Source organism: Mizuhopecten yessoensis, unplaced genomic scaffold (genome assembly GCF_002113885.1).
Source record: "Mizuhopecten yessoensis strain PY_sf001 unplaced genomic scaffold, ASM211388v2 scaffold10987, whole genome shotgun sequence".
Lineage (NCBI taxonomy): Eukaryota > Metazoa > Mollusca > Bivalvia > Pectinida > Pectinidae > Mizuhopecten > Mizuhopecten yessoensis.
In genome coordinates this window covers 837,968-910,056 of record NW_018408821.1, presented here as the reverse complement: position 1 = coordinate 910,056, position 72,089 = coordinate 837,968, and the positions used below count along the sequence as shown (strand labels likewise).

The window sequence follows — 72,089 nt, the reverse complement described above, 5'->3', positions numbered from 1 at the left end:
ACTATGTATATATTTTTTTCCACTTTTAAACGACATTTTGATTTTGTCTACTTAATTAAAACAAATACTTTTTTTATCGTATTTGAACTTACAAGACAATGTATGACATCGTGTGCTACTTCAAAGTGTCATCGCTTTGACATGTGGTTCACCGAGGGGTTACGCCATCCGGCAATATGTGGTCAATAGAAATTATACAATAATGTCTTCCACTTACCACTGTCAACAAATTACAATTTGTCGGAAGAAGCATCCAACTTAATTCATCAAAACGCCAGACAAGAACTGATTTATAAAATTTTCTGAGAACCATGAATCCTTCGTCAACTAGGATAATATTACAATGAGTGATATATATAATTTTTAATTATAACGGACACATTTGTTTTTATAAATTTTCATTTTATCGTTGAATTATACCGAAATAATCTTTTACAATGTGTGTATTTTGAATTTATGATTCCCCCTTTATCTTATCAATTTTTCCCTCTTTTATCGACATATTACAGGCACGCTATATGACTAAGTACATATACATGCATATATGCACGAATGATAGGGAGACAAAACGACGTATTGTTACATCGTCATTATCAACATTATACAAACCAACGTCGACAATGTCCTACGGTAACATGTTCGTTGAAACAGTATTTGGAAGACGGTGAAAATTCAAGCATAAACCAAACATCTTAATGCCTTTGTTAATTTCCAACACAAAAAACTTCATTTTGTTTCACACATTTTTATCCCATATGGGCTTTATATTTTATTGTCACAACCTTTAGGCTCTATTTAAATAGTGTGAAATAGCATCATGGAGTGAGACGTCAAAATACATTTCAACGTAAATCTTGAATTATGACATGGCCCCCCTTTGATACAATTCCCGTCCGATTATGATAGTCATAAAATGTGTTGTATACAAATTAAAAGTAGCGTTTGTTTGATATAAAAGACCTTACTTGAGGTACTATTTCAAAAGAGATTTATAAATCGAATTAACGGATTAATCGGTGACGAGTTTCATAAAATTCATATGAAATGGAATTTATATAAGTATCTGTTTGTCATATAACCAGGATTTGGTGCAATTATGAAATAAATCATTTCTAGGTTGACTTGAATTCTGCAATATACCTATGCCAAGCCTCTTTTTTGTAACGTCATTATGTATTTGAAATGTTTGACGTATTGTAGCCCTCATATTTATGACTTTACAAAGGAAACAATTGGAACTTACCACTAGGCTCGATAAGGTATCATAAAACGTGCTTTTATATCACGAGTTATGGTTGTTATGAGAGAGTAATGTGTGTGATATATATGTGGGGAATCGTTTTGTAAGGTTATTCTCCAGTACTTACTGAAATTTCTTACTGAAGTTTATGTGTTACACTTGAGTAAAAACTCACTCTAAGGGATATATATCATACTCCATTAACTGTCGTTTGATTTTTCTTATGTCTGCAACCCATTTAATAGTATAACCGTTCACATGCAAGTTAATGAGAGATACAAAAATATTAATAGTTTAACAGTATTTCAGTGAATATTATAACAAAGAACAACTAAAAAATCTAATAAAATAGCCATCAAGCGAGCGAATTATATTATTGTAATGAGATCATAACCCTTCGTTTAATACATTTTGTTAGTTATTTAAGCGATAATGAATAACAATATAGAATGGCATCATTTATAACATTATGACTAAACGATCTGAAACTTAGTGTCAGAAAGTAATATGTGCAGAGGAGTGTTAACTACGGCATGAATTACATAGAAACGCAATGTGATAATGCAGTAATGTGTTTTTAATAACAATTTGTGTCCACGAAAGAGTATTATTTTTTCAGTGTATTTTGTGGTGTCAATAGTAATTGTCTAAAAGTAGCATGCAAGTTTAAATAATCAGCGGTAATTTTAAATCGTAGTTATATTTAATTACTTGGTACAGTATACTATTCTCACTTATATTATGAATTCGTGTAAAACGGAAGTAGAATCTTATACACGAAAACTAAAGACGGTCATCCGGAATTGTGTATCCGGCTATATTCCGGTTCCCCTTCAGTGTCACTTCTTGTAAATTTTTACCATTCATCATGCAATTAAAATATACCAAAGCATTCTCAAATTATGGAAAATGTCAAAAGCAAATATGAGAGGCAACCTGTCAGATATAACGCTATCTGGCACTGGTAGGTACGCTTTGATTACAACCTCATCAAAACCATTCATAGGGGAGTCAATGTCCATCTCATACCACCACTGGTGATGAGGATACACGTAGAAGGGTGGTTGGTCTGAAGGATAGCGTTGATACAATTGAAAATTTAGCAATGGTTAGCGTATTTGAAAAAATAAATGATATTCAAATATATGAAATATGCTTAGTTATTTTCTTTCAATTTTCTTATTAAAATACAATGTATAATATTTCCAAATGTTTAAATTTTAGTGGTTTCCTTATTCTAAAATTAAATATTAATCGTCTTTTTTCAAGCTTCACGGCAAGTAAAAAGTAAAAACTGTGAATTTTAATTTATAGCATTTGTCATTGCTTAACCATTGTTTTAAAATTCGATTGCTTATAAAATGTTTCAAAAGTTAACACTAACGTAAATAAAAAGAAAATATTTTTGTTGATATAGCTTATCTAAAAATATATTTGAAATTATATAGCTTTTCTTAAAACTCAATATCAACTTTACATAAAATGTTTAAATGGGTTGCTGTACCAAGATCACTCGTGGTGACAGTGTAACAGATATTCATCTATTTTGTCGAACGAATGAATTTGATTCCTACATCATATGTATTATGCATTTGCATTTGTGTTAGTAAACGTTGTACTTGCATCACATAAACAGGCACATATGTATTATAATAACAATGCCAACTATTGTGATTTCACTGGAAACATTACCATGATGCCAGCGCAAATAAAAATAGTGGTATTTTGTTTTTTATTATTACTCTATGATTATATGTTTAAATTGACAATGTTGTAGAAGGCATATCAAATTCGTTCTTGTCTCGAGGACTATACTATATCTATTAAAGGGTTTATGTGGGTTTTTTAAAGGCTTGGTTGAAAAAATAGAAACACAAAGTATGCTTACAAAGTCGGGTTTTCTTCAGTTCAGTGTTTACATAGCTGAATGAAAAGCATGTTTTAAATGCATTTTTGTTAGAGTATCAGCCACAATTTTTTTAATATTCAGCATAGAATCTTGTGATGTGAAATGTAATCAGAAATATATGATAATCTTATATTATCCAACATTATTTCTAGTAATTCATAAACTATCTTATTAGCATGTTACCAAAGTGAATAGGGCAAATTCTCTTTTAGAAAAACACATATAACTAAATAGAAAACTTAATACTTATTTTACCCAAAGGAATTGCTGTTCAACTCATATTCATTTTAGCATGTTCAAGAACAAAACAATGCTGTATATTGACGAATGGATAAATAGCATATAATTGCAGTACATATGATGTGGATAAAATTATCATTTATAGAAAATATGCATTGTTTGTTGGTAGTTGAATTAGAAATATTGACAACGCTAGTTGTTATATTGATCTGGTTACATGATGTTGTAAACACGAATTATAACATCACTATTGAAAGTAAAAGAATTAATGTAATATAAATCCTTTATAAAAGTACATTTTATTAAAGGCAAGATGTTTTTGATGAGTTATTCTACCATACTTAAACATACATCTAATCAGGCCCTATTCTGAGTTCATGTTTGATGCTTTTGATGACACAATAATTTAGCGTAACGATGGTCGGTTTTAGTACCTATTTTTCCCTAACAAGTTTATATTCATACCGCAGTAAATAACACTGTTGCTGTTTCTAAGTGTTGGCCAAATCAAAACTTTCTTTCAGATTTTCATTTAATTTGCATATAGCTTAACCTTCAACCTTTTACAAAAAGTAAGTGACAGAGCGATTAATCATTTGTTCTATTAAAGCTTTTAAAATTCATTTAATAGTGAATCAATGAAGCGCAAGCTATTATTATAATATGTGTTTGATAACTAATAAAAATATATTTTGAGATGTCCACCTTCGGCGTAGCTTTACAATAAAATATTGGAAAACGGATTTAGCAGTAATTCAAATCATGATATAAAAGTTTAACCTCAGCTCTTTAGATTTGTTTTCACGGAATAACAACCAAATAATGATGAATATTACTTAATACTATATATGTATTATTTTTTACGTTACGTTGGTGTACAAGATTTATCCAAACCTCTTAACAAGAAACTTTGGTATTCACAGTTAATATGTAGTGTATACATGTAAAGCTTTACTTAACACAAACCATTAATTACCAAACTACATTTCATATACCAATATTTTTCGGGTTAAACAAGGTGAAGAAACATGCATGGCGACCAACGATTGCTAGTAGTCAGATGTAATCACGCCAACATTTGTCAGACACATCTCCTCCCGGCGAGACAATGCTGTTCCACGGGTCACCTACCTTATAATTACACTACCCCACAAAGTCGGATGTTTGTTGTACCGACGGGTTCTCGATGGGTATATAACCGTATATAACTCATGGCTTTGTTGTCTTTATAACATGTATAGTTGAATTAGTAAATTGTCTCTTTTGACATTAAACTATCGTTACAAGATGACATTATATTTATGATATATAAGTATCTATTACATATGAAGAAACCGATAATGTGTCCAATTTTATTTGTTGGTAACCTTGTTCAAGCTGACAAATAACTTTTTATCTTTTGCCCGAATAATATTGTGGTTCTGGAATGGTACCTTACTTCATATGAGGTCTCTGACTAAAGTATGACGTTTCGTTATTTATGATGACACGGATGAGTTATATACAAGATATATATACGTATATCCAAACACAATACATTCTGACATTTGTCTTCAATGTTTCTACGCTTGTAATGTTGTAAAACAAAGTAAATCAGTATTGGATGGAAAGTATTGGCATGTTTGAACCTATTATCATGACTTAATCCTTCAGTTTAGAATATGAAGGATGTCGTTCTAAGCAGTGTACAGGTATCTGATATGTAGGTTTAAGTATCATTATTTTTACACCGACACTTCCCTTTCAGCTTTCTTGCTCCTGATGACAATATAATCTAAAACTTGGTACATCGACAGGTTAACATCCGCCGTTTCTTGTGCGCATGTGATGGTTTGGCAAACTGTACTGTTTTACCGATGACACTCGGGGGAATGAACTTGGCATTCACACCTAGATGTTATGTACAGGTATAATGTGGTATAATTGTATGTACCTTTTAGTGTAATTAATACAAATCAGTAAGTTAACTCCCCCTTACTAAATAAATGCTTTGGCCTGATTACAAGTAATTTTTTTACTAACGTTGTTCTAACCGAACTCAACTCCACTCCTCATCTGTTCAGTCCTTTCCACTTTCATCCTACCATCATTCATTTCCAAATGGCGGAGTTTTAATGATGGCTCCTGTCTATAACGGTTTTACCTGCAGGACGAGAATACTAATTACAATAAATTTCATACAAAAATTAGCGAATGGTTTCAATTTCATATGTTGTGTAAACAGCATGGGTGTCCGTCGCCATTGCCGCTGTGAGCACGTGACTATTAAACATTTTGGTGTAACATCGTGCCATCTGGTACGTGCAGCGCACGCGCGTTGAGGTTTTCAGATGGGACCTGGCGCTGTGATGGCGCCAAGACAGAACAGCAAGATGGGAAAAGGGTCAAGGTCATTTTGGTTCAGGTAAAAATAACTCGAATGAAGTATAATTCGCTTTGACAGCACCTATGTGCCGTGGTGCTTCTTCGGAAAGGTACTTATACATTTATAGTAAATGTGTATTAAAACCTTCTTGTCGGCTCCCTATATTTTTCTATACACCTAAGTCATTCACTTAAATGTGAACGAATGATTCATGTGTGTCACACTATTCGTACATCAGCCTAGTGCTTCTTTTTATATTCAAGAGATAATAGTAGCTAAGATAATTTGTAAAGGAGACAGAGAGTAAAAAAATGAAGTTTTTGTTAACATTGCTACATATGTGATGCCTCAGCCCCTGTGAAACGATGTAACATGCACTGTAACTATTCAATTGTTTATGGTATAGAAAAAAGAAAACAAATGCAATAAAATGTCAAATAACTAATAACAGCGATATGATTGGATCAAATAGCATGGCTTGTTATATCAAATCAAAATTAGTTTCTACTAATCACATATACACTGTGATTAAATACCTTGCATTTACTGCATATTCGAATATAAATTATGCAATCAATATCGACAGCGAGTTTACCCTACTTGCCTTTATTTCATGTTATAGATATCGTCGACATATATACGACTGTGCTGCAACAAAAATACTCTATACTTTATTTACCCTATATATATATTTGTTTCTAAGTTTATATTGGCATATACTTAACTGAATAAAAGAAAACAAAAGTTTGCCTCATACAGTGAGACTGGCAACGCACATTATTTGAAATGACTTTTGAGTAGCCAGTCGAAAGGATTTAAATAAGAAAATTGATACTATAACATCAACACAGGCAAAACTCAAGTAATTGTTAATCTTACTATGCAGAAGAAAACATATCGAAAGTATTAAGAGTATAATCATTCTGCCTTTCGATTGCTCTACTAGCATATGAAGTGCAGCATAACCAAATATTGGTTAGGCACATTCGTACAATGGCGGAGAGTTAGGGATCTACGGATTTGTTAAACCGAGATCATTTATATTTCCATATATCCCCAAATTACAATGCTGTACACAAAAGGTAAAACACTTGATCAACTTCCTTGTTGAGCAAACGTTACGGTTTAAACAGCAAAGACCTTCACTTGGAGTTCAAATATTAAATTAACTTCACGAACTTTAAACATGGAATATAAAGGTTCCTAAACAAAACCATAATTAGAACTCAAATAAAAAAACTAGGACGAAATGTGAACAAAAGAATGTTTTACATTTACATGAGAAAGTACGACCATGTATTCCGGAAGGGTAAGCATTCCCCGCTTTGCCGCCGTCAATCAACATGTAAATCTTGATCAAATCCTAATAGTGTCACTTTCTCAAAGTGAAAATCGAGAAGTAACAATCAAACGACAAGAAACACTGGTAAGCATTTCTGTGTTGTCGGTTTGTCTGCTAGCATTCGATATCTACCACAGATCCGGAATTAGTGATATTCCGAACTGGTCAAAATCGAATCAACTGCGACAAATTAACATTAGTATGTTGGGGAAGCAGAGATGTTTCTATGAAGAATTGGCAACGTCTTGCTCACCACAGAGTGTATAAGTAGAGCAGTTATCGTAGGTAATGTTTTAGGTACATACACATGGATCTATAGGAGTGGCTGTTGAAGTCTTTTGTGTTCATGATTTCAAGTTTGGTAGGACTTATCTGACTAATAGTTAAATCGGATGATTTTACAAGGTTTTTGTCACATTTCCTGACAATAACTGTTTGGCAACGTATTTCGTAATATTGTTTCGACGGTTAAAATTTTGACAAATATTTTTTTTTTTATAATAATAAAACGTTAAAGATAGGTAATCCTTTGTCATTGTTTAAGTTTTTCTTCAATGCATGAATCTGGACTTAACAAGACAAATTAGGAACATTCGTGACTGAATTTTTTTGTTAAAACACAATCCAAGGAAAAAAAATGCCCTATACACCTGCTGACATTAGAGTGTGGAGTCGACTGTGGTTCTTTTTAAACTACAATGACGAAATTGCAATAAAGACAGATATACTAATCTCACTTCCTCAACCTCATTTAGTTATACCACATACGAATATTAGGAACGATAACTCTGAATGTACCCTCCTTGCCACCTACATTGACAATCTTGTCAGTTAAACAGAATTTTATCGGTGACACTAATTTGTTGGTTATATGGCTGATTTACTACTTTGATTAATAAGATACAGTGCACAGCCCCAGTCGTTGTTATTCCAACTTAGCTCCTCGATTTGTAATATTCTTACACAAAGGGTACCTTGCTCAAATTTGATTAAGTGAATATACATGATATATTGAAAATATAAAAAAAACACGTTGCCATTATATGTGCATATACGTGTTCGTAATGAATTAAATATATATATGTCAATGTCTATCCTTCGGCAATAATACTTCAGTCACAGCCAAATCGCCTGCTTATATTTATCAGTTATGTCTCTTTGTCATGTCTTTTTAAAGTAAATAATGGAAGAACTTATGTAAGAAAAAGTTGATCTGCATTTCTATTATGAAAACTTGCTTGTTGAACATATTTCTAGTTTATGTAAGATAACGTTTTGTTGTTTTTCTTTTTCGGTAAAGGGAGATAATTCTGCTTCCGCCACCCATGACTACCATGTCTCCGTGGTCCAAACGACAAGAGATACGTGTGAACCTTTTTATCGAGGACATCCATTAACCCATTTAACGGGTGAAATATTGTTTAATTAGCAAAGTGCAAAAAGAAACATGTCTATCAGTACAAACAGAATAGACCATTGATACGTAATCAATTAACATTGCCAACATTGTACGTAGAGAACTTTGACACTTATTCGTATTGTGATTGCCAGAATTGTAGAATCCATTGGCACTGTTTTCTCTCTCGTAATCAGTTAACATTCATAGTAAAACATGAGACCTTTGATTAATTATAAATATTCACCTATAATACTACATGTATAAAAAGAATCACTAACCGTGAATTATTTGAGATAATCTAAAAATGAAACAAACAACTCATTCTGTGTTAAATGTTGGTTTTTCTTTCTTTTTTTCCGTGTTATTAAACTTTTTTAATCAATTTCAACAATATATCATATTAGCAAATGGTAAGAAAAGAAAAGAAAATATAAGAACAAAGAGCAGAGTTATGACATCATACAAAACGTACAATGACATGCATGCGTTGTTTGCGGGCTAGACACAACGCATTTAGGGTATGGTGAAGTAATCTCTTGTTTAGAGAGCAAAAAATATCCCAATTGAATTAGTTGATTTCCTTTCGACATTAGAACCTTGATCTTAGAACCACTTCGAGATAAAGCACGTACGTGTAATTCCAAAACCATCGTAAGTAGTGTTTTTTCTGTACCTTTAATCTGCTGATTTTAATTTACAACTTAAAGCAGATAGAATACCAACTGTTTATAGGGTAAACTGTTGCCTGTTCAGTAATGACAATGTCCGTTCCTGACTACAACCAATGATTTGTATCAAGCTAACCTTAGTTATCATATCGTAAACAAACTGTTTCAACTAGAAAAAAACCATCTGATCTATGAACATACTTTAAATAATATCATTTTATGAATGAAAACTGTCTCGTCCGCAGGTATTTGCAATGGTTTTAGAACTTAACAGTTAACGTACGAGTCTAGTTAAGTTAAAAATGAACTATCAAATCAAATTGCCTAATCAATGGAGATTAGGTTTAGAAAGAAGAACGGATTTTCTTTATGCATACAAAAACCCACTAAAATGATTATGTTTCTTTCTGTAGAAAATATTTGGAGAGCGTCATATGTAATTGCTTGATGCCTTTTTATTCAAATGAAATATAAGTTTTGGGGCTTTTTTTCTCATTTTATATTTCATTTAATTTTACTTCTTTTTTATTTACTGCTACGGAATAAATTCCTAGAATATCAATCATATGCTTACATGTATTAATGGTGTGCTATTGTGCATTGTTACATTTTTCCCGTACGTGACTGAGCTTTGCTTTGGAAATAAAATGAATATTACCCAAAGTAAGCCACTATGAAATTACCATAAAAAAGCTTTTGATTCAGTATCACTTCTTGTTTTAATCAAATATCGATTGCTGTTACATTAATAGTAAACATATTTCTTAAAGATCATTGATATGGCTTTTTACCCCTCAGATTATCTCCATTTTAAACAACAAAGGCGTCGCTTACAACATATTTACCTAGTATTATGATTTCTCTTCTTACATGCAAATGTTAAACCGTATTGTTAAAAGCAAGAAACATATTCTGAATATAAAGCATATTACTGATATACAAGTTTTCTACTTATTATATATCGGACAACAGTATTTTAAAAAGCAAGTATACGAATACTTTTCCCAAAAACATTGCCATTGTTATGACAAAGGGAAAGTAAAGATAGATCGACCCATTATCTACCACAGCACTTTGAATCAATTAAGTATTGCCAGTCTCTCGATCCCGAAAAATCCATCAAACACCCAGGCGAGATATGCCAAGTCAAATTCGCGACAAACTGTCTGCTTTACTGTACGTTTTTCAATTAGAGCAGTGTAAATTATTAGCATGTTGTATGCCGTACTTGTACATCGCAAGCTTGACGTAAACATATAACAGTAGTCCACTGCCACTTGTTACATCTTTGAAAGTTGAGTGGATTTTATGTTTAACTATGATGCTTACAGTTTAGATCCTAACACTTGCTTGTTTTATCATTGATGTTGATCATACCAACAATTATAAAATGTTAATTCCCCCACAAGATAAGCTTACATCATGCTAGTCGATACTGGCATTATGCTACTACATCGCGATTCCTCTCACAAGCATACGGGACACATGTATCTATACAAGTATAAAGGAGAGACGTCCGGTGCTGTGAAAGCAGGCCTTTTTGATAGTAAACCTATGTAAAAGTTAAGGTGGAGTAAGAATAAGATTTGAAAGAATTCCTCAGATCAGTTTTGAAATAGCAAGCATGCTTCTAATTTGTCTGCGTGTATACACCAATATATCATAAACTGCGCAATGCAGTTAATGGTTTGGAACAAACAAACTCACCAAACTAAGAATTTTCGTTACAAAATAACTATAAAACGATACAGTGGTAAAGCATATGAAAGAAATTATATACACATTAAAAGCAGACATTGACAGGCTGTCGCGATATGTTTGGTCCTATATCATAACGCTTATCTTTGATATTAATGAAAGAAAGAAAACGTGTTTTGATATACAATGAATACTACCTCTTTTTATATGTGCAAATATGACCTGCACCTAATGTATTTTACGATAACTATTAATAATATTGTATTGTTGCAATACATACAAAAGCGTTTATAATGTAATACATTGAATGTTTAGGTCGCACATATTGTATGAGTTGATATAATTAATATTTAAATATAGTTTTGTGCACCAATTGTCCTGGTTAGAAAATCCATTTTGCCAGGTTTTTATGCATGATAATTGATATTAAAAGAGACAAAGAAAATGTTGCGGTAATGAAAATTACAAAACATGTTATTATTATGTACAGTTGTGGGATCGCACAACGTTACACGATGTGCGGTGTGCGCACGATGTGTGCACGGTGTGTGAACGGTGTGTGCACGATGGGCGAACGATAAAAAGCTGGACGATCATTGCTTGCGCACATATGTGCGCACGATGGACGGACGTTGTGCGATAACAATCGTGGTTGGTGTAAATTGAGGAATGCCTTAACAATTTATACGGTTTTGTGTTTAAACATATAAACTTGATGTTTACGTATGTTTCTATATTCTAGCAACATCTATAAACTGATATAATTATCTTTCTGTCTATACATTCTTATATTTAGAAATTGTGTTTTCTGTGTTTTTAAACAAACTTAATCGTCACATGTAAAATTACAACACAATCCCGTATACAGGTAAACATAACCACTTTGTACATGTACCTGGACCGTAGTTTTCTACCCGCCTGGGGCACTTACGTAACTCGTCGGGTAAGGCCGGGGGTGTGAAAATCCAGGTGAAGGGGAGCCATAGGCAAACGAATGCAAATAACAAATACTATTCATTACGGTCAAACGGTATCGCATATCAGCTCTGTGTGTCAGGCACTGGTCAGGTAAAACTCCGGACACTCATAAAATTGTTATTTACCTGTTCTGTTACCGTGGAGCCAAACCCATTCTTGACAGCCTTACGGTCGCTGTAATACTGTGTAACACGCATTGTGACATTGTGTAATCTTGATTAATGTGATGAGAAATTACAGATATATACACAGTGTACATTATCGTATATACAAGCTTTCCGTATTTTTGTCATTCCGTAATTTTGATCTTCAAATGATACCAAATCGCACAGTTGTGCGGAGAGAATCGCACAACGGGGCGAACGATTGCTAAATCGCACAGTTGTGCGCACCATGTGTGAACGATGTGCGGACGGTGTGTGAACGATGTATGCACGGTGAGCGCACGCTATTTTTGGTGCGTTGTGCGGTCCCACAACTGTACAAAGCGACATTAAACAAGCTATTATGAAAAACGATATATAAACCGTTGTTATTAACCTAGCATATGCTTCTCCTTATGATAAAATATCGAACTCAATATCATAAAAAATAACTACTTTCACAGTCAAAACTCACATGCTCAAATCATCAATTCACTAACATGCTATTCGGTCAGCAATTGTAAAGGAATTATAATTTCTGTATATAAGTGGAATATACTGACTGGTACCGAGTAATACGAGGAGAACACGTTCAAATGTAAACATCGATAGATTATAATATGTTATGATATATTATACTACAACTCTGTTCTCATTAGTATAGCGGCAATATTTTCATAATTATGATTTAGATATTTTTGCTGAAAACATGTAATAAGACAATTACATTAAATAATTCCGAAATGTTTAAATTTAATTCCTTATGTACATGTATTTTCGGTTAATATATTGATATAAGTTTTGCACAGTACAAATCTATTTTTCAAAAGTAAGATATGTTTAGTTAACATTTTTATTGCACCTATAGATTAATTTACATACTCAAATTGAACGTTCAGTTTCAAAACATAAATCAATAGAAGTCAGCAGTCACAGCAAGCCCAGACATCCTTACACTGTGAAGATGCATTGCACTTTTTTCACTCCGTATGTTGTTAAAGTGGTTTATCACACCAAGGCTGATTTTGTCAATGTAGTTCTCTGATAGACTGGACATGCCTCGTTCGGATTGTAAAGGACTCGAGATACAGAACGCCTTGGCTTCGTCTCATTAAATTGATTAAGATATGTTCTCGCTCTTTCTTTAACACATCAAACAGGTTCTGATATCACGCTAGGTCAACTAATTTGTTCCCCATCTTATCGGCACCAGATGGTAAACCATATCGCTAATTGTCGCCATCGTTAATAGGATCAATTCAACAAGTTTTTTTTGTTTAAAAATATTCCCTCGCATCAGCAATTGACAAAACCACTAACTACTCCAAGGACAGACGATGTCTGATTAGTCAACACGGTCAGCTGGATAAAAAACACAATCTAAGATATTGTAGAATCTATGGTCATGTGAAATTGTTTTGAACGATCTACTCAGGCAGTTTTGAACACGAAAATGTACTAGGAACCAGAAGTAGGCAATTAAACGAAAAAAAAAGTTGTCAATTAAAATAGAAATAGACATGTATTTAATTCTTTTCTATTATCAAATTAGTTCCGTCATATCAACTGTTCAATACTCTACAATTTTTATTAATTTTACAAAAACCTGTTCAATAGATAAATACTCGAACAAATTGGTTGATATTATAGCAAGGCATGGATAAAAATGAATATAACTTCTTTTTAATGTAATTGTATGGAAAATATGCAGAACTATTCACTTCAGGCATAAAAGGAGAGATAGAAATAGTTGAAATATGTAATGATAGGAAAGAAAATTAATAAAAAAAAATATCATCCTGTTACATTCAGTAAAACTGTTTATTTAAAAGACAAAATTAAACATATCTATATTTTTAATTAGAGTAGAAAAAATGTATTTTCATATTTTCTTTGTTCCAAGATAACAGAAATGATAAACAAACATCATCAAACCCCGACAAAAGTCTCAAAGAGCGTGTGACTCAAACAAACAAGTGTATACTACACATGACAAAATTATACCACACATTTATCTTTGTATGTTTATTGGTACTTACAGAACACATGCACTTTGACAGGTTAGACTTCTTTTGAGAGCACGAACATAAACAACAGAGTGTGCTGTTTTAATTACATCACATGATTTATTACTAGAAACAGTACTGACATTGCCAGCAGAAATAGACGTCGTGTATACCGCGACAGGATTACGACAGGGTATGTTCCAAAAAGTATTGTCATGTTATGGAATAGCCAAAATACAAATTATTACGATATGGCAGAAGAATGCATTAATTTGTTAGAAAACACCGTTAAGTATTTTTATGATTATACAGGTCCTAATATTTGTCCAGGAAAAAAAAACAATCATAAAAGAGTCATTACATGTTATAGGCAGCAAGCATCCACTTCAAAATATTTATGTAATGTGGTAAGTATAAGTATGCATACTGCTATTTGCATCTTCCGTTTGGTAATAAACCTATCGTAGTTCTGATTCTAGTTTCATTAACACATATCATAATATTTTATTATCCTAGAGACGGGTCGTTTGACGTAATAAACGCTGATTGAACCTTCGTACAAGTGAAACAATTAAATAACAATTATACTCAAACAAAAACTGGAATCAATTATTAAAAGACTTTAAAATAAGAAACACTTTTAAATATTTTTGGTGTTTACATTTGTATATGGGATACACAAGGTCATGTTATTGCCTTTGTGCCATGTGCAATAAATGTATCATTAAAAAACGGTTTAAATAGCTGATCGATTTATTACAAAATAAATATGTTTTTAAGGATAGTAACGGAGACATAAATAAAAAAAAACAACGAATGTTTTCAAAATATTCCCTTAAATTTCATCAACATGTTTCATATCACAATTAGTTCGCTGTTTATACAATGGTTTGTTTATTATTTATAATAGATCGCTATCAGTCTCAATTGATAATTTAATTTCTAGATGATGGTGTCAAATGTGACCATGATTCATGTTTTATTTATGTTACATATCAGACTTGGAACATATGTATTTTATCTTAACGGCATCGCGACAATGCTTTGTGTAAGTTGATACTTTGTTTAGAAAGTTGAGTAAGAAAAGGTTGACGTCACACTGATATCATAGAGTTATCAGTACAGGATATAAGATATAAACCCGGATCGTTGTGAAAAAAAGAAAGAGTCGTGTTACATCAGTCATCAAAATATATATTGATTGATATGATGTGTATACATTTCCATGTAATAAAACATACAGCTTAGCACATTTAGCATGATGTGTATACAAACAAATACGATAATGTGAAAAATAAACGGAAAGGTTAAGACATTATTATTTGAGTTTATGAAAGGTTGAAATGTACGCAAACTGATAAAAATTATGAACAAAAACACAAAATTCGAACAAGTGTGTTAGCATAATCAAGAGATGTTTATGATACATTGAAAAGCAGTGTATGTTTACAGATATTTTATTCACGGATAATACAAAACGTACCAAGCAGTATCATTGTATAATATATTCAAATTATAAAGCGACATATTAATCCTTATCTTAACGCAATATGTTATTTATCGCGTAAACAATACGTATTGTAGATGTGTTTTTTTTATTAAAACGAAATGACTGTTAAGAAATTTATCATTGAACTGTATGTGGATGTCTTTAGTAGAGCGGGAATTGATCAGACAAAAGGGAGAGGAACGATATCGTTAATACAACAACAAAAATGATTCGAGCAAAAAATAGAGTATGTCACATATATTTATGTTATTGTAGCTATGTGTTTCTATCAGCAAAACTTCTCAAATTAATTTCCCTTAAAATGTGTATTAACAGGAAAGCAAATGTAAATAGCGTTATAAATATAAGTCAGACAGAATGTTTAATTTTGGAGCACAAGAAGTATTTAAAAACGTAAATATCCTTAACCAGAAGAAACAGATTTTTGAGTTAAACAACGACACCATTGTAAATAATAGCATACATTCATCCTTATAAAACGATAGCAATGTACCAATGTGTTACTGCGATTATTTTGTAATATCTTATACTAATTGTCACAAACTCATGTTTAACATAATAAAATACGAGTTTATGATGAAACAATGAACACAGAGTCGGTATTTCAGTACTTGTCAGAGCTTTCAGGCAACTATCGTAAGAAAAGGTGTGAATGTTTTGTGTTTTGTGTTGGTTTTTTTTGCGTGTTTCCTCATACAATATGAAATAATAATAATAATAATAATATACAATAATAATATACAACATTTATATAGCGCCCTATATAATTTGTAAAATTACTCTAAAGCGCTTTACAACATATGGATAATAGTAATAGTTATAATTGTGAAACAAAAACAAAGGCTTAAAATCACTTTTATAAATGGATACCATATTTTAAGATTTTTTGCTATAATATCGTACAGAGAAATGTCGTGAATGTTTAACTGGAAAAAATATCTCTTTCACAGTAGCAAACCATTGGTATCCACAAGTACGGGAATTGACAGGCGAGATTTATATATAACAGTCCAACGAATGGGACGATAACATCTTATTTAGTTTGCCAAAATCTACGAAAGAGATACATAGCTAATTTCACTTGCTATATGAATCACATGAAATGAATATGATTCACGATATGATATGTCATCTCTGGCATTCGACTGAGAATGTTTCCCGTCCGTCTGTCACGGTTGGTCGATAGCTAACGAAGGGTACTACTTCCCTTTCAAGTTATATTATTGTAGTTCTCAATGGGGCGGAACACAGAGAGCTATACTAGTCTGTCAATTTAAAGGACGACCCATGAGAGACGAACGCATTGAGAAAAAAATGTTTTGATTCCTCGAGGATCAAGTGAAGTTCATAAGCACAGGTCAACGGAAAAGAACAGAAAAAGATATCAAATGTGAACTAGGTCAAATGTTAGGATTACAAGATGTCTTTAAGAGTAATGAGTTAATGATGTGTACGACACCTTATGTATTCCATCCTAAACCTAATAAAACATACGGGTCTGAATCGAGTAAGCCTTTCTGTTTCATCGAATTTGGCAGTTTTCTTTAAAACCTAATTATAGAAATTACACGCAGATCTACGTGTGGTATGTTTCACAATTCTTGACAGGTATATCCTTTCTAGCGAGAATTTTACTATAATATATCAAACAGATATTGCTGTGATGTATGAATTCTCTTCAAATGGGAGTAATATGTTTATAAAACTATAACGCGTAAGGTGTTACAATCCGCTCAATGTTTCGGTAATATATCAATTGTATTTGTACATTTTATTTGTGTTGCTATTGCGACGCAAAACAATGTCTGAACATGTATTGTGTAAGTGTGGTGAGTTTATATGCGACTACAAAATGTTTGAGTGAATTTCTTCTGGCGCACTTCATGGAGGTCTCCCTCTCTTATAACTATAATTAATTAACAAAATATTGTATCGTGTTGTAAAATCCAAAACTTCAGCATATATAAAAGATTGTATCATACATGTAGACAGCAGTTTTAAGATCTGAAATGTCTTTACACAATGAGAAAAAGAGGCATTTTTTTTAAATTAATAAAGAAAGGAACAATGTTTGCATATTCTATGAATAAGTAGTTTTATATGCTATCATGTTGGGATGTTCTTTTCCTTTTTTTGTGGCAAAAACATTTCATATATGGAAACTATTTGTTAAGACTTTGTTTTCATTGTCGAATATGATCAATTCTAAAATTTGATTTTGAATACCTAAAATAAATATTTTCATCTTTTTTTTGGATTGTAAAATATGCTATACAATACAATTTTGAAACAGTTTTTATATGCCCGACAAACCTATAAGACTTGTACAACACATCAACTTCCTTTGATCTTTAAAGTTCGGTTTGGCCGCAATAACAGATAGAAATCATTTGAGCTAATTACTGTATTATAGACAGCAAAACGCTGAAATGTCCTCCGCTATATTGAGGATGTATTAAATACCTATATCTGTTTATAAACAGATATAGGTATTTAAAACTCGTTGTTTTATGTGTAACGTATTTCTATTCCATCTGTGCTCTTTTAAAGTGGAGAATCCAAGCGGTCTTTGTTGCATCTCCAAAGATGAGTTCAAAGTTCTTCTGCATTTTTCTGACTGAGTCGCTTGCCTATTCACAATAGTAAAATTTTATACAGAATAAACATATTAAATGGAATTTCCTATTTCACAACAACACTTCAACCAGGGGGAAGTCTTTTCTCGGAACTCTTGAATATAAAACAACGAGTTTATCCACTGCGCCACTATCCTTGATATTTATGTTGATACTTTTTTGCATCATTTACTTGAACAAATATTTTTTTAATTAACTCAATAAAAAGCCCGCAACCTATGAATGTCTTTCTATCAAAATAGAGGAAACATAAATTGAACAGTAAGGAAACATTGTGAAGGCCTGCATATAGCATAAATTTGCGGAAATATGTACCCTAGCAGGGTACAAGTTTTTCATTATTTTGCCGAAGATGAAATAAAACAAAAGTACAACAGATAGACGAATGAATACACTGATATAAATCAAAAGAAAAAACAATGAAGTTTAACAAACCAAAAGAAGAGATTAACCAGTGACTTATATTCTTGAAATTATTTTTATGCATAGACATGATTTCTGTTTTCAAACTGTCTATCTTGTACAAGCACATTAAAAAGTATAATATGGACATTGAAGAAAATATTATAATAAAGTTTAAACCAAGCCGTGATTCTAACAAATATCGTTGAAATTAGAGTAAAATACGAACACCCCAAAAGAATAACCCGGAGTGTTAGCAGCCTGTCTCATCGATGACCTGCCATGAAAATAAAGGTCAAATAATCCAAATATTGCAACGTTCTCAAATCAAGGACCGGGGCAGTAACAACGAAATCAACGAACTAAATTGTATTCGACTTCATGTCTCTCCATTTCTTTAAAAACTTTGAACAAAAGAGTAAAAATTGAAAATTCTATCTTGCTCACCCCATTTTTGTTACAACTTTGATGTACATGTACACATGTTGATAGATAATCTTTCTACCTGTAGTAACTGTCGATCACCCGGTATACCAAGTATTGATGACCAACGTCATTTCACCGCAAATTATGGCAGATACATTATGATAGATACTGATGTGGATGCGTTAACGACTCCATAGTTTTATACCAAACTTAAGAATATGGGGCAGTGAACCTGGCCCTCATAAATGTATTTCACATCATATTCTACGATATTCTATGATAATATGTCATAATATACATTAGTGGTTTCGCAATTTTCGCAGCAGTTATTTTCGTTCCCTTTTCTTTAAGGTGAATCTATACAATTTCAAAGAGGCATTGAACATTGCAAAGCTGAACTCTCTCTCGACATGAAAATCTCAAAAACGGCATTTCATTGAAAACATGTCTTCGAAGCGATCAATAAAAAAATTGACACTGATTTCATTTTGCATGATTAATTTAACGTCACCGAAGCTAATGGATTTAGCTTAGAACAATAAATCGCAAAGATAGAAATACGGTATAGATATTCGTGTGTTTGAGTACTTAAGATGAAGACCCACCACTAGTCTACTATTTTTCTCTGCATTCACACTATGATAATTCAACGTTGAGAGTATATCTATCGGGTTGGGGCATTATCAAATATTCACAGTTATGTTAAAAAAAAATGACATGAAAATAGTGTGATCGTTACTCGCAATGTGTGTACATCATACTACATGATACAATGACCAACTGGAATCATGCAATCATATAGACATATGTAACATTAAATGTGAAATGTATAAAGCCTAAAGTCAGTTCAAGATAGCAATATACATGTATATACTACAGTGCCTGCACGAAGTCGTTAGCTATACCTCTACACAATAACAGGTAGTGAGGAGATGGCAAAACAAAAGGAAAAACATCATGAATATCCCGAAAACCGTTGTCGAAACAAGAAACATCATAATGATAGTGGCGTATCCAAGGTAGCAGTCAAATTATCACCAGGAGACTGGTCTGTTCAAGGATGGCTTCGTTTCAATGACAGAGATTCACTATATCTTGTATTGATGTTAGTTGCAATTTAAAAAGGTTGAACAGTGATGTTTTCTTTTTAGCGCCAAAGTGCATGCTATATCCAAGTGTCTTATGAATAAATCATTGAACGTAATGTATTGTTTTAACAATAAAATAAACTAATGATCTATTTATACTTTTAGATAGTAATTATCAGTGTTTGTGCTTGAACGGCAATCTAGATTTACCGGTGGTAACAAAATACTAAGGGATACGATTTCTGTCAAATGCCAAATCTTTTCTGCTGCCCCTAAGCAAATATACATACCAAGAGAGTTGTATTGAATACTCCTTTCCTTTCACCTCCACACAGGAAAATGGCCTCTAATTCTACACTCCACTGTTTCCTACTTATAAAGTAGAGTTTTTATTATTTCATTTACCGAACTTGTTGTAAAGTGTTTATTAGTTTGAAGACCATAATCAGCCTAATACAATTACAATTACCTCGCATCTGCTACATGCTGGGGATATCTCCCTCGTCTAATTTATCAATGAACGTTCATTAGAAAATCAGACGGTTTATATTAGAGGGAATCAACGTAGATTCACTCCACAAAATTGGTCTCTATTCTGCGGCTGATTACATTAGCCTTAAATTGTCGTTTAAAATTGTTCCCATAGTAACTTCATTTATGTTCCCTATTCATTTTTTTCTCAACAATTGGAAAATTAAGCATGTCTCTTTTAACACTGACAGAAGCACATATTCATTTCTTCTGGCATGCATACGAATTTAGGGATTAATAAGAAAGAAAAATGTTGAATAACACATCATTTTATTACATGCCAGTAAATAATACATGTCTTATTTGAGACCTGACGAAATTATTTCATACACAAAGTATTCGTCTACAATTTTATCTTCAATTTAAACTTGATCGGATTGACCATTATTATGCATGTGTTATGTATTACTGATATTCTCTTGTCCTTACATGAAATAAGATGCACAAAGTGTTATATAAAGTTAACATTACAGGAATATTTAAAGACGATATGTCAAAAATAAATGCATGTTATTGTAGATAATCGTTGCTGAAATATTCATTCGCCGTATAATGAGTCAAAGTTGACGATTCAGATTAAGAATTAAGATAAAATTAAATCATCGTATGTAGAGCGCATACTATGCGTATAGGTCGGACCCATTTGTAGCTAAAATAAGTTTCTGACCAATTACAATTTGCAGTCCTAAATAATGATAGCGTTTTCAGCTTAACTTGTTGTTTCATCTCTATCATCTGTTAGAGATTACACAGACAGTATAAATAATACATGTAAGTTTGATTTTATGTCGTCAAAACACATTTATATACAAAGATACAAATTAAGGTTGACACCATGTCATGAAAAATGGAATACAGACACAAGAAGAGAGACGAAACGATCCCAAGAAACAACGTCAGTTTTGATCACTTCAATATCCCTTTCGGAAGGGACACAGAAGAAAACTATACAGAAGGCGAATCTTCCTTTCTTCATAATGCAGATGTAAAATAAATATTATATAAATTACTGATAATAGTACATAACATAACATTACTACAGTTGTCACCATGACCTGATTTTCAGCTAAAGGACTTGTTCACTATGACACAGACCGTTGGTGATTACATACCACCCTAATGTGACAGAGGATATGTCACACGTCACATCTGATGCAAGACTCGTATCGAATCTCAACTCTAGGGATGTTTTATGAGGTGAAAGTGCAGTTCTTCTTAACCAATCATATCATTGGCTTATTTATAATCACGTTGTATCATGTTTTAGAAGGAACATCGCAGTTCTGCAATCATATGTGGGTTTTCGTATTTAAACAATGATCTCAATCACGCTATTATATCAATTTTGTTATTGTGTTGGTAATATCACAGTCCTTAGTTTCAACAATGTACTTCACATACGTACAAATTCAATACATAATGTATGGAATATCCTATACTGAGGCATGTCTGTGAGATACTAATTACACCATATCGAATGTTATTACATTTACACCATAAAACTTATGGCCGTTGGTCGGTGGTTTTTTCTCCGGGAACTCCGACTTGCCTCCACCACCTACACCTTGCACATCCTTAAATGAACACAAACAAACCAAAGTTATGGCGGCAATTTAATAACATTCATGGTGACAATTTACACACTGATGACGTTAAAAACACTACATTGTTTGTATCTCTGATTTATCTTTACTGTTTCACCAATCACACAAAATGTAATTGTCCATGTTTTAATGAAGAATGGGATAAGATGTATGTCAATGTGGTTACAATTACTAGTTACGTTTACAACACTTGTCGAAGCTCGCGTCATAATATTGTAAGGTAAACGAAAACCTGGACATACTTTGACTCAAAACCACTATCTTAGAGGGTAATATATACTTTCTAAACATACGATGAACAGAAACGCTTGTTTCAATGTTTTATTGTTGATGAAGAAAGCCAGAAAAACTCAAAACTTGTACTGCACCATGTGACAAGATCGTTCAATGATGACTAATGCGTGGTATTTAATGTTAAAGAATGAAAACTCCGTGTGTATCGAGGTCCAAGACATGCATAGAGCACGAACAGGGAAAGGATCATATATAGTTAATTTTTACATTATAAATTTACATTAGAAAATTTCTATTTCATTAGTCAAATTATACGTACACTATTTTATCAAAGATATTATTGAATAATTTTTTTTATTCATGAATGTTTTATGTTTTGTTTTATATATATATTCTGGGATTACACTATGTTAACCCTCACTTCTTTGTGGCTTGTTGTTATGTTGGACGATGTTTATAGATTAATTAATCTATAAACGGAACTAAAACAGCTGTTCGACTGGGTCGTGATATTTTATGCAATTTGCATTTTTTTTCAACGCAACATCACTTTTTTTTACATGAATATTAAAGATTCAATCTAGTGCTCATGTTTCATGATCGAAAGTTTAGTAATCTTAGATCGCCTGTTTGTATTATCATTCTTGTTTCCGCTGAAGATATCATATCGTCTTGATCTTAAAACCCCGAATTGGTCCAACTGCATCCCGGTAACGCTTGATGTTAAAGGATAAGAGATTGTGTAACATTATTTCTAAGTAACTTATGATTTGATGACATCCGGGTACAAGAGGTTCGTTGTTGGCGTTTGTGATCGACATATGCCGCCCTCAATGTTTGCATATTGTTATAAAACCTGAAACTAGATATTCTATGTTTTTTCTTATTTAAACACAGTTAATACAAAAAAAGAACACTGACACTTTTTTGTTTGACAATTCAGTTATTTGTTGTAACCATCGTTTGCTGTAAAAGAGCACGACGAAAGATTAATATGGAAGGACACATGAATACCTACATAGTATCCGTGATATTTAGAGATTTTCCGGTCCGAGCCAGAAATCGAATCTCGGTTGTCTTTGCGATGAGTAAACGTAATCTAATCTGTTGGAGCATGTCATTCTCCGCACATATAAGAGATAGTGAACAAATCTGTATTTGTGGAATCTGTTTGGTCAATGACGCTATGTTATAAAGGAACACGTCCATGTACACAATCGACTGTGATATAGTAACCATACTCACGAGAGAAGCTAGTATGCGACCACTCGCGAAACGAAACACAACAGCCGTGTAGATAAGGTCCTCAATTTTGGTACAGACATTGCATATGATCTTATCTGGACTATAAGTCGGCGAATCGTTAATGTCATTTTCTAGTGGATAAATGAGACGAAAGTTCTCTAATATTTTGTTTTGTAAGGACAGCTTCATAAGAATTCACAAATAGCAGTGAAAAGTGGTCACACTTAGTTTTCAATAGCATATCAATAATCTGTGGCAATAATGCTCCTGTAAAATCAACGAAATTGTTGTCGCACTATACGTTTATAATACAGGAAGAAAAACATTCTCTTTGTAATTCTCATACCAGCAATGGCATACAAACAACTTGAACATTGCCTGTAATAAGAGGGAGCTCATTCCTCCGAACATTGCCTGTAGTAAGAGGGAGCTCATTCCTCCGAACATTGCCTGTAATAAGAGGGAGTTCATTCCTCCGAGCATTGCCTGTAATAAGAGGGAGTTTATTTCTCCGAACATTGCCTGTAATAAGAGGGAGCTCATTCGTCCGAACATTGCCTGTAATAAGAGGGATTTCATTCCTACGAACATTGCCTGTAATAAGAGGGAGTTCATTCTTCCGAACATTGCCTGTAATAAGAGGGATTTCATTCCTACGAACATTGCCTGTAATAAGAGGGAGTTCATTCCTACGAACATTGCCTGTAATAAGAGGGAGTTCATTCCTCCGAGCATTGCCTGTAATAAGAGGGAGCTCATTCCTCCGAATATTGCCTGTAATAAGAGGGAGCTCATTCCTCCGAACATTGTCTTCGTTTACAGATATCTATCTTATTAACAACACGTACATTAGCTCTTGCTTTCACTTGAAAATTTAAGGATCTCTGTCCTACTACATTGTAGTTTGTTTCTTCGTGCAGTCACCTCCCCGTAACTTCCGTTTTGATGACACTTCTGTTGACCAGGATGGTCTGTCGGTTAGAGGGATAGTATATTCGAATTCCGGTCTAGCCTGGCTGATTCATTTTAAAACTCAGAACACAGTTGTTGATTACATTTTGTTTATTTCACCTTTGTTATTTCTCATAACATGATATTGTTTTCTTTTCAAAAATAATTTGTCAAATCTATAGTCATGCCGGTACGGTTTCAAACACTACGTAACGTTTTTGGCAGTGGTACGGGGATCCTTAAGCTTGTAGGTTGGGTAGAAGATGATGACGAAACATAATTGTTTTGCTTGTTATATGTGATGAAGAAAGTTGAAAATGTTCATTTGACAGTTAAAGCTTACCACACATTGTGTTATACGGAAGTTTTTACCACGAATAGATAATCAAATTAGCAAGACAATTTCCTGAATAGGGATGACATGTATCTGTGTATTGTGACTTTCAGTTTTCTAAAGACTTGTTAACGTTCCTTCCATACGTATTACTGTCGAATTGTTCACACTGTCTTTGTGTGAACATTAGACGTATATCTACAGATGGCATTAATGTGCCTTCAGATAGTACTAGCTAAATATATCAAAGTACAATTATGATATAAAACTAAGAACCTATACGCCGCACGAGAAGGCTTATTGATTTTTACAGTTTTAATAGAATCATTCAAATCCGCAATCCCTTCAGCCATGAGAACTGCCATGATTGGCACTACTGTCAAACATTGTACACTCACGAGTGTTATCTAACCGAAAGCACGCAGTATCCCACGCAGTTAGAAAAAGAATGTGATTGTAATCAGTGAGAGTGTTCTCCCTTTCAGCTGAAAAGTCACATATTGTATGATAAAAGGGAAACAACTCAAAACAGATTCAGACACTTAACGTTTTCATATGTTCATATATCGCTGCCTTCTATCAAGAAATCCATACAACTGTTTCGGTTAATAAAAGAATAAAATTGGAATGTTTGGTAAAGGTTTTCCATATGTTTATTTGGATTGACCTCAATGGATTTTTTTTCAAATAGTGTAAATATGATATAAATACAAGGAAGGGACATAAATGCTGACACACCAGGTTAGCATGCAGTTCCCTTTAAAACAGAGGGAAAATTATAATATGCGAATAAGCACTCGTACCCACTTTCATCCACACACGCACAGTTACCAGCAAACGTGCATACTCAAACTATGTGAAATTGTTGTTAGTCTACTAAAATGAACTTTAATTTAAAACTAGAAAAAAATATCAACACGTAAGTAGTAAGATCAATAGGAACTATGTAACAAGATCTTTAAACAAAATAAACGTATTTGATAGGAATTATATGCCAACATTTTTGATTGTTTTACTCATTTTTTGCTTACAAAGTAACGTATTTATGTCTGACGTTTACCTTCAATTTGTATAACAATTATTGTTTATTGTGTGGTTTGATACCATTTTACAGTAATTCAGTATAGCTTGTGGATGTTCAATGCATTCTAAATTTAAAAATAGCGGAAAGAAATTATAGTTAACTTCCTCTTTGGAGAAAAAAATACTTTGTATAATTAATAATGATTCTACCAGTAAATCCGTCTGCTTTAGACGTCAATGTGTGGTTTCATCTTTAATATCGGATATACAGTTCGTATTAAATACTACATATTTTTTTTAATAATAATGAAGTTGATGCACTGTTTGCTTGAAATGATAAATATATTATGGTTTCCCAACAAGGTATCAGTACACTGTCATATTTACATTGTACTGTTTATTGATAGTAGGTCTGAATATCACAAAGGCTTTCCCCAATCGATGAATAGTTTGTAAATTCACATGAAATGACTAGGGCCAACGTAAATTAGATCGACGTCATTTAAAGTTTTGTTAAGGCGTCATCGTCATCAGGCATCAAGTTGTTCTCATAATAGCTGGGATTGGGATCATTCCACGTGCGGGATGTATTGCCATTCCGTCTTTGCGTCCTCTCTCGTAGTTTTGACTTGAGCTCGAGGTCCCCGTTTGTTACAGTATACGGTCCGTCATGCCCTACGTCCAAGTTCTCATGTCCATTATATTTTTTCAATGACGTTTCATAATATTCTGCAGGCTGAAATACAGCAACACACCAGTCACATAACTATGATATTAAAACGATTTTAGAGGCTGTCATCTCACTGTAAAGTAGTGGAAAATGACATGTTCCTTCAAAAAAATGGTCGAATACTGAATGCAAGCATGCAGCTAATGATAAGGGTTGCAATCACTAGTGCTAAATGAATGTATGGTCTTTCTCCGAAATAGGTTTAATTTTACAAAAACAGTAATAAGATGGTGGAGCTTTCTGCTACAATAAGAAAAACACACTACAGATTCCTGTTAGATGAAAGCCAATACCTAAAATTACTATACACTACTGTACCATGTATGTCATTGTCGGAAGCACTGTTTATTTCTATAGCAGAAAGTGAGTCACACGTTATTTAAAAAAGCAAAGACTCACCTTTTTAGAAAGACGGTGAACCTTTTGACATGATATAGAAGGATAACAGCATACTCTGTCAGCAATTGGATGTACCAATTCTTTCTCAATATCTTCTGGACGGTTCAGGTCTACAATATTTATCATATTTCAATTTCAGATTTTCACGTTTATGCTTGATTAATGCTATATTGGCACCTTTCCCGTATGTTTTATTTCTACATATATTCGAAACGCTATGAGAGAACGTTCATTCTTTTGACTCGTGATTTCTAAGTGGACAAAATGACCATATTCCGTCTTTGCGTAATGAAGAGTTATCTTCTCTTGTGAGCAGGTATTGATTGTTACGTCATTGGTTTGTGTGCGAAAATTACGTCGTTTTCTCAAAAATTGATGACGTTACTCTCATAAACAAATGACGTAACAATCAATACCTGCGCACAAGAGAAGATAACTCTGCAATACGCAATGACAGAATAGTGCAAAAAGTGTTTACTCTGTTTGGCTTTCGATATTGACTTTATAAATGTTTAAGCAATTGTTTCCTTACTTCGTTATTGTATTTATATTTTAACACAATGTGAAATAATTAATTTTCATTGTTTTTGTAATACTGTTGATTTCCAGGGTATTCTTTATCCACGAAGTCATAGGTCCACAAAGTAATTACAAGTTTGATATAAGGCAATTCTCCGTGTGAGTGGGTAATTGTAATCCACGAATTCATGTACTTACGAAATGGTGTTTTGTCGGGAAACCATGTAATTTTGACCCCACGAATATATCTTATTTCATAGAAGTACGTTCAGTTTTCTTTAGTGGTATATATGAATATATTATACATTCAACAAACAAGAGTTCCTTGAAATTTGAAATATAGCTTAAATATTTCTACCGGTTGTTGTCTCATTTATTTCGTCATTATCAGAAAACTATGTATAATTACAAATGAAAATTTGCATAACAATATATATTGATAGAAATAATAAGCAAAATAATATGAATCTCCTTACCAAAACAAAATGTTGACACGAACGTAACGATGATTCCGACCACTATGGATATCAGCACAGCAAATAGGGCATACCATAAGTATGATATATGGTAGATCCATCTAGTGAAAACAGGACAAGATGGCAGTAAATACAGGCGCATATCACTGAATAGTTTCGACACATTCACAAAAGGCATTCGTTTGAAGACCGGTATGTACGGGATTCATCACTGTAAATAATTATAGTCCAGTAGCTGATGAGATACGACAAAAGATAAACATTCACATGGTGTATGTTGACTAATTTAATGTAAAAAGATTGTCTTTATAACATTTAATATATATATATAAATATTTGATAGTTTCATAAAGGTTATTTTGCAATTCAAATTATAGCTTGATAAAGAAGAATAACGCATATAATAGGAACGTATTGCATCGTATGTGCCAATAGTGTAATAATTGATGGCATCTTTGCCATCAAATGTAGATCGGAATAAGTGAATACTTACAAATCTTGACCGTTTGGGGTCGTTGCTGTCTGGGTTATTGATGACGTGTTGTAATACGTTGTTGAAATAGATGGTACGGTACTGTATATTGCTGACATATTTTGATTGTTCGCTGGCGTCGTACAGTTTCTCTGGAAGTGTTGACATATAGATGTCGAAACATTCTTTATTGGGGGTACTGGTAATATTATGGAACCTCCGATAGCCACCCAAAACGTCAGAAAAGCACTGCATATTAGTCCACAAAGTGCGCCCTGTTTTATGAAAATGATAATGCATGTACACAAAATAAACACGAAGGAACATTACCGCTTCATCGTTGGTAAAATGGCTAAAACACCAAATAAGTGTTAAGGTTGTTACGTTACTAAATATATATTGTCCATAATACTATTAAAAAAGATCAAGATGTTCCTATTTTCATTTGATACTTTCTCGTTACTTACCGCAGTATTTACCCATGGGATGAAAATGCCGTTGAGGAACAGTCCTAACAGGGGGCCTCCTACCATACCGAAGATGCTCAACATGATCTGTCAAAGAACGGCAAGCAATCAGGATGTCAGGTAAACCACAGACCGAATTACGAATAAAACCAGAATATAAGGAAACTTGCGAAAAAATAAGTATCGACCTGTAGAACAATAGTTCTTACCTGAAGGACAGTTTGTCCGAGAAACTGGGACAGAAATGCGATTCCAATCACCATGCCTCCACAAACGAAACCTGAAATGATGTGAAATTGATTGGTTCTTTAATCTACAGTAGCACTTTATGTTTTTGTTTGTTCTGTGTCTTAATCTAACAGATTTCCACACTTTCAAATGATGTTACTGAAGTAGCGAATTATTGTGTAACATTGCAACATATTGCGTGCACAATTAAACCCAACGGATTCGTTTATAAGACTGCTTACCCAATACTTTGGCAAGACGTCCCTGTATGATGGGCGAGGGTTCTTTCCCGTGATACCTCCAATATATCTTGAATACATCTTCCAATATTACAATGGCAAGGGCATTCAATCCAGAAGAAATAGAACTGCATAAAAATACTATTTGGTAATACTGGTGAATTCTTCATTCAAGCTATTGTTTAACAAATGTCAATAATGATGATTTAAAGTCGACAAACTGAAAGCAGATATTTATTTTAGAATCATAAGCCAACACTATTAACACTAAGTCGAGGTTTACTACACGATGCGATTTGAATGATAAAATCATAAGCGTATTTATATTTAGGACGGAAATAATAGTAAACAATATAGAAGTATGATATTCTCTAATTGGATTGAAAAGATCATGTGCTATTCTCGTATAACCTGAGTAATCTTAGGGAAATATTCTTGTGTTTCTCATTCAAAGACAGCAAACTTAACTATAGAGAATATGACCTATTTCAAAATATGCGTTTTATATCATTTTATAATTTAATGCATTTCAGTGGAGCATCGACAACCCAGCCACCTTTATTCTCAGGACAAGTACTTGGATGTAGGGACCGCTGAGTAACTAACTTAATTATGCCTAGAAAAAAGGTAAATAAGTCCCTAAAAGCAATGGCTGGATTGAGGAACAACCGGATTAGTCAAAGTGGCTGGGTCAAAGTAAACTTCACATGTGCGCTGTATATTATGTAATAATATGAGTACTAATACTATATACCTGAGAGAGGCACTGAAAAGGCTGGCGACAAACAACCCTGGTAAACCGGGTAGGAACGTAAGCTTATCCATAACTAAGAACGGTAATAGCTGCAAAAGATGAGTGTCAGTATTCCAGGAGAAATTATTAATGCACAGTTGATACGAATAAATAACAGTGAGAATTAAAGAGACACAACAACAGAAATAAAATCATCATCAACATTTCCACTGAAAGAAAAGTCATGTTCTCCAAAAGGTAACTTTACTTGACATGCAGGTCTGAATCAAATTACATGATTGACACTTCCATTTCCATTGCCATTTTCGTGTTGATCATTTGAGTTGTTATCCAGCTAAGTACAATGGACTACACACTGGTGGAGCTCCATTGAAGCTTGTTTTGAATTCTTATCCCATTACAATATAATGAAAACCTAAATGTTCATTTCATACATGTTCATTGAAAATATACAACAGTAAATAAAATGGATGATAATAACGTCTGTTGTGTTTGACATAACATACAAACACGTGAGTAATGAGAGAATAAAGGTTAACCATTATTAAAAGTATCTACAAATGTCAAAATGAAAATGTTAACCCTGCTTACCTGGTCTCTGGCCTTGACGAGGTTAAGGAGTTTAGGGTCACAGTCATGATAGGTGGCATAAATGACTAAACCCACCAGACATACCACCGTGGACAGGATGAGCGTCAGTGGGAGACTAACATACAGAGCCCTTGGAGTAAATCATTACTACATCAACTCTCATTGGATACCAACATTACAAATATCAACAATAAACGCACAATGGTTGATCATAATGTAATTTAAAATATCCAACATACATATGTTATCTTTAATGTTATAAACCTGTCAACTTTGAATATGCAGTTATATCGCTTCGTTATCAGAATTTTACACTAGTCGAATATACCTTACAAACTCATTATATATGTATAATAATAATATCAAATTAAAGAAAGAATGGTTTATAAATTAACCATTTAAAATTGTCAATCCTCGTAACATATTCTTGAACCGTATGATTTTATGAGATGACCAAGCTAAACTATATTATATATATTTATTACTTAGTATTGCCTTTGGGATAATTTCGTATGTGAAATAGAATGGAGTGCTAGCCATACACACGTCGACTAATATGTCAACCACATACAAATGCGTCGTATCTCACTTTTTGGAGTTGGTTATTTCTTTAATCGCCAGGTATCTCTGGATCATTGTCTGGTTGGCTGCGTAGATTGTCAGCTGACCAACTACTGAACCAATAACAAGTGCCCAAAATGAATGACGAACAGTAGGGTCTGCACTCCAGCTGAAAATATCGAGGTTTAACGTTAATAAGTCTCAATCATTTTAGGCGGGTTTTTTCTTCTAGGATTTGAAGGGAAAACTATTTATTGATATCATGATTATTGCCTGGCGTGTTTTAGGGTTTCAAATAAATCAACAGCTGAAAGAGGACTCACTCCTTTTACGAGATGCTATGGCAATTATCGCAGTGTATACTAGTGCAGATTTCATGATCGTCAATAAAACTTTGCAAATACAATCTTAATGTATAATCATCCAGTTGGGCCTGTCTTAATGGAGTAATGTGTAATCTATAAATTATCTTTTATTATAAACACCTAATATTATATTATTCCAGCTCAAATCAGTATATATCATCGAATGGCATGTGTTATGATAATGGGTATATGTACAACATTAGGTTTTGTGGCTATTCTGACCGATGAGATGACATACTCAAAGAAATGTATTCTGCCTCCGTGATCAGCTATTTTCCAAACTTTGTCTAACCCACCGACCTCACGTGACCCTACTACGATAATGGCGATAAGTCCTGCCATCACCACAAATGTCTGGAACGTATCCGTCCATACGACAGCTCGTAATCCACCCTGTCAGTAGGAAATGACGTTTGTTAGAGGACAAAATTAGCCTTTATTAAAACCAGTTACCGTTTTTATGTTTGTTATCGCAGTATTAAGCATCGATCTGTTATAAGATACCATTGAAGACATTCTATGTATTGCAAGTTTCAAAGTGCATATGGAAGATTTTATTTGGTTGATATAAAAATTATAATATATACAGAAAAGGTATTGTAATAAATAGAACTTACCAGTGCTGTGTAAAATGTGCACACTAAACCTATGCAAACAATGGATAGCGACAGACTCAGGCCGGTAACTACAAAGAAACGTTCAAACAACAGAGTCTAATTAGGTAGCCAAACAGAACGACGTACATCATGAACATCCATGTTAAATATCCAAGGAGAACGCATGTTCCTGTCATGCCGAAGATCAATGATCAAAGACACAGTGAGCATATATACGCAGTATAGAAAGGTGTACTCCCATAGTGTGTCCACATACAGAAGTTGTATGCATGCATTAACCAAATACCAAGCAAGTTAATATATATTGTTTTACTATGTTTATGGGAAACAACTTTACGCGGGGCGAATGATTAACAATGGTAATCTATACCTATAGTTAAGTTGGTTAACGATAACTATTACCTCATCCCACTGATTTTGCTTTCACTTTTCCACATTTGACTTTTCATATCAAGGCATTGTAGAATGTCTGCGATAACAAATATAATACCTGGTAATAAACTTACCCTGATTCAAAGCCAAAGCAGGAGCGTACAAAACAACACCCATATACAATAGCTACAAAACAGGAAACATATCTTCATCATTGCAAGTTATCTTTAACACTTGTGTGCATTGTGAAAGATTATAAAGATATAGGTATACATATTTAATGAACACTAACAACTTCTTTTACTATTAAATATTATACAACTAGGCACATGGTTCTTTAGAACGGGCAAATGAAAAAAAAGAAAATATTTTTAAGCAACCAAATTAATGAAATATGACTAATCAGCATACTTTTAAATGTTAAAAAATCAAATTGCATTGGTCTTATTGCCTCAAATATATTCATTTACGCGTTCTAGTGTATTATCGATATTAAAGTATTTGTAAAATATCCTTCAATAAGGCCTCATATATTGAATTGTGAAGATTAATATTTCTAGGATAAACTATATATGATCTTTCTCCACCTTGGGGATAGGACAGAAACATCTCAATACAAGGGGTCAAATTCTTAAATATCAAGCCCAACATTTTTTCTTCCACATCACTTCTGGTAATTACATTTATTTCAAACGTTGATTTCATAACGTCATACAATTGTTATGACCGAGGAATTCCCCCGTCGTTACGTTAGCGGTATGTTTCATTATCCCATTTGTAGATGGCTGGATAATACTAAGGAGAATATTTAAGATGTACCTCCCTTAAGAATAGCCTTGGCGTATGATATTTTCTTCTGTTTTTACTTACCATGTTTAACATAAATATGGCGGAGGCACACACTCGTACAACTACATTAAATCTCTTCTCTAAGTACTGAAAAATATTAAACATACTGATGAGAAAGCTATAACGTTCAGTCTCTTCTCCAAGTACTGAAGAACATGAAACAACTACTGTACTGATAAGATATATTATAAGGTTAAATCACTCCTCCAATACAATGAAATATTTAAAGAACAACTATACTGGTGTGTTTGGTACAACATTGAAAAACGTATCCAAATTCTGAACAACGAACTTTGAAATTTGTTGATAGCATTTTTGGAGAATTGAAATATATAATTTACTAGTATTTATGAAATTATATAGAATTTCTTATTAAAACAAACATCTAGTATTTGGCAGAGACGCATTGCGGTCACCAAACTGGGCAGAGCTAAATATCTGCGTATGATCGAATATTTTAGTTGATACATGTAATATTATATTCCAGAAATAAAGTGATTGGACTTATGGCATACATAAATTGAATTCCAATAACACTTGGTTTGACATCACTACCATGGTTTCGATAAGAAATTATGATCAATCAGTGAAAGTTAATATCCGTATGATTTGCGCCTACAAATGGTACCTGTCTTATTTACACTATATACACAAGTTCCCTATTTCAACAAAAATATTGGTTTTATTTTCATTTTTTTTTTTTTTTACCGACGACTGTATTCATTTATCAAGAAACTAGCAAAATGCATGGTTTCGTATTTGTGTTTCATCTATAAATAGAGAAATTGGCGGGCGACCAATATCTCCTATCGGTGTGGGTGGACCCATGCCCAACAGGTGTATACGGTATATACCGATAACATGAACAATGGTTATCAGTTCGATGAATAATCAAACAAAGCTTCTTATCGACGTTCGACGCAGTCTTATAGGTTTATAGGTATAGTATTCCTCACTAGTGTTTGACACTTACAAGTCGGTTTATCTCTATGTACATGTATGTATGAAAACGGAACTAGATTTACACTTTTCCACTCATAAGAGTTTTACACATACACAAAATACATTATGATTAAACTTATATCCTTCACTGATTGAAAGATATCGAATTGAATTTTATTACTCGGATATCAAATCTATGTTGTCCAATTAGAATGGTATTTTCTTTTCAATGCATTCAAAGCCGCAGACTTCCGGTTCAGACGCATATGGAGCAACCGTAGCATAAGTGATCGTTTAGTAAAGCTTTGGTCCAAGCATTAACGTTTTATCATTACTTATCGATTAATTTATTGTTTGCAAGTAAAAACAAAATCTCTTGCATGGCAGAATACCAATACCAATAGTTTCGACTGCTTAGTTTAGTATTCGTTAAACAATTTCAGCTTTCCGCCATACTCGAGCCGTAAACATTAAACTGACCTTTACATTATCATTTTTGTATATATTTACTTAAAAGAAATGGGTTTTAAGTGTTGTATACATGTTTTTACATATACAAAAAAAGTGTATCTTGTTTTATGTAAGAACATCGGATAGATATCTACACGCCTAGCACACATACTCACATGCTTAAATACTTTCGTAATAACACAATTATATATGCAGAAATGTTCCATGTACAATGCTGTTCATATGCATTGGCAGAGTAGAACACATTACGGTATAAATCTTGAACATTTGATGTTGCTATCATTATCGTTTATAACTGATGCACATGCAAAGTATGTTGAGAGGTCTACTGTGTTGTCCTCTGGTAATAAATGAGTTTGCACTCGTGAAGATATCATTGGTTATAAGATAATCAATAGTTGAAGTTACTGACATATAAGTCCATGAAGACATTGAATCATTCACTGTCTTTGACACAGTCTCTTTAAACAGAAATAACAATTAAATAATAAGTTTGATTCCTGAGAATATTGAAGATGTTTACGGGTTTTACGTATCAGAAAACAAATCACTTGGTTTACAAACAAAAAAGGTTGCCAGTTTTTCAATAAAGCTAAAAATGTTTCACAACATAATAGATTCGTTAATGATATCAAAAACATGCTGAGACTAGGTTGTCAACACATAGTCATTTACCTGAACTAACCATTAATCAAACTTTTAAAACTCGCTTTATTTTTAGATTTTCACTTTATTTCGTGTGCAAGGTATTTAGATAATCGTTTTAAATTTCTGTTCAAAAACATGCAGTTTAATTTTGAATTTGATATAATTTGAATAGAAAATAACCTGTCGTGAAGAAGTAAACCTTAGACGAACCTAACCAATATTACTGAAAATAACGATTTGAATTCATTCCATTAAAGAAAAGGGTAATGTAGATAAGAAGGTATTTGGTCACCGAAACACACTCTGATAATAACAGTGATAGTGCTATTTGCATTTGATGGATTGACTATTAATCAAAAACATCCTGTAGCAGATCGATACGAGTTAACAGATGGCGTTATAAAGAGCACTCTACTCGGTTACCCAGATAGCAATTGCACAAAACTTAAAGTTTTGTGTGATCTTAAACAGTAAAATGGAAGCAAAATAAAGTAAATCCGATAGGAGAAATGTGAATCCAAATAGTTTCCTGTCTGAAGTTATATACACAATCAATGTGCCACACCGTCAACACAAAAGGACGATTTCAAGACTCACATCTTAATCAATACAAAAGGACGTTTTATAAATGTTTTGATATTTAATGTTAATGGGTGACTTTATGTATGAATAAATTAATACCAAATAGATACAAAATCTTACATTCATCAAGAGCGATAAAGAATTGATACTTTATATGTAACAATTGGTCAAGGATGAAAAATATAATATCGAACATTGTCAGCTGAGACCAACGAATTACGTTAAAATAAATCAATGTGCGATGTTTTGCGTTATTCTTTCCATAGCAATTTGATGGGCTGTAAAATGTATTTAAAAAATATTTCTATCGTTGCTAAATGGATCAAAGGGACCCGAAGTACTGTATTTATTATAGATAAGATAGCAACTCCAGAGATAATCTTAATTAATGTGTCGAAACTTGAATATGACACATCAGTTTTAGTAATAATCCAAACGTTAATGTCCGCAATGTGGAGGGAGACAAAATGGAGACAATTGTACGCATTCAATGGAAATTCAATGAAACTTTTCGTTTTCTTTTGAATTTAGAAATCTTATACTTAGAGATGAAGTTCTTATTGGTCAGTTGTTATTCTCCGATCATATTTCTTGATGAACAAAGTCACAAACCTAATTGGTTTATAATTATTACAAACATACTTCTCTAATCGAGTAAAATTTAAATTATAACACAACACAGTAATATGTTGTAGAGACGTATACATTTAAATTATAACACAACACAGTAATATGTCGTAGAGACGTATACATTTAAATTATAACACAACACAGCAATATGTTGTAGAGACGTATACATTTAAACTATAACACAACACAGTAGTATGTTGTAGAGACGTATACATTTCAGCTACAAAAGATATACAGGTATCTTAAAGTGTCCCTGTTGTCTATACACCTCTGTCTAGCTTTATTTATTTTTAACTTAAAGGAATTGTAGTCTATGTGCCAAACCTATAAATCTGAAATCAATTTAACCTTTTGCATCATGTTTCCTAACTTAACATTAATTTTAATCTGTACACCACATTTCCTTGTGGATATAAATCAATGAACGGACGTGAAGTGCACGCATGCTAAGAAACAGTGGTATTTCACACAAAAAATCAACGAAATCCGTATAACTTTAATCATACATCATACATATTGTGTTCATTACTGGTAAAAAAAAAGACCGTCAAAAACAGTACATTCAAATTGGGCGTGGTGGTAATTTCAACATCATAATTATGCATCATTTATGTTGCTTCATGTATCATGATGACATGGATGGATGAAATTATGTTTCATTGAATGTTATACTAGGTGGGGAATAAGGGTTAAGTAACAAACAAAGCAAGGTTTTATGTATGTATTGATAACAAGGGTCAAGGTCGTTTGGGATAATTCCTATTAAATAAGAGGAAAGTCGTTTGCATGGTCAATCTAATAGTACAAATATTTGATGCTTACCTCGTATGCGCTGGTTAAGTTCAAGTTATGGAAAAAAGGAAGAAACACATGATTTGTTAGTATTGTTGTAATGATGATGACGTTTCCTGCAATCCAATAACTGGTATTGTTATTGTACATCTCCGTCGGTGTCCCCAGCACTGTGATAGCTGACATGAAACTAGCCATCAGCGACATGGCTATGGGAAATATACCTATGTCCCTTCCACCCATCAGAACGTCTTCGGCTGTGGCTTGTTTCGTCGCACGGTATTCCTTGACCATGTAGAAAACTCCTATAAGAGCCGAAACGACTAGGACTGCTGCAAATAGCACATAGTCTACCGCAACAAATGATCCAATCTGCTCTCCATCACAGAGTTCACATACCTTCTTGCAGGTTTTTAAACTTGCCTCAGTAATAACATCCATGTTTAGTGTCCGGTTGTGTTATGTCATATGACAACAGTAAGTGGACAATGGTCACTCCTGGGCGTGAACGTCACAAAATAGATCAATTTGAATCGAGGTTGAATTACACCAATGGATATATTTCACGGCACTTCAATTCCAATATATAATCTATAATTCACATTCTCCAAAGTATAATTATAATATTCCAAATTCACCTAGACTACCACATTTGACTCAAACCTGTATATTACCAGCTGGTTTTCGGACTACTCGAGATATCTCGTGGTTTTTCATTGGTAACGTTATCTTTAATTCACCTGATAAATGACAAATTCTTAAAGGTTGAAGCATGGTTATCTTAACCATGTATAGGCGAATCAAAGCAGAATTATGTCTGTATCGTAAGTCTTAATATATATCTTCTTGCTTATCAAGAAACTATAAGATTTTGTTTGTTTAACTAATCATAAGAAAATTATGCAAGTTTTGGGTTTATTAAATATTTTAGCAAAGTTAAATTTAAAGCTTGACATGTCATGATAAACAGTGTGCAGACGTCCACACGAACATGGCGTTATCGGGGCCTGATAATTCCTACCTTGACCAGTAGGTTGTGTCGTCAGTGGTCAATGTGTGTTGAGGTGACCGTTATGTTGCTACCACGATAAACCGGGTTAAATAAGATAAACTAGCTTATAGTATATCACTATATATCAGACATAGTAGCTTATAGTATGGGTACGAGGATCACCGAGTCCCACCTTACACGACATGAATCTATTTTAGTTTTAGTTTTTTCGGCGTCTTATATCTTTCAGCACAGATGTTTTGTTAAATTATTGACTCTTTACAATAATATTTCCTCGCTAAAATTTAAAAGACTTTTAAGGATTCATGTCCCACAACATAATCCCATTCTAGCTCTACGTCATACAATGACTTCACCTTAATTGCGTTTTTGATTTATGTACGCGACAGGACTACAGTACTGCCGTTTACCAGGTAGCTCATGTGTCTAGAGTATAATGATCGCAGATCAATGATTCGAATCCTGGCTTGGTCCCACAACATCTTCATTAACTTTTATATCGATTTATTAACGTTGTAGTCATACTGGAAAAACGTTCCGACCCACAGTTATAGTTTTTGGCAGCGGTGCAGGGATCCTTATCGGTTACATGTGACCTTATGGAGCGTTATTTGGACTATCATACCAGACCTGGGGTACACGTGACTCGAACACGCAACCCTTCGGTAACGAGCCCGACGTCCTAGCACTAGACTACCGTGCCTCCATTATTATGAAATACTCGATTTAATGTACAAGATAAAGAAGATATGTAATTTAGAACTGTTTAACTGTGTAAGAAGTTTACTTATATTTCTATTAATTCCTTTGTAAGTTGGTCCTTTATTGTTGGAAAGAACGGCATTTTTTTAAGCAAAATCAATATTGTTACATCTATTATTAATTACCATTATTATCTTCCCCTCAATAGTTCTAATTAGATGAAAGTGGGGAAAACAGATACACGATTAGCTCTACATTCCATCTAAACGTCCCATTAATAAGGTAGCGTCAACGCCTATGGAGATTTAACATTAACGTCGGCCCCCGCTTGGAATTTCAAAACAAGAAAAATACAAAAAGTATGGGTATAGGAAGCTGAATTAAATCAGGAACAGTAAGTTTAAGAATTCTTCTATGACAAATGGGACCTTATTTACATCCACCAGTATGGGTGTTAAAGTTGCGGTAGTACAATTCCGCCTAGAGCATTTAAATGACACAATTACTATAAAATGATATCATCATCATTGTGTGCAACATATTCCAACTGATATTTTGAATGGTTTTTTTTTTTATTGAAGATTAAAGCAGAAAAGTATGTGAAATGTTATTACGCATGAGAAAATTCCGATTTTTGCCACGTTAATTTACCTAGTCCTAAAACGAGTCTATGTTTTATACTTGCTTGAAATTGGTTATTAATAATATCTTTCAACATAAGGAATTTCCAATCATTGACAACCGGTAAATTTGTCATATCCCACTTTTCCTTTAACTTGTGTTTCTTCGAAACTAAAGGTCTTTGGGTCTTGATATTAGGCAAGGTTGTTCATGTGAATGGATTTAAATTTTGTAAACGTAGGTGACCTTGACTTTCGTTCAAGGTTACAAAAATCAATTGAGCTAAACGAAATGTGTATTAGGAGTCAGACAAGGATATCTTTCCTTGCTTTATTTGTTTAGAGTTGACGTTATAGAATAATGAAATATTCCTTCTATTTTGCTTAATGAATGGAAAGCTCGAAAAATGAAATAATAATAAAGGGTATATTAGTTTTACTATTAAGATGATTTTATTGTTTTTATATAATTGCATATCTTGACGTTAAAGAAAGGAGTTCTCCAGAGGAAATATTACTTTGGCAGAATACATATGAATTATTACTACTGCACATAACTTTAAAACATGCGTAATAGGATAATTTGTTTTGGTATAATACAAAAACAGAAAAAGTATCGGTAATTACCATAATAAACATTGATAATCAAATCTCAATGAGTATGTTAAATTGGGCATTGATCATATTAGGCATGCTAAAAAGGTACTTTACTGGTTTTGATATTACATTGTAATGATTCTGTAGACAGAATATGTACATGAACAGTTTTTAAAGAAGTTTAAAATATAGACTACCACTATATTATCTTAAATTTTGTGAAAATTTTGCATGTTTTTCTAATTAAAAGTATCACTACGCTTACTTCATGTGTACCAAATATGACAAAAGTATCAATATCACAGTAGTCTTAAACACTATTCCACTATCATAATTCATTTTCAAAATTACTTTCGCATGTGACATTTATCTGTCATTTTGTTAGAATATCCCCGTCGCTAAACCTGGTTATAAGTAGAAATAATGAATCTACATATATGGCCAAAAAAAATTAAGAAATCGAAGTGGTGGCCAAATGTTGACCCCACCTTTACAGTTAAGTTATAATTATGTGAAAGTGAATTATATTACGCGGAACAAAAATAGTATATAAATTACTGTCAACATTCTGCATAATGGAATTAAATATCGCTTGTTGTTTCCAGAAACATACATCACTATTCGGTTTGGTAAGCCATGCCAACCTGAAATACGAGACTGTTTTTCCCACTACCCCGAAGTAAATTAAAAAAGCCACATTATTATCAATTATTAAGCCAACCCTTACACTTCAATGTATATGTATCAAGATAGTTTGGCGCTGTTGGGGTAAAGTTTTGATGCGGACTAAACGATGTTGTTATTATATATACATGTATATGTAAGTTTTGGTATTACATGTCCATTTTAAATACGCTATTTTTCTATGAAATTCTCGATTAACAAGTAAATTAGATTTCCTTTGTTAAATCATACAGACATGATCAATGCCGACCGGCGTAAATGGAACATTTCCAATATTCTGCATATCGTATTAATGATACTTAATACATTTTACCTGAAAACGCACTTAGAATTAGAGGTTCCCAAAGATGTATACATAATGGTTACCTGACTTTCATTCTGAATTTCATTGTGTAATCACACTTATCACACGCATAATCAAAAACATGTCCAGCGGTTACGTTTGTACTATACATGATAATTCCTTCTAATATTTTCCATCAAAAAGGACTTTTCCAATGATAAACACAAAGTTGGTAATAAAAGGTAGCAAATCAATTAAAAACGACAAATACATTGTAGGTATGTTGAAATTTATTTATATTTTAAAAACGGAAAGAGGTAAATTGGCGTGTCTACGTAATTTGGGAAATGCCTGATTCGTCTACTTCAGCTTCGAAGCTATCCATACGCCGCGACATCGGAGGAAGAAGTCTGGCCGTCTCAAGTTTTCCTGTTTTTAATTTGCTGAACTCTTCTTCCTCCTCGTCATCCGACAATACATCACTCATGCCACGAACATTCTGTCACAACAAGGTTTACTTATTAAAAAATCAAAGCTTTAATGCTGTTAAAGTATTGAGTCAAAACAGAAAAACTAACCGACATTTAAACAATAAGATTCTGAAAAGGAAGCTCATAAAAAAATCAAACCATCCGTAGATATTTAGTATGATTTTTTTCATGATTTCATTAGAGACGCCATCTGACATTTAAGTTCAAATTATAATGTGTGCCTGACCCGCAAGAACCAAAATAAAAAATGGCAACTAAATCAGTTTTGAAGTGTTGGAAACCAGTAAAAGTTATAGAATTCACAAAACTTTCGACGTGCACGTATGATCATATATGACTTGTACTCACATATTTCCATAATCGAAAACAATTCAATTTCCTTCGTACAGAATAAGGAAGAAAGCAACACAGTTTTTCAGACACGGGATACACAAGCTTAGGATCAATCTTTTCGCTTTGCCATCCTAGAATATAATACAAAAAGACATATTTAATTAAGTTAAATAGTAAAAAATAATATAATAAACAAGTACAACACTGTGTCAACATACAAGCACGCAATCAGAGTCAGAGTCGATACGCTAAGATGTAATGTTTTATTATTTTAGTGTTTTACCTTGTCTGGATGATGAAACAAAATTATATTATTGACACACCTCATCAAACAACTATACATTTTTAGTAGTCTACCTATTCATGAACTTGTTTAAATATTGTCCGAAAAGTATAAGTCTCTGTAATAGCAGACACTTTTTTATTTTTTAACCAAGCACATATAAGGCGTTTTCTCTAAAATGACAATTTATTGTCGTCTTGTAAACAGTTTGTGTTTGCAATCAAACAAGTAAATAAAATATTGGCTTCACATATTAAATTGATGATATAACATAAGTTATTTGTTAGTTTGTTTATCAGCCAATGTCAAGGGTAAGTTAAACTTTACCAGTAAGCCAGCTGACGAGGATTCCTACGACCAGAGCAATCCATATCGCTACTATTGGGTACCAGAGGAAGGACAACCTGTACACTACCATAGGGCCTGACCTGTTAATAAAGTCAATCAATATCACAACAGATTCGTACAATAAATCATCATTAAACCTGATAATGAATACATAATCATGTTATCAAACAGATCCACAATTAACGAATCGCAAATCATATTTGGCCTGGTACATTACATGAATTACAGATAGGATGTCATCATAGCATTATGTTAGGCTTTGAGGACAGACAGTGCATGCATTAATGTACTAGATTTATATAGCGGTTGTCGTTGATGAAGCAAAATACGTTTACCCTTCCGGAACACACGTTCCTACACTCCTTGCATCTTCTTTTAAATGTTTCCATCTATTGTTTTTCATTGTAACAATAGTTTATCATAGTGTTCATTGTTACAATAGTTTATCATAGTTTTTCATTGAAACAATAGTTTATCTTAGTTTTGTTGATTTGGAGTTCGAATAACGGTTTTGTGGAAAACTAGGTATTTTCTTGGTACTGCAGGTTTCGTTTTGAAGTTCATGGTGTATAGCATGATATGCTAGACCTGACTCGGTAGTCTTAGATTCACGATAGGAACTACAGATATACCATTCATGTGCTGTATAAAGATCTTGAAAGTAGTACGCCTCTTCTGAATAGATATTTAGAAAAGTACTACAACGTACATGATGATATTTCATAAAAGGAAATTCAAACAATTCATAAAGAGTGGAACTTTTTTGGAATGCAGATTATGGCATTGTAAGGTTGTGTGCATCATTGAACCTAATGGACGAACTACGTCGGGATGACAATGCTGTACCACTGTTGTACCGAGGAGAACAATCCAGCATTACCTTGTACTATCAATGTGCCTGTATATCTTTTAACGTGAATATGCTTTACCTTTCATATCTTATTCTATTGTGACAATCTATTTCCGCAACTCTCTTGCTGACTGCCTTTTGACGAAAAATGTTCAATATCCAAATAGCAGTATCCCTTATTAACTGATTATAAATTATCATTGAAGAGATATTGTAATATCTATTCAAAAGTACATGAAACTATAACCTTTAAAACACACAAGTAACCATTTTTAGCTGTCTTGTATTAGCTGCCTTTTGTATCATTACATCATTTATAGCAACTTTGGGACATAACTTCTTTCTCAAAATTGATATTATTATTATGTCTTTGTCCATTATATGTTACGTCGATAATAGCGTTTTATATCTATGACCTGAAGTACAAAAAAGTATCTTGAAAATTTACCAATCTGTTTCGGTTCCGTGAGCAGCTTGGCTGTGGCCAATCTGTTCTCGAGGTATGCTTATGTCTGGTGTATTCATCACAAACTTGTTCATGGCATACGTAACGCCATCAGCTATATCACATCCGTCTGTTTCAAACGGAAGTGTTGGCATGGGAACTTGATATACGAAAGAACCAACCACGATCCAGAATATCACAACAGTGCAAACAATCATGCCAGTAATGGCCCCCTACAAATATAAATAAAAACAATTTAAAAAAAAGGTTCATGTGTTTCTTCATACATTTGGTAGAATACTTATCTTACAGGCTGATTTGTTTGAAAAAAAGAAATACAAAAATGGTTAACCAGACGTTTTCAATGTTCTGAATTGTCCTTAATCAACTTTAGTCTTCTTCATAAACGCAGAAATTTTGCCATAATCATTTTTTGAAATATTGTCACTTTGCATTTCAACTTACCTTGGCGTTTACACAGGGAAAGAACATCCCCATCAGGAACAAGCCAAGCAGTGGTCCTCCAGCCATTCCTAACACGGATATCATTATCTGGTACAGATCAAAGGGAAACAGGCATTTTTAAATCTTTCATTACAAATGTTCAATATGAATGCAATTAGAAACGGTTCGTCTTATCCAAAATTAGCTACATTATAAGATAACTATTGTTTTGCAGATGAGCGATGACTTTGTGGAAACAGTATCAAAATATACACAAGTAGAACAAAATGAAATGTTTCAATTTTGCAATGTATGTGTGTCGACCATGTGAGCATTGTTTCGTCTTTGAACTGAAACGTACCTGTAGAACAGTTGAACCTAGCAAGGAAGACAGAAAGGCAAATCCAATGACTACCAATCCACCCACTGCACCTGTATAAAATGACATCATATATAAATAACATTTACAATCACCAATTACACCTACGTATATTTTTATATTATGTATTTTCCTTTATAGGCGCCAACTATACGTTTTTATTTACAATATATATAAAACAATAAGGGCATATCAGTATAAACAAAAGAAAATGTATAACAGGAAAACAAGCAAGGAAGAATGTCAAGTATTTCATATCCATATTATTGAAACCCTTCGATATTCATCTTATACAGTTAAAGTTTCGGGTTGATGGATATAGCAAGTTTCTGGTGTCCCGAGACCATGCCTATTTCCCTCGGCAGCCGAGGACACCAGAAACTTGCTATATCCCTCAACCCCATACTTTAACCGTTTCATTATACCGATACACACTGGAGAGATAGTTTTAACTAGAAAATATTTGTAAACCATATGCTGTATAGCTTCACGTCCCAACTACCCTTTTGATGGCAATGGAGCCAAATGCTTCTGAGTTCGGTAGCAAGCTCTGCCCATCTCGCGCGTCGCTTCCGAGTTCGGTAACAAGCTCCGCCCACCTCTCGCCTGATTGGCTCGGCGGAAACACCCGAGTGTAGGTGTGTGTTAGTTCAGAAGTTGTGTTTTAGTACCCAGACTAACACACAGGACTAAAACACAGTCAGGCAAAAGTGGGTATATATTCGATTTAACCAATTTCTTTTATATAGAGGAAATGAAGCCGAGGTATATTAAATATATATATGGCCGACGGATTACCCTAAATTTTAACGTTCCATTTATACCTAGGATATTTGCCGTTTTCGCTTCAGCAGAAGGCTTCATCACTATTCCACAGTATTTCATGAAAGGTTTCAGCAAGTCTTCCAACAGAGTGATAGAAAGAGCATTCAAGCATGACGATATTGAACTGAAATAAATACAAGTATATGAGTGAAGTTAATTATCAATCAATCAAAACAGAATATGTGTAACATAATATAGACATTGCTGGTAACGCAAATTATGTATTTTATTTTTGCAAAACAATTATGACAGGAGGAAGTAGCTTTAATTGGCTTATAAGTAATGCAATCTGACTCTCCTCGGAAATGAAAACCAATAGATTCTTCAGTATGTGTTTAGTAATTTAAAACCAAATGAAATAAAACAAAAAATGATCAAACAGCGGGCGCATAATTTTAATAATGGTTACATGAATCTCTTTCAATTATCGGTAAGCTGACAATAATTGAACATCGAGCGCATGACTATATTTCAGTCAGAGTTTTAATTCCATTTTTCACAATTTTCCCAATGGTTACACTAAAATATAGACAGTACAACGCAAGTTATCTCCCATCCCTTGTCTAAGACGGATTACCTCAGTGCAGCACTGAATATGCATGCCACGAACAGTCCGGGTATGCCGGGTACACCGCCCAGGCTCTCCATGACGTAGTACGGCAGTAGCTACAATATAGGGAGCAATGTAGTCATCACTTGTCAGATACACTAGGTTAATGTGTCGTTGTTTCCATGGCAATGAAGGTGGCATTCCATGGATGCTGCCCCAGTTAAAGTACCGCCTCATAGCTTTATATTATATAGTCCAGAGCTACCATTGATGAAAATATAAGTTGGTTGGTTGGTTTGTTGTATAGGGCTTAGCGTCCTATTAAAAACTAATGTCATTTAAGGACGTGCTTCCATGTGTGTTGTGTATGCTTACATGTGTGAATACAAGTACCTTAGTACAATTTGTATATTAAAAGAAACACAGCACAAATAATATACATGTACAACATACGGTATTGCGATGCATTATTTTGCAATGGACCAAAATAACTGAACAGTCCGAAAAAAGAACGTTTTCTTTCAAGTTTATGATAAGGGCACTTCGTCGTTAATGCCATACCTGGTCCCTGGATATGAGTTTACCGTCCAGTAGAGGGTCACAGTCATGGTACTCGGCGTAGATGACCAGTCCGGACAGACACACTAAAGTGATCAGCAAGATGGTTGCTGGTAAGCTGACGAATAAGGCTCTGTAACACAAATAGCACCCCCTACATGTAGCCAATCGTATTTGTAAGTTACCACCTGAATATACTGCTCTAAGTCTATACGATTATGTGAGAGAGGTATTTTAATTTTAGTTCTCGAGGTGAAACGATCACGAATTCAAATATTACGCCAAAATCGGTTCAAACACAACAACTCAACGTGTTTATAGTTATTAATTCTTTAAGTAATAACCTTAGCGAGTCAGTCGTTCGAAGAACAACCAACGTACAAAAGGAATAAATAGCATGAAAGTAATGGCGATAATATTATATTGGTGTTGTGATAATCTTTGTTATTTAATCAAAACTTGCACATAAACGTTTTATAAGTAAATGTGCTTTGAATGCCATGTTGTGTGCAGATTTCAGAAAAAATGTTTATCCAGTACATTGTAGTTACACCGAATCATGATAAATAATCAAAGTTCAGAACGCGTCCTGCCGGGTCGGTACTAACAAATCTAAATCCAAGGGATTAACATTTCCCCAATCCATTTTACCAGAAAAGGATGAAACAAGATATTATTTTGTCACAGAAGTGAACTACTGTAGTAAACGCAGGGCCTAGAATTGAAACAAACAAATGTATAATCCGAATATAATCGTACATGCGGTCAGTGCTGTAGCCGTGTGTGTTTCACCAGAACATGATTATACTTACATCTGTGCGTTTTTGACGTTGCTGATACTCATATATCGTTGTAACATAGTCTGATTGGCTCCGTAGATCGTCAGCTGACCAATAAAACTACCGACAATAAGTCCCCAGAACGTGCACCTTGTGAAGGGGCTAGGGTCGAAGCTGCAGCAAAAAGCATCCAGTAAGTCATTTCAAGTGTCCCATCTTAATTCTCATTTAGATAAACCTATTCTGTACACAACAGTGCTATCAGTATAAAATAGTCTGAAGACGAACGTGTAAGGTATCTAGACAGTGTACCAGTATAAAATAGTCTGAAGACGAACGTGTAAGGTATCTAGACAGTGTACCAGTATAAATTTTTTAGACAGTGTACCAGTATAAAATAGTCTGAAGACGAACGTGTAAGGTATCTAGACAGTGTACATACGCAAAGGTTAATGTAGTTTCATTTCTAATTAATCAGGAACGTCAGAATCGTAGTCCGAGTCAACAATTACGAGTATCAATGAATTGCTAGCAAATAACTGAATTGTTTGTGTAATGTTTTACACACTATACGTACTTGAAGAACTGTATTCTGCCTCCTTGCTGTGCGATGTTCCACACCTCCCCAATTCCACCGAACTTCGTGCAGCCGATAGCAATGATACCAACGAGACCGCCAACAACGACAAATGTTTGGAACGTGTCCGTCCACAGCACGGCACGTAATCCTCCCTATAACGTTACTCTTATTAGCAGATTTTCTAAGCATGTCATGACCATTCAAGGGCGATACAAAAGCAATAATATTAAGTGGGCTATACAAAGTTCTTCAATTTGGATGATAACTATTGCACTTTATGATTAATGCTTTGTTTTTCTCTAAGGGATTAAAGGCTTTCCGCTTTTGCTGTGTTTCTGCATACATGCTAATTTCTAAACATTTTAAACAATATATTCATTCTTTTGACCATTGTTACAACTAATAAGTCCCAAATTGACGAAATGGTCTTGCATGTGGTTCATTAAAAATAAAATGTGCTTTGCTTTTTACATTGACTTGCTATATATATAAACAGGTTTCCTCACTTTGTAAACATATTATTTATTGATATCCAAAACTTACACCTCCTCTCCTCACAGTTGACGTTAGACTTACCATAGACGTATAAAATGTTACTACAGCACCGACACTTAATATAGACCCCGATAGTGAAAGGCCAGTCACTGGAACAGATAAAACTGACATCAAATGCTAGATAATATAAATGATACATTTGAACCTGATTCTATCGACCCTAGCATTAAGGACATTCGTTATAATCTCGCCTTTAATAATTGTGTAGTCCTAAAAATCTGGACTGTTTGATAATAATTTGATGGTTTTACCGACAGATAACGATAGGAGATCTCCCTTTCCTTTTTAAACTCGGAAAACTATTTTACAGATAATTTATCAATAAAAATATATTCAACAAAAAGGAATGAAACCTAAACCTAAACATATGTCTCACCTTGATTTAAAGCAAGCGCTGGAGCATATAACACAACAGCCATATACAGCACCTGAAACAAGTATATACAATATTATGATTTAGACATAAAGTGTTAGTATCGATACCTAGCCAACCTGTTTGGTAAAAACAATGGCACTTAAAGAAACATGATATATACCACGATGTCAACACACTGGAACATGAAACATTGTATATACCACGGTGTCAACACACAGGAACATGGTATATTCCATGGTATCAACACACAGTAACAGGATATATACCACGATGTCAACACACTGGAACATGATATATACCACGGTGTCAACACACAGGCAGGAACAAGATATATACCACGGTGTCAACACACAGGAACATGGTATATAACACCTCACGGTGTCAACACAGAAACATGGTTTATACCACGGTGTCAACACATAGGAGAATGGTATATACCAAGGTGTCAACGGTGAAGCTCAAACGCAGATATGAAAAATAACGTGAACCATGGATACGAAAAACAAACTAAACAGTTTTATGAAGCCCCCAAGTAAACAAAAGCGATACCAACTAAATCGTTATCCATAAAAGCGTTCTTGTGCTTTAACAGTGTGTATTCAGTGAGGACGTCCTCTTAATCCATACGATTCTATTAATTTAAAATTATACAGCTTAATGGTGTGGATGGGTATCGTTTCCAATATTTTTGCTTCTCTTTGGTCCTGTTACAAATCTTGAGAGGGGCTAAACTGAAGAGTCCGTTAAAACGTTACGACCAGCGGTACCAAGAAAAGGCAAACATGACGTCTGGCCCGCTTTAGTATCATTACTAGATGCAGCATTATTGCGTTTTACCGTGCAAAACTATAACATTCGAAGAAAGTATCAACTTACCATTTCAATGGCAAAGATCAATGCTGCAAGATATCGTGTCCAACTGTTGAATCGGAGTTCAAGGTACTGCAATGTATTAGTGTTGATATTAAGTTATCTCTGACCACAGGGACATGCAACTACTATCAATACTGATCTTGTTTTAGGCTTTCAGTCGCTGGGTACGTTAGCGACTGAAAACCTAATACAAGATCAATATTGATAGTAGTTGCGTGCCCGTGTGCTCTGACTATATAACACATGAGAGATTATCCCATTGTGTTGCAAAATACCCCTATATTTATATGTACTCGAAAAACAAGAGGCCTATGGACATTAATCGGCACTTGACTAATTACGGGTACAATTAATATGGTCATTTATATGGTGATAAAAACTGCAGAGCGTCGAAATAGTGTACGACTAAAAAGATAAATTTGACAACTTAACAGATATATTTAGTATTAAATTACATGTATTTTTGTTTTGCATTGTTTTACATCCCATCGACAACTGAAGCCATTTTAGACTCAGCTTCACCCGTCCGATAACTGATGCTTAAAAGTTATCTAACATTAAGCATGAAGAACGAAAGTGAATAACATTGCAAAAAAACCATAGGAGCGAACAATTTACCTGGTATGCACTTGATAGTCCCAAGTTATGAAAAAATGGCAGGAACACAAAACAGGTGATAGGATACGTCAATAGTCCTGAAAATGCCACCAAGTAGTATTCTGTACCGAAAACGTACATCTCTGTCGGGACTCCCAAAACGGTAATAGCAGACATGTAGCTAGCAACTAGAGACATAGCTACCGGAAATACTGGCATATCTCGTCCGCCCATTAAAATATCGTCGGAAGTAGATTCCTGTTTTGCGAATTTTTCTTTCAGCATGTAATACAGCCCGATGAAAAAGGAAACAAGAAGCACTGCCACAAAGAGGCAATAGTCGAATGTGGTAAATGTCGCCATGTCGCTTTTGATTCTAAGGCTTAATAAAGCTAGGAAGACTCTTCGGTTCTATATCCAGAGACGAATTTCACAGCATACTATACTTCAATTACAAGTCGGGCATACGTCTTTCCATGTCCTCCTCAAGTTCTGCTTTCCTCTGGCTCGGTGAACAAATACCCGGATGTTGACAGCTACAATAAATACAAGTGCATTTAATGAACTGAGAGCAGGCTATGCATTGTTTTGACTTACAGCTCTATGATTCAGTGTAATTCATTTTTTTGCATACTGCATCTATAGGCAACTGTGATAGCTACAAACACACGTGTGTGTCTTACTTTTATCTGACACCATGAGGGGTTATACGTAACTGTTTTATAATGTCAATATGACACGCACATCGTGTTCACTAAACATTGTCTGAATAATTTCTAACATTAGATTTCCGATGATACCATTTATGACATAACTACATGTATTATAAAAAATGGTTCATATGCATACTAGAAAACCAATAATCTTACCAAATATTGTTGTTTGAAATATTGCTTGCGAGAAGACGTTCGGTAAGCGATCTTGTACAGGTGTTATCTGGTTATTACTGGTCAGCTTAGTGGCCGTAGTCTGTCCCGCTTCTTATCATGTCAGGATTAGTTAACCTTCGAGATATATTAGGGTTCCGAGTCCATGGGATCGGCCAGTATGGACGTAATCTGCTTAACGCGACATAGATGGTAACGTTAAGAAAAAAAAGTAAAATTAGTTTCGGTATAATCACAAAAGTATTCATCTGTGAATGTCGTTATTTTATGGGAGTTACTACCCTTCGTCCTAAAGACAGCGTTTCATAGCATTTCTGGTATACCTACTACAATGAGTATATACAGCTGTATCTAACTACAACGACCTTTGGAATAAAGTATCGTAATTAATATCCACGTTTAATATACATGTATATCATATTTGAATGTTATATTTCTCAATGATTAATCATAAAACAGTTTTCAAGTTTAAACGTACTTTGATAATATTGAAGTAACCCCGAAACAATGACAAGAAAAGAAAATTTAAGACAGGCTATCAATTTCTTTAAAATGACATAAACAAAGCATTAATCACACTTACATTTTCTTAACCATATAAATAGATGCACCTAATAATAGCATCAGGTTCTGCAACGTTGGAAACCGCACAATAGTCTTATGTGGCAGTGGCGGATCCAGGGGTGTTGCCCTAGTTGCCCGGGCAACACCCTTTTTCTGTGTCAAAAAATAATCTCCTAAGATTCTCCTCCATTTCATGTTGGTTTCCCTTCTAATATCAACCATCCCTTGAACTATGATTTTCTATGGCTTCCCCTTGCCAGCAGTTTGAATATCTATATATGCCTAAGGGGGTTGCCCAAACAAGGAGTCCACTACCCATACTTATATTCTAAACAATAGGGGGTTAATCCTCTATTGTCTATATATTAGTAGGGTCTCCAGTCAGGTCAGTGGTCAAGGCTCACCGGACTGACTCTACCTAATCTTATTGTTCTAATGTCACGGTGTGATCACCCTGTCAGTTGGGAGAGGACTATACCATATTGGAATTAGGTATATAGGTTAAGTGTTATATCAAAGGTAGAGTCCATTTCATGCTAGATAAACCTTTATTTTCACCTGTGGTTTCATGTACACATGATCACCAGGAGTGATATTTAATATCAATTAAAAAATATAAATTTCAAAGACAATGAAATCATTTAGCATCAATTTATCAGGTGAATAATAACCAATGTTAGCATAAAAGCCTGGAGTATACATCCTTTTCATTAGGTGTTGCCCTTGTACATATGTATACGAATAATTCACAATAAAAGACAAAAAGTTAAATCATAATTCATATTTATGACAAAATCAATCAATATTAAATTGCCAAAATGCTCGCATAAACTAAATGCACATGAAGGGCATCAACATTTTAACCAAAAACCTTCATTTTTACCATTTATTTTACAAAATTTGTTAACAATCGCTCCGTACGGCCATCATAAAATATGAATACTCTACGTTATAAAATATAACCTTGAAACTCCGAAAACTGTTCTACGCCTCACTCCAGGGACACTATACGTCCCTGCTCACTCCAGGGACACTATACGTCCCTGCTCACTCGATCTGTTTGACAATGGAAATAATGTCCGATCATTCTTTGCTATCTACGCTCGGCAGTGCTTGAAATAGTTTAGTAGTACATGTACATCTCGCTCCGCTCGACTGGGAAATAATTGTCACAATCTCAGAAAAAATGAAGTTCTATATATATTTTTTGGTGCCAGAAGGTAATATACATATACAACCGACATGACAATTCTAATTTATTAGTTCTAGATAAGTGCAAAAAATGTCTTTTTCTGAGTTTAAAATTTTGGGCAACACCCAAAATTAATTCCTTGGTCCCCCCTGTATGGAATTATTTCAGCCTCTGTCTAGTTGATTAAAACGTTTTTATTCAAAATTCATTAAGTAGGGAACATGATTTGATTTAGGGAACATGATAAAAGTGATTGATTTGTCAACGTTTATGTACGGTCAAGTGATTGATTTGTCAACGTTTATGTACGGTCAAGTAATTGACATCATGCTCTGTAATACTGTATACTGCTACTAGACCTGAATCGCTCGTTTAAACACAAGTATTATAGCTGTAGCCTGTCTGTACCGATAATTGTAACATGGTTATTAACGCACTTATATATGCTTCATCCCGAGTAACAACTTCCTTTTAAAATCGATTTTCTAGCTATATAATTAACTTCAATGCATAGTATAATAGCAGAGCTCTGAAAGGTGCAATAAGTATCTGGAGATAAACTGCTTTTGACAGTTTCCCGTTTTCCATGCACAGAGAAATCAACGGAACAATATGCTTATAACTTGGAGTGCATCTTCTGCTGCGGTAAAATTGATTATCATCTATACTACTTTATTCATTATAATTGGTTGTCAGTATGAAAAGAAGTTGAGAACGACTTGAGAACAACTTGAGAATAACTTCAGAACTGATTTTCCCATTTTCCAGCACTTGGGAACGTATGTTCTCAAAAAAGAACGTCTGCTCGCGCATGCGATGGCCTTATATGCTAATACAGTTTGATAATCTATAATTATCATCTATATACTACTTTATACTACTTTTTTCCCATTTTCCAGCACTTGGAAACATTTTTCTCAAAAAAGAACGTCTGCTTGCGCCTGCGGTGGCCTCTCGATTTTATCCACGTGCTCGTGATGAGAACATACAGTGTGATAAATATAATTATGTAACAAGAGGAGGAACGTTCTCAGTTACGGTAACGGCTGCAGAACAACTAAGTAGGAAATAATGGCTATTATCGCTGGCAAGTTGAGACGTTGTGTAACTAGATTACAAGCGGTGTATATTTCATATGTATTATAAATTAACAGTTATTCATCACTGGTGAAGGTGTGTAGTAGCCAATTCAACATCATCTGGTGAAGGTGTGAAGTAGCCTATTCAACATCATCTGGTGAAGGTGTGTAGGTAGCTAATTCAACATCATCTGGTGAAGGTGTGTAGGTAGCCAATTCAACATCATCTGGTGAAGGTGTGTAGGTAGCCAATTCAATATCATCTGGTAAAGGTGTGTAGGAGCCAATTCAACATCATCTGGTGAAGGTGTGAAGTAGCCTATTCAACATCATCTGGTGAAGGTGTGTAGGTAGCTAATTCAACATCATCTGGTGAAGGTGTGTAGGTAGCCAATTCAACATCATCTGGTGAAGGTGTGTAGGTAGCCAATTCAATATCATCTGGTAAAGGTGTGTAGNATCATCTGGTGAAGACGTGTAGTAGCCAATTCAACATCATCTGGTGAAGGTTTGTAGGTAGCCAATTCAACATCATCTGGTGAAGGTAGCCAATTCAATATCATCTGGTGAAGGTGTGTAGGTAGCCAATTCGACATCATCTGGTGAAGGTGTGTAGGTAGCCAATTCAATAGCATCTGGTGAAGGTGTGTAGGTAGCCAATTCAACATCATCTGGTGAAGACGTGTAGTAGCCAATTCAACATCATCTGGTGAAGGTGTGTAGTAGCCAATTCAACATCATCTGGTGCAGGTGTGTAGGTAGCCAATTCAACATCATCTGGTGAAGACGTGTAGTAGCCAATTCAACATCATCTGGTGAAGGTTTGTAGGTAGCCAATTCAACATCATCTGGTGAAGGTAGCCAATTCAATATCATCTGGTGAAGGTGTGTAGGTAGCCAATTTAATATCATCTGGTGAAGGTGTGTAGGTAGCCAATTTAATATCATCTGGTGAAGGTGTGTAGGTAGCCAATTCGACATCATCTGGTGAAGGTGTGTAGGTAGCCAATTCAACAGCATCTGGTGAAAGTGTGTAGGTAGCCATTTCAACATCATCTGGTGAAGGTGTGTAGGTAGCCAATTCAACATCACCTGGTGAAGGAGTGTATGTAGCCAATTCAATATCATCTGGTGAAGGTGTGTAGTAGCCAATTCAACATCATCTGATGAAGGTGTGTAGGTAGCCAATTCAACATCACCTGGTGAAGGAGTGTAGGTAGCCAATTCAATATCATCTGGTGAAGGTGTGTAGCAGCCAATTCAACATCATCTGGTGAAGGTGTGTAGGTAGCCAATTCAATATCATCTGGTGAAGGTGTTTAGTAGCCAATTCAACATCATCTGGTGAAGGTGTGTAGATAGCCAATTCAATATCATCTGGTGAAGGTGTTTAGTAGCCAATTCAACATCATCTGGTGAAGGTGTGTAGGTAGCCAATCCAATATCATCTGGTAAAGGTGTGTAGTAGCCAATTCAACATCATCTGATGAAGGTGTGTAGGTAGCCAATTCAACATCATCTGGTGAAGGTTTGTAGATAGCCAATTCAATATCATCTGGTGAAGGTGTGTAGTAGCCAATTCAATATCATCTGGTGAAGGTGTTTAGTAGCCAATTCAACATCATCTGGTGAAGGTGTGTAGATAGCCAATTCAATATCATCTGGTGAAGGTGTGTAGTAGCCAATTCAACATCATCTGATGAAGGTGTGTAGGTAGCCAATTCAACATCATCAGATGATTACAAACCGTCGCTTGATGTTTCGATCCTTCAAAACCATGACATCCAACAGTCGGTGGGTCCATAATGGTGATGTTCTCACTACCTGTCATGTGCGACTTCCACTCATTGGCATTCGCCGGTGCCATATCCAGCATGATGCTCTTTCGGCTTGCTCTCCCAAGACACTGAATACATGTCGTCGATCTTTACCGTGCACCTCTAACGCGTGGAAGACGTTCCACATAAATTGGCTTGGAATCCAGCGTAAACCACTTCTATCGGGAATAGCCAGGAATTCCATCCTGTTGACTTGCAGGTTTTCTTCAACTCCCAATATATATATATATATACTTAAGAGTTTATTCTCTTGTCGAATCTGTCTTCCCAAGGCACACTAAATTTGTATCATGATGATTCTCTTGTCTAAGCTGACTAGCTATAGTACCACATCTGGTCGCAAAGTGTCTGGACTACATTTGGGAAGTTTAACTGCTTGCCAATGTCTACTGGCATCTGCCATGATGAACTATCTAGGTCTACTGGCATCTGTCATGATGAACTATGTAGGTCTACTGACATCTGTCATGATGAACTATCTAGCAAGTTGCTGGTTTGATGAGATAATGGTCAGTATGTATTTCCCACACAAACAAACTAGTTTCCCGTTTGCTTGGAACCCGTTGTTTGCTTATCTTTTCTTCACCCCCTCTCGAGAGCGTTGGCTAATCTCCGAAGTACCTAGTCGTGTCTCCACTGGTATCGCCCTTGCTATAAAGCATCTTTGCATTCATATAAAATATGGGCCATTGTAACACTCCTATAAACTTGTGTTTACGTTTTGGCGTCATATCTATCAACTATTATCATCATCGGAGATGCAAAATCACGTGCTTGTTACAAGGAAAAGCTATGTTTTGGTGATTTACATNTTGACATCTGTCTTGATGAACTATCTAGGTCTACTGACATCTGTCATGCTGAACCATCTAGGTCTACTGGCATCTGTCATGATGAACTATGTAGGTCTACTGACATCTGTCATGATGAACTATCTAGGTCTACTGACATCTGTCATGATGAACTATCTAGGTCTACTGACATCTGTCATGATGAACTATCTAGGTCTACTGACATCTGTCATGATGAACTATCTAGGTCTACTGACATCTGTCATGATGAACTATCTAGGTCTACTGACATCTGTCATGATGAACTATCTAGGTCTACTGACATCTGTCATGATGAACTATCTAGGTCTACTGACATCTGTCATGATGAACTATCTAGGTCTACTGACATCTGTCATGATGAACTATCTAGGTCTACTGGCATCTGTCATGATGGACTATCTAGGTCTACTGACATCGGTCATGATGAACTATCTAGGTCTACTGGCATCTGTCATGATGAACTATCTAGGTCTACTGACATCTGTCATGATGAACTATCTAGGTATACTGACATCTGTCATGATGAACTATCTAGCAAGTTGCTGGTTTGATGAGATAATGGTCAGTATGTATTTCCCACACAAACAAACTAGTTTCCCGTTTGCTTGGAACCCGTTGTTTGCTTATCTTTTCTTCACCCCCTCTCGAGAGCGTTGGCTAATCTCCGAAGTACCTAGTCGTGTCTCCACTGGTATCGCCCTTGCTATAAAGCATCTTTGCATTCATATAAAATATGGGCCATTGTAACACTCCTATGAACTTGTGTTTACGTTTTGGCGTCATATCTATCAACTATTATCATCATCGGAGATGCAAAATCACGTGCTTGTTACAAGGAAAAGCTATGTTTTGGTGATTTACATGTATATGCGATCTAGTCGCTACACACAGAGCTTTCGCAGCGAGTGTTGGTTGTTTATCATGTTTATCAAACAGATTTGGTTCATTTTCAAATTTTATCTTATAGGAATATTTCTCTTTTTGCTGTATTCATGCATGTATCCTAGTACTGTAGACATGACTTTCCATTTTGCGGTCCTTTAGTACCAATGATGAGTCTTAAACGAATGAAATAGTCATAAGGTGCTGTAAAAGCTGACTGTTGGGCAAACGTGCAGTGTTTTAAAATACGCTTCCTTTAACTATTTCGTATCTCCAGTGATTATTTTTGTGTGGCAGCGCTGGGTAATATGATTTAATGTCATATATATGCGTGTATGTGAATCATAATGAGCAGTTAAGAGATAATTTCGGTTACTTGGTACTTACATATGTAATCACTTTTTATCGAAGAACATCGCAAAAATACCTACATTGATCAATATCAGTCATGTAAACGTGTTATATACTTATTTTTTACAAGAACAATATTACCGGCCAATCACATTTGGTTTCAAGGTATTGTCATACCAAACTCTTGTATCAAGTTTCATGAAATTCCGTTGATGAATGAAGTTGTACAATGTAAGAGCAATGACAATTTTTTTCTCTCTAAAAATAGTAACAGTGACCTTGACCTTCAACGTAGGAATCTGAAAGATGACCTTGTTAAAGGCATTGACATACCAAACACTTATTGGAAAATTCATGAAATTCTGTTGAGAAATGAAGTCGCTAGACCGATGACAAAGAGTTTAACTTACATTCATTCATACAAAAGGTACGTACGGGCTGAGCCCTATTATGACTATCCCCTTGAATTTTCCTTGCAAGGGGATAGTCCGGTGAATTTATCACGAGACATTATGTAGTACAGAAAAACACTTGACAGACTACCTAGTCTCACTTCTGGGGGTTTTCATGTCTATGTTTTCATTTAGTTTGGTATTTCCTCATGATCAGTTCCTTTTGTCTTTTTACTGTTTGATATGTCCTGTGTTGCAACGCTGCTTTTAGCATGTATATCTTTGTTTTACTTAGAACAGGTTCGATGTTTCAACCGTTATTTTAGTGTGGATTTTGCATATCGACCTGTACATGTGCAGCAGTCATGCATGTTTGACTAGGCAATACTTTCGCTGTTGTGTACATACGGTTCAGTACGGTGAACTCAGTACTCCATTCTTGATACTCCTCCATTTTGTTTGGGACATTAAGATATTTTAAACTGTCAAAAAAGACATACTATTTCATTATATGACTTAAGCTTATGTATGTTTGGGACTTGACAATTGTATGATCATACAATGAAAATGAAACAGAACACTAGATACAACATATTTTATTTTTTCAACACATACAATGAAAATAGTATGTTGTTGTTTTCAAATTTCCACAAAATAGATGGCCATTTCCCTAAAGATGAGCATTTAAAAAAAAAGGTTGGCCAAAATGTTGCATCTTTCGCTATGTAAAAGTTCAATAAAAAACAAAATGATAAATAAGTAACATGTACAATAAAATGTTTTTCAGACATCCAAATTTGGGACGGAATTCCTCCTATTTAGACATGTACAGTATTTTCGAAGGTTCATTGTGGCCACACTGATTAGGTTCCAAAATATTTCACAAGTTATGGAATACATAAGTGCATGTGCAGATGTGTGACCTTGTTTAAGATCAATTTTACAATCACCAAGTTAATGTTTCAAGACACAGTCTTCTTGAAAATGACTACAACCGAGCTTACATGTAATCTCAAAACCTAGACATTGGCCCGATAAAACCGACTAAATCAGTCATAATCATGGAAACTTGAAAACAAGAATGAAGGCACATTTTTACCAAAGATTCATTCAACACATTCAAATGAAATGGTTACTATAACCACTTTAATTAATTAAGATTATTTTTAAACTGTAAATATTAAATACATTAAAATACTTATCAACAAAAGTCAGCATTTCATATCAACTAAAAATCATGATATAACTTCAGCAAATGTTCATCACCACCATTTTACATGATAAAACCATTTATTACATAATGTACTGTGTTATCCAGTGAATGTTAACCCATGTCATATGACCTATCAGTCCTGTGATTGGTTGTAAGTTTCAATGATTTCAATTGTGACATCACACTAGGACAAGAACACGGCGTCACAGACTTACGCACTGGAGTCAAAATGGCGGCTTTTTACATGTCAAGGTTGCATGAAAATTGTCGTTTAACACGAATAAATGCCACAAATCTTGATTACGTAAAAATAAGGATGTTACACTCGTTTTCATTTCATATGAAATTTATGAAACTCATCACAAATTTTTCATTTTAGCTCGCTAAATTGAAAAATTCTTACTCGTTTCATAAATATCATATGAAATGGAAACTCATGTAAGATCCTATATGAATGACAACATTTGTGTATCATAAACAACCAATCTTAATTCACAACAATAAATAGAGACAAACTTTACTCATAGGCAAAAATCATTTATTTTTGGTAAATAGAACTAACCTAGTACAGAAGGTAGATTTGAATGAAAATAAATTTTAATTTTAAATGATTTCATTAAACACACATTAAATAGCTAGATCTATACAATATACCATAACACATGTACATGTTCCCCATTTTTTTTAAGAACATGCATAAACAAATTTGAAATGTCATGTAGAGGTCTTTTGCTTGGTGTTAATGTTAATGCTAAATATCACTATTTTGGCAAGTGAAGAGGACAGAAAATCTTTAAAATACTGAAAGTAACTTACTTATATCATTACATCAACAAAATAAAGTTACATTAAATGATTGTCATCAGAGTTCCAACAGATTCATTTTTCCAAAAATCCTTTATGACATCAAATATTAGAACCATCCCCATCCTTCTCAAACCTGTGTAGGTTGTTACAGTCACATGATGTAACCATGGTGACTCAAGTGTAGGGAGTTATGGTCACATGAGGCAACCATGTTGACTAAAGTGAAGGAAACCACCATCACATGAGGTAACCATGTTGACTTAAGTTTAGGAAACTGTGGTCACATGAGGTAACCATTTGACTAAAGTGTAGGAAACCATGGTCACATGATGTAACTACGTTGACTCGGGTGCAGGAAGTCATGGTCACATGAGGTAACCTTTTTGACTAAAGTGTAGGAAACCATGGTCACATGAGGTAACCATGTTGACTAAAGTGTAGGAAACCATGGTCACATGAGGTAACCATGTTGACTCGGGTGCAGGAATCCATGGTCATATGAGGTAACCATGTTGACTCCAGTTTAAGTACATACATGTAACCGTGGTTACATATGGTATCCAGTTGATTCATTCTCTTCTTTTTGACTTGGGCAACAACTTAAATGTAAACTTAATGTTTTATAGACACTAGTTCTAGTAAAATAAAAGTAACGTTCCTGTAGTCAACCTCCTTCAAAGTCTGTCAAGGTGCTGACTGATATTCCAACCTCTTCTCCTCTAGGTACGATGATGCTGAGTCAAAATGCTGTGTGGTTTTTAAAGTTCGTCGCCTCTAGTATCAGTGTTATACTGAACATACTCCTTTTACTCCTTCTATGTGTCAGTAAATATATGAGGAATAAGTGTAGCGTCTAGTAGCCCTCATTGCTGAATGTGATGTTGTAGTTACTCCCAAACTTCTTCTGAAGTACTAAGAAGGTGACAGAGTGGTCAGCTCTTCCGTAACCCTGCAAAACAAAAAGGTTTTGTTAAATGCATGTGTTCTGTGAATGTTATTTCATAAACCTTCAAAACTATTGAATGAGTTTGTTTAAGGTACTACACTGTACTTCCTTTTGAAAACTGTCAGCAAGAGATCTTTTCACATCAATTCATGTTCAATGCACAGTTGTCTTTCTTACTTTCATTCCTGGCATCAATGATAAGGGAAAGTTCTGTAACTTATTAAGGCTTTTAATCAGAAGAAGTTCTTTTTATAATAACGTTTCTAAGCAGTTTTGTTTATAAATATATAATTTTGCAAGCCTCCTATTTCTATGTTTTTAAGAGGTTTTAAATACATGTTGACAGACAATAAATTTACTTCCATTTCAACTTTTGTGACCTTTGAAATAGAAAAGATTCATTTCAGGATCTGTGAAGGGATGTGTTATCCTATCACCACTCACAGAATTATCTCGGCTTTTACCTGTTCCAGAGTGTTTTTGTCAACCCCCTAGGGTATGATTTCTCTGTCACTCCCTTGTGTATAATTCCTATATCACCCCCTAGGGTATGATTTCCCTGTCACCCTTAGGGTCATCCTCGATATCCAGGGGTTACGCTCACGTTTGCTCTCTACACCCATGGCATATGTCATAGCGAAATTGAAGGCTCGGTGTGCGCCACCTTGTTGATGAGACAAGAAGACTAGTTCGATCTTTTGATATACATAAAAAAAATCTTGTCAGTGGTCACCTAACGGTAAAAATTGACAAGCTTTGAAGTCGGGTGTCTCTCCTTTATAATCTTCAAAGGACAGGTATCAGCCTAGCGATTGGTCAGGTCTTTTTTTACCTGAGACCAATCAAACAGCTATCTTTGTGCCTTCAATTTTGCTACGACATATTCTAGGGGTGTAGAGAGTGAAAGTGAGCATAACCCCTGGATATCGAGGATGCCTTAGGGTATGATTTCTCTGTCACCACTGGAGTAGGATACCTCTATCACCCCCCCTAGAGTATCATTTTTTTCTGTCAGTTCCAGGAGGGTTACATTTTTCAGTCAACCCCTAGAATATGAATTATCTGTCACCCCCCTAGGGTATGATTTCTTTGTCACCCCTAGGATATGATTTCCCTGTCAGCCACAAGGGTATCATTTTTCTGTCACTCCCTAGGGTATGATTTCTCTGTCAACCCCTCGAGTATGATATCTTTGTCACTGCCTAGGGTATGATTTCTCTGTCACTCCCTAGGGTATGATTTTTCTGTCGCCCCCTAGGGTATGATATCTTTGTCACTGCCTAGGGTATGATTTCTCTGTCACTCCCTAGGGTATGATTTCTTTGTCACTCCCTAGGGAGTAGGGGAAAATTCTTTTAATTTGCATAATCTACATATAACTTTACATGCTAATAGAAGAAGAATTAAACTGCCTCTATATTCACAATACTTTTATACAGTGAAAACTAACTTTACCAAAAACTGACTTTTAGAACCCGACGGTTCGAATTAACGCTTTTCTACAAGCAGAATGTACATTTATTTTAAGAATATGTTACTTAAAATGTTCCTCACTCACAATTATTTTTTAATGCTTCTTTGATAAAATATAATACTGATATTCACCAAAACATTGTCTAGAAAATAAGCCTATCTGTTCTCAGTTTCATTCGATTAAAACTTTTAAAGTGGCTGAAACAGTCATTTCCGACGCCTGAGGATCTGTTATAGCAACAAAAAACTTTGGTGTTTCTGTCTTGAACATATAGTTTAATGCAACCAAACAATTTATTTAATTTAGTTACTTTGTATTTCTCATGATAATTTAGTGTCGCAAGATGGGTTGACTTTGCTGGTGGCTTATCAGTCCCCCAATAACGTCAATTGTCTGGATTTTATTCAGGTGTGGTTTACATGAAATACTGATTTTAAGAATAAATTATCTGCTGTAGCCGTGAATCCATAATGTTATGAAGTGTTTTATAGGTACCTTTTTTTGTACCTTTCTACGTATATTTCGGAATACTTTTGACAGGAGTTTTCTTCCTGTATTACAACTGATCATCACTGATGAGTCCTAAATGGTCGAAATAGCCATAAGGTATGGTTATTAACTCATTCACCCCTGAAGAAACATTTGAACTCTTGCAATTCAAAGGTTGGAATAGTTCATTATGAAGTTTCAGGGGTGAATGAGTTAATATTTACTTTGTTTGGCTTTCTGCATCAACAAACTAGTTATTATATGCATCATTCCCGTGTCGTATTTTGTAACATTTCAATGCCAATTACTTCTCTAGACTTCACATTGCTATACATCCATTCATGAGTCACTAATAGTATATGTACAAACAAAACATCTAAGGTTTTTCTAAATATATATATACTGGACAGATCTATTCCCAACAATAAAACTAGTAGATTAATCATTTCTCTACCTTAAAAATACCCATGTGCCAAGTATCAGGATGTTATTTAATTATCAATGCCGTCCTAAATTAGATTCATATTAAGAATCTGTGTTGCCAGGAGTTATGTTAATGCATTGTGTTAAGTAATCTGCCTAATACAACACATTATGATAAGACAAATGTTATTCCAGCTGAGAATACAGCAGGAATTTGGCACTAGCTGAGCATACTATTATGCAATCTGTACTTGAGATGTAATTGAGATATTTTTGAATGGAACTTGTAGTTTATGTTTATCTACGTCACTCAGTCATCCACATTCCACGATATCCGGTACAACTATCTAAAACTATACTTCTAAAAGGTAATCAGCTGTCACACCTGTGCATAGAGCTTACATCAGTAATCCTGTATTACATACAATATCAATCCTAATCCATTCTTCATTGCAACTTCAGATTTCTGAATTTGTTTTAGTGTTGTGTAGACCAGTCAACAATATATACAAATTTTGTTTTAATTTTGACTTCTACAACATACACAACGCAAAACATAAAGTGAATATGATATATGTGAAACTGCACATAGTGTGTCCTTAAAATCATGTCTATGAATAATATTAATGTCTGTGAAATCATACTATAACAAAACAGAAACGTAACCTCAGATTTAGAGTTAATAAAAAAAAACCATTTTGAACAATATCTAAAAGGACCTGTTACAGGAACAAAAGAATTTTGCCCACGAAGCAATTTAACCATTACTGGTTTATATTTGTAGCTCCCTAAGACACGACCTATGAGATATTTTTAAAAAAATAAAAAGGTCCCCAGGGCCTGTGCTACGAACTATTTAGTGCCGCCTTCCAAAGGTGTACGACAGGGTTCACATTTTGTCCAAAAAACTATCAAAACAATGTTTTACGCTATCAAATAATATTATATTATTTACAGTAGGATCTGTTGCAAATTATGAACTCAAATATGTAACAAAAAATTACATAATAAAAAAGTTATAAAATCTTAAAGTCTAAAAATTTTGGTATTTTCATACACTTTTTTGCTACATCAATTGTTTTACGGAAGTAACACACCAATTTCCGGTTCTTGTACACCAAAAATCTTTTAATATTATTTGGTACATTATGTTGAGATACTATAGTGAAAATTTCAGAAAATTTGAGAACCGGTAAATTTGTCATATAAATGTCAAATTGTAGCAACGTCTATTTCCAAATATAATGCAATAACCTTATGACTATAGTCATGTTTGATCCTTTAACAATATGTCGAACCAATTTATTATCGCAACTGATCAAAGTTTCATTAATAAGGTCTGCTGCTTATGATGAGCCCAACTATAAAGCTAGATGTTGCCAAATAAAAAAGTTATGCAATCTCTCACACATAAAAGTTTAGTATTTTATGTACATTTTTAGTTGTTTCGCATCTTTACGGAAGTGATAGACACAATTTCGGATTTTGTACACCAACATATTTTGGATATGATTTGGCACATTATGTTGACTGACGATAATAGAAATTTCGAAAAAATCGGTATTCGTGTAAATGTGTCATCTTAAGGTTAATATGGTGTATGACCAATGTCAAAATAAATCTTCAATAACTACAGGTCAATGCAAGTATTTCATAATTAACCCAAAATCATTCCAATATGCTATCAAGGTGGATGATATGGTTTATAGCAGAGTCTTGATCAACTGTTTAACTAAATGGACTACAAATGGAATCCTAATGGTAGAATTGCAGTTAGGATATGTACAATGGCCTAAATAAATAGGTTGTGGTAATTGACCTCCTTGGATAAAACCCCCGTTTATATCATATTGTTTTTATGTGAAATGCAGTTTAGGAAAAATATACCAAGGTATAGGGATGTGGTGATAGGATCACTTCAGTTTTCAAGGTACACATGATCACACATACTCACATCTTGTAATTCATAGCTAGCTATACTAGTAGTCTTCAAATTATTCTTTCATCATGGGTGATGCCTGTATCATGCCAGAATGTAGGAAAAGATTTAAGGATATAAAAAGGACGGTAAAACAGCCAGATTGCTGGACTCCCCGCATAATACTTGGTTGAAACATATGCTTATAAACCAAGATCTGATTGTAGAAGATGGCAGTAAGATATGCATGAGATGTTATGGACAAATGTGTCAGGAAGAGACTTCATTCAAGCACATCTGTGGAGAGTCACTATTCTCAGGGAGAAGAACAAACCGGTCGTGATTTGCAAGATGAGGAAGATGTTATTGATGCCATCCCCATTATTCCGTCAGTGCCCCTCTTGAATATCACAGATCTGAAATATGCATCCTCTTCTTATCGCAAATGTTCTGTATGTCTCCAGTATAATGACACATGTGCTACCATTCCGAAACAAGTGCAACATTCTCTAATGGTAAATCACAGGCTTTGGTTCCCTCGTGATGCGTGTATTTGTCCTAAACACATCATCGGAAGCATTTTACACCCAGATACTGAAGTAGCTATGGTCGATAGGGCATCCTTGCAAACGAAACTTGATAACGCTATTGGTTCCGAGGTCATAACTGATCTTCTTGAGATCATACATAACGTGTCTAAATATGGAAATTCTCCAAAACTACAATTGAAAACATTGTCGGATTCAGATTGCCATGCATGGACAGAATGGACTCTAAAGCAGTTTATGGAAATGCATGAGATGTGCAAACCCGACATCCTTTCAGCTTTTACTGATGGTGTGTGCTCCGAAGACTTGCTCCTTTTTTTCTGTGCAAAATTAAAAACTGATCTGTCTTGGAACCAGTTGTCAGTTCTGACCAAATTATCAACAGCCTCACTGTCCAGATATTTCCACAAGATTATCGAAGTTTTGAATGTAACCGTTGTGCCCCAATACCTTGGAACAAACCATATGTCACGCAAAGAAGCCTTATCACACAACACAGTGTTTACCAAAGCATTTTTTGGGGACAAAGCAAGTCTCATACTTGATGGCACTTACATCTATCTAAACAAAAGTTCGCATCATGCATTCCAGAGATCATCATATTGCGGACAAAAGAAAACGAATTATCTGAAGTTTATGTCAATTGTGTTGCCAGATGGATATGTGTTGGACACAATCGGACCGTATTATGGAAGTGTTAATGATGCATCAATAACTAAACTTATCATTGAAAACTTTGACCTCCTGAAGTCTTGGCTTGATGAACATGACAATGTTATTGTCGATCGTGGTTTTAGGGATGTCCTCGATGTTTTAGCCGAGTTGGGGTACGATTCAAAAATGCCATCCTTCCTTCCCCCTGGGAAATCACAAGTAGATGCTTCCCAGGCGAATGAAGATCGCCAATGTACCAAAACCCGTTGGGTTGTCGAAGCCTACCATGGGCGTTTGAAGAAGTGGATTCTGTTCAGAGAAAAACTTCCTTCAAACGTTCTGGTTCCGGTTATTGACAAACTCGTTCGCATTGTGACTGCATGTCTGAATGCGTTCCGAGGACCAATATATTGTTCTGATCCACTTCGTGAGCAGCGTGATACACAAATGGCAAAACGCATGTTGTCTCTCTTGGACAGTGACAATGCGTTGGCCAAGCGTGTAGCTGATGATCCAAATATGACCCGCAGAGCAAAGAGTGAATGGAAGAAGCTGGAAGCCTCGCAAATCCCGTTTCCAAAGCTAGATTTGGAATACCTGGAGACTTTGGCTTGTGGTACATATCAGCTGAAACTGGCACCTGGCTATATCACCGAACATCAGACAGATGGGGGCGATTATGAGATATGGGTGTACCAACATGCTGATGACCTTCTCCGAGGCCAAATACACTCTCGCCACAGGTCGCAAGCAAAATACAATGTCTGGATCGAGTTTGACCAACACGCATCAGAGGATCCTGTAAAGGCATACTATTGTGTGTGTCCTGCAGGAAAGAGAACATCGGGTATGTGTGCTCATGTCGCATCAATACTGTATTATCTAGGATACTATGCACATTTAACAGATGCTAAAACGCTCCAGCCTTCAGCTCGCAAATTCAGAGACTGCATATTGTGAATGCATTCAAAAGGAGAAGCATGACCTAAGATTGACTTAGAAAGTAGAAATTCATAAAAATGTTTTTAATAACCAATTTTGACTATGTGTTGTGAAACTAAAAAAAAACCAGTAAATACAACAATCCATGAATTGGAAACTATAACTCTCCTAAAAAGAACCAATGTTATGCATTAACATAGCTTCAACATATTATACTGGTACACCAAATGTTCTGACAAATTGCCTAACGTTTGCTGTATGCCCCCCTTTAACTACCTAGTTTAGTTAAACAGTCATACTCTACTATAAACCATATCATCCACCTTGATAGTATATTGGAATGATTTTGGGTTAATTATGAAATACTTGCATTGACCTGTAGTTATTGAAGATTTATTTTGACATTGGTCATACACCATATTAACCTTAAGATGACACATTTACCGAATACCGATTTTTTCGAAATTTCTACTATCGTCAGTCAACATAATGTGCCAAATAATATCCAAAATTCGTTGGTGTACAAAAATCGAAATTGTGTCTATCACTTCCGTAAAGATGCGAAACAACTAAAAATGTACATAACATAATAAACTTTTATGTGTGAGAGACTGCATAACTTTTTTATTTGGCAACAAATAGTTTTATAGTTGGGCTCATCATAAGCAGCAGACCTTATTGATGAAACTTTGATCAGTTGCGATAATAAATTGGTGCGACATATTGTTAAAGGATCAAACATGACTATAGTCATAAGGTTATTGCATTATATTTGGAAATAGACGTTGCTACAATTTGACATTTATATGACAAATTTACCGGTTCTCAAATTTTCTGAAATTTTCACTATAGTATCTCAACATAATGTACCAAATAATATTAAAAGATTTTTGGTGTACAAGAACCGGAAATTGGTGTGTTACTTCCGTAAAACAATTGATGTAGCAAAAAAGTGTATGAAAATACCAAAATTTTTAGACTTTAAGATTTTATAACTTTTTTATTATGTAATTTTTTGTTACATATTTGAGTTCATAATTTGCAGCAGATCCTACTGTAAATAATATAATATTATTTGATAGCGTAAAACATTGTTTTGATAGTTTTTTGGACAAAATGTGAACCCTGTCGTACACCTTTGGAAGGCGGCACTAAATAGTTCATAGCACAGGCCCTGGGGACCTTTTATTTTTTTTAGAAATATCTCATGGGTCGTGTCTTAGGGAGCTACAAATATAAACCAGTAATGGTTAAATTGCTTTGTGGGCAAAATTCTTTTGTTCCTGTAACAGGTCCTTTAGATGTATCAGTTAACTTTGAATATTGACCAAATTAACTGCCAAGAATATTTTGAGGAATTTTTAACACAACAATTCCACAGGAGTGGATGTGTCGCCTGCTCAGCGCTTTTACTGAGAAAAGTGTTTTGGCTTGAGTTATCGTGTAAACAAGCAAAATTTAACAGCAAAAACGATGAACAGCGTTGCTATGGCAAGTGTGATATGCAAAAACACGGAAAGTTGAAACTTGACAGAAAAACCTGATATATATATGTTGAACATTATTGCTTCTAGCATTACCATACAAAATTTGATAGGAATTGATTAAAAAAAGTAGTTCTTCCATTTAATACACAATGCCCTTATTTGGCAATAAAAGGGGCATAACTCCACCAAAAATGCATGAAAACTTCTGAAATGTGAACTCGTCTGAGCTATATTAGTATGCAATATGTGTACCAGGTGTGAGTTCAATCAACCTAAGGGAACTCAAGTTATCACAAGAAACCTTGTTTCGGACGATACTACCGATGACGACACCGCTGACAAAAAAACTAACAAGAGGCCCAAGGCCCTTAGCGGTAACCTCAGTTACATGTATATTATAGATACTGGTACTCAATTTTATTGTTGAGATGTGATGAGGAAATCAACATGTAAACAGAGTGAAATACAATACTTGTTATGTCACCAAAGGTTTAGAACTTTAAAAACTATTCAAATAAATAATTTTGCTTTTGAGAAATATAATATCTACTCTCAATTAACCAATTGTCCTTCCTGGCCAACCCCTGGGATAGCTAGGTCAGGATCTTACTTTCTGATACTATTCGATTTCAATTTCATTATAACTATTCCAATCAAGTTTGAATTATTTCTTGCTGAAAATGGACATGATATAGTTTGTTTGTAAAACATCTGAGTCTGATGAAGAAGTTTTTTTAACATTTGATTTTCCCCATTTGGGCTCCACCCATCCAGCCCCTGGGGATGGGGCAGGATCTTATTTACTCATACCGTCTAATTGCCAACTGGCACCATAATCATTCCTGCTAAAAATGGACAAATTTTATACCAAAAATTGTTATTTCCCTATATAAACTAGAGTCAACTTTACCCCCTCCCCAAGCGAGAATGGATGGCCCGGGGGTAACGAAATCGAAAAATTGATAAAGCCGCTGATGGAATTTTCATCAATGCACAGAATTTGATAGTAGTACAAAAAAGTCTGAAGAAGAACATTTTAAAAATATTGGTTAATTTTCCCTTAGTGTGTGGAGTGTGATACCAAAAAGTGACCATTACACTGTCACTGCCAGCAGGACATACACTTGACCCATTGCTTTACAAAATGTTAACATTCAACTTTTGTGAAGAAAAGCAAAACATCTAATTTTAAAATAGGAATGAGCAGTGGGCATACTGGCCAGATAGGGGCCAAGTCCAAGAGATTGGGCCTGGGGTATACCCAGATATCAAATTTTGAACTCTGGGCCAGGGGAATACCTAGCTAGATCAAATTTGGGACTTAAGGCCTAGTGGGAATACCCAGATAACAAATTTGGAACTTTGGGCCTAGGGAATAACCAGATCAAAATTAGGAACTGAGGGCCTGCATGGGGAATACCCAGATCAAAATTAGGAACTGAGGGCCTGCATGGGGAATACCCAGATCAAATTTGGAACTTTGGGCCTAGTGATTACAAAGATCAAATTTGAAACTTTGGGCCTGGTGATTACCCAGATCAAATTTGGAACTTTGGGCCTGGTGAATACCAAGATCAAATTTGGAACTTTGGGCCTGGTGATTACCAAGATCAAATTTGGAACTTTGGGCCTGGTGAATACCCAGATCAAATTTGGAACTTTGGGCCTGGTGAATACCCAGATCAAATTTGGAACTTAGTTGATGCCTTAAATTATCTAGTGTCCTGATAGTGTTTTAGATCAGTTACACTACACGTACCTTTGAGTATCCGTAAATCTTGATTCTTTTGTTGCCAGGATCATGATCTATCCTTCCACCACCCACACACTCACAATCAAGTCCTTTTTCTTCAATCGCGGTCTCAACAATGTCATATATGTCAGCTGCAAATAAATAATACAATTGTCATATTTCCATTAACACGTTTTTTGTCGGGACTACTTATGTGTCGTAAAATGATGGTTCCCATTGCAATAATTGTTACTACATCCCTGGGCATGAAAGAGTCTTATAAGATACATAAAACATAGACCTAGGGCTAATAACATTGTTATTGTAAATAATTGTCATAAATAGATCAAAGAGAAATGCTCACAAGACTCTTGCATATCTATAACCAAGTATTAAACAGATAGCCTAATCGAGTCATTTCGGTACATATATAAACAACTAATTGTCCGTATGCTTTAATTACAGTGTAGCCGAATAGACATCGATTTGTATGGACAACTCGTACATCTTTTATATCTTTTTGTACATACGCTCCACTGGTCATTTGTCTGATGAAGGTGATGGAGTACATATCGTCACATATAAACACTTATTGGTT

The 72,089-nt window shown here is 34.5% G+C and overlaps 3 protein-coding genes across 3 annotated transcripts in view; all 3 read right to left on the bottom strand.

Moving 5' to 3' along the window:
* Window positions 1–24,721: 24,721 nt before the first annotated feature.
* LOC110464438 (sodium-coupled monocarboxylate transporter 1-like) lies at window positions 24,722–38,327 on the bottom strand. Its single transcript, XM_021519651.1, has 15 exons — window positions 37,707–38,327; window positions 33,633–33,698; window positions 32,897–32,948; window positions 32,391–32,458; window positions 32,012–32,166; window positions 31,437–31,577; window positions 30,848–30,977; window positions 30,257–30,345; window positions 29,506–29,630; window positions 29,245–29,315; window positions 29,036–29,122; window positions 28,590–28,843; window positions 28,097–28,197; window positions 27,102–27,211; window positions 24,722–26,708 (listed from the first exon to the last, which is right to left on the bottom strand). The coding sequence occupies exons 1-15, from the start codon at window positions 38,115–38,117 to the stop codon at window positions 26,475–26,477; spliced, it is 2,094 nt and encodes a 697-aa protein (XP_021375326.1). The 5' UTR covers window positions 38,118–38,327; the 3' UTR covers window positions 24,722–26,474.
* Window positions 38,328–41,857: 3,530 nt separating this feature from the next.
* LOC110464439 (sodium-coupled monocarboxylate transporter 1-like) lies at window positions 41,858–52,373 on the bottom strand. Its single transcript, XM_021519652.1, has 17 exons — window positions 52,311–52,373; window positions 51,710–51,898; window positions 50,862–51,376; window positions 50,247–50,312; window positions 49,371–49,422; window positions 49,016–49,083; window positions 48,437–48,591; window positions 47,893–48,033; window positions 47,084–47,213; window positions 46,550–46,638; window positions 45,972–46,096; window positions 45,130–45,200; window positions 44,790–44,876; window positions 44,328–44,557; window positions 43,009–43,109; window positions 42,414–42,529; window positions 41,858–42,073 (listed from the first exon to the last, which is right to left on the bottom strand). Exons 3-17 carry the CDS (start codon window positions 51,201–51,203, stop codon window positions 41,906–41,908), a joined length of 1,941 nt encoding a protein of 646 aa, XP_021375327.1. The 5' UTR covers window positions 51,204–51,376; window positions 51,710–51,898; window positions 52,311–52,373; the 3' UTR covers window positions 41,858–41,905.
* Window positions 52,374–60,453: 8,080 nt separating this feature from the next.
* Window positions 60,454–72,089, bottom strand: part of LOC110464427 (14 kDa phosphohistidine phosphatase-like) — a 49,432-nt gene continuing 37,796 nt past the window's right edge. Inside the window, exons 2-3 of the mRNA XM_021519635.1 lie at window positions 71,519–71,643; window positions 60,454–61,827 (exon numbers count right to left, since the gene is read on the bottom strand). Of these exons, the coding sequence (XP_021375310.1) occupies window positions 61,732–61,827; window positions 71,519–71,643 (221 nt within the window). The 3' untranslated portion in view covers window positions 60,454–61,731. The remainder of the gene's footprint in view (window positions 61,828–71,518; window positions 71,644–72,089) is intronic.

Coding starts and splice junctions, on each gene's coding strand:
- LOC110464439 (XM_021519652.1), bottom strand. CDS start 51,203: ATGGCGACATTTACCACATTCGACTATTGCCTCTTTGTGGCAGTGCTT. Junction 46,097..46,549: donor ATATTCAGTGCTGCACTGAG/GTAATCCGTCTT, acceptor TATTTATTTCAG/TTCAATATCGTCATGCTTGA. Junction 42,074..42,413: donor GTTTTCGATTATGGAAATAT/GTGAGTACAAGT, acceptor TTGTTGTGACAG/AATGTTCGTGGCATGAGTGA.
- LOC110464438 (XM_021519651.1), bottom strand. CDS start 38,117: ATGGATGTTATTACTGAGGCAAGTTTAAAAACCTGCAAGAAGGTATGT. Junction 32,459..32,896: donor TGCTTTGGCTTTGAATCAGG/GTAAGTTTATTA, acceptor GTTTCTTTGTAG/TTACCGGCCTGAGTCTGTCG. Junction 29,631..30,256: donor CTTTTCAGTGCCTCTCTCAG/GTATATAGTATT, acceptor ATTTTTATGCAG/TTCTATTTCTTCTGGATTGA.